This window comes from Sander lucioperca, chromosome 5 (genome assembly GCF_008315115.2).
Source record: "Sander lucioperca isolate FBNREF2018 chromosome 5, SLUC_FBN_1.2, whole genome shotgun sequence".
In the NCBI taxonomy this organism is placed as follows: domain Eukaryota; kingdom Metazoa; phylum Chordata; class Actinopteri; order Perciformes; family Percidae; genus Sander; species Sander lucioperca.
In genome coordinates, this window is record NC_050177.1 from 10,088,841 (window position 1) to 10,143,551 (window position 54,711).

Genomic DNA, 54,711 nt, shown 5'->3' on the forward strand with positions numbered 1-54,711 from the left:
AACAGCTTGACTAAAATAATCCAACATGTTGATGGCAACAACTAAACTGATGGCTCGGATACACTTTTTGACCCTTTTCTCTTACAATTCTTCACTTTCTACCTCTTTTTTTTCTATGAAGTCTTGCTATTCAAAATCACTTCTTTCCGACTCTTCATCTCTCGGACACGCGCCTTGCACAACATATACACAGCAGGTGGTAGAAATAATGGAAGCATCAACATCCCTATAATGATAGCTTTGGTGTCGTTTCTGGCAGAAGTCTGACGGGAAACTGATAAAGGCAAGGTAATTGCCAATTTCTGCTATCAAAGTGATTCTGAATGTTTTCAAGATTACAATGACAGTGAAAAACCCACCATTTGTCCCAGACATGACCAGAATCATGCCTAGCTTTGTTTAAAATCATTACTTTAAAAGATTTCACTGACATACTCAATACATAATTCATGGTTAAGTTAAGTCATTACCTTAGCCTGCTCAGACAAGACAAGTAGAGAAGTAGAATGGACTTTCACTCAAAAACTCAAACAACTCATTCTTCTCATGCGGCTTTAATCACTAATTTTCGATTGTGCTTATTGGCAGTGGCTGTGTTTAAAACTTTGAATGGGCATTCCTGGAGGAAGCAGAGACATATTAACTGCTCTGAATGGACTACAAATTTGTTGGTTTGACTGTAGGCTAGGAAGCTAAAAATATGATTAGCCTGCCCACAACCACAATGCAATGTCTCTGAGCTTGTAAGGTCTTTCTTAATATGTTTCTTCTCATTGACCAGATATGATCAACAACTGAGAACAAAAGAAATCAGCATTTACCGCAATCACTGCAGGATGAATATGCCATTAGTCATTCAGAGTCATTAGTGATAAATGCCTTTTAGGAATAAAACGCGGGGTATACTCGCCGCAGCCGACCTGTCGAGCGCCAGTGTGACGTCATGGGAGCGCCGTAACTGTTTATACTTGCGCATGGTGGTCGCGACACTAGTTGCAGTCTTCTCCTTAACAGAGGTGGCGCTAATGAGGAAAGGCTACAGACTTTGCTATTTCTACGGACTAGAAGAAGAAGAAAAAGGTAAACAATACCAGAACTGGCAGCAGCATTGATGTCAATGTTTCGATTTGATTCGATGAGCTACTTCGTTGGATCAAGCCTTTCATTCACCATAAAATAACTCCTCTTAACCCAGTAAGTTTACAAGAGAGACTTGCGGTCACTCTGAGAGTCCTGGCATCCGGTTACCCTCGAGCTCATTCATGCTTCCTGTATCCGCTTTGTCGCGCGCTGCTGAAAAAAATAGAGTGGTGCGCGTCCTCTGGTCGCGTCACTCAACGTCGATCTACGTCATTTTGACGTCACAGTGGCGCGCGCCAGCTCGGCTACCGCGACTGTAAAACGGCCTTAACTGCATGACTGAAAACAAAGCAGCCTGCATGTACAAACACTTTTTGGATAGTTTCCATCTTGGTTGGGATCCACTGAGATCAAATGGTCAAGTTCAATGCCATTGAACAATATAACAACACTTTCCAGTATACTAATACATAATCTCTGTACTACATGGTGTATTGCATGCTTTTTTTTCCTAAACTTTTACAGGAAAATTGAAACAGTTCAATTTATAAATACATTTTAAGTTTCAATTTTAGCATGCAATAATTGTTTCTGAAATATTTAAGTTCCAATAAATCGATTAAGTGTAATCATGATTAATTTCTTTTTTTTTTTTTTTTTTTTAAAAAAAGGGGGACTACCAATTTTCCATTTACAAATCTTAGTTTACATAGCGTGGGGAGTACTACACAGCCCGTAAAAACAGTTGCTGCTCTGGTGGAGCTTGAACCCTACTTGGTTGCATTATGGGAAATGTAGGATCCAGTGTTTTAGGAGCTTGACCTAAACTAGAGACAAAACGTCAGTGCCTCTGTTGTAGAAAGCGTAAGCATGGTCTTTTAAAGCCGTCTCTCAAAGTCCCCTACATTTATGGAAATGAATAACCAAATAGTTGGAGTACCCCTTTAATATAATAATGTATAATTTTCTCATTACTTGAGAAGGTAAATTGAACATTTCATTTTTAAAGCTCATATCTACCTGTACAAATAGCAGAATTCAAATGTTAATCCAAATGTAAAGTGGGAAATGCTGCCTGTGGCATTACAGTGGAGATAAGGTCTCTGTGGAAATCTAAGACTGCTTTGACACTGTAACGGATTTAAAGAATTAACATCCAACAAGTCATCTAGAATGGTGCCAATGTTAATGGCTTGCCAATGGTTTGATATTCATGTTTCACCAAAGGCTCACCTCTCTCCATCTCATTTTCTTTCGGGCAGTCACATTGATTTAAAGGAACACGCCGACTTATTGGGAATTTAGCTTATTCACCGTAACCCCCAGAGTTAGATAAGTCCATACATACCCTTCTCATCTCCGTGTGTGCTGTAAGGCTGTCTGACGGCTCCAGGGGCATCAGGCCATCACAGTACATGCAGGTGAATGGTTCCAGCAATCCTACTGCTCCGAATAAGTGACAAAATAACGCCAACATGTTCCTATTTACATGTTGTGATTTGTAGAGTCACAGCATGTACAAAAAACAACGTAACATGAGACACAGCCATCTTCTAACCGTAAACAAACCAGGAACTATATTCTCAGGCGGAAGAATATAGTACTTGGGCGGAATGATTTGCTTTGCAGCAAACCTGTCTGAGAATATAGTTCCTGGTTTGTTTACGGTTAGAAGATGGCTGTGTCTCATGTGACCTTGTTTTTTTGCATAGACTGTATATAAGAATGGACCAACAGATGCCGTTGCTCTGGACGGAGACCAGTGAAGGATATTAGAAGCACTTTCCCGGTGATGGCTGAGCGTTACTGAGCAGCCTCCAACTGAGAGAAACAATGTAAATGTGACGTGAGCAACCTGTCTGAAAGTTGGAAGTCTTCTGGTAGCTGTGCCAAGAGAAATCTCAATCATTCCCAATCTAACAGAGAGGGAGAGCGTAGGTATATGTAAGGAGATAACATAGACACAGGCTAATTATTGCTAACTAAAATGCTAGTTAACATTAGTAATTGCACTTAAACAGCTAATGTGAGACGAAACTGCCTGCGCACTTCTTCTGTACTATACGGTAATTCCTCTACTATGCGACAGTAAGTCGCGTGGTTATGACACAATCGTTAGTCTATTTTTATAAAAACGTCTGCTACGGAGCCATAACGTGAAGCACAAGGTAATGGAGCCTTTTATACATTGTCGTGTTTCTTTAGAAATAAACAATGGACAAATAGAGTCTTTAAACGCTTCAGATGTAAAGTTATTCGCTGTCAAAGTGGCGCCAAAATGAATGGGAGTCAATGGAATGCTAACGGGGGGCGATCGCTTTGTAGCATTAAAATGGCGCCATAGGAGGTTCGCGGTCCGAGGAGAAGCTTACCCCCTTGGTTTTTTGTACACACTGTGACTCTACAAATCACAACATGTAAATAGGAACATGTTGGCGTTATTTTGTCACTTATTGGGAGCAGTAGGATTGCTGGAACCATTCACCTGCATGTACTGTGATGGGCTGCTGCCTCTGGAGCCGTCAGACAGCCTTACAGCACGCACAGAGATGAGAAGGGTATGTATGGACTTGTCTAACTCTTGGGGTTACGGTGAATAAGCTAAATTCCCAATAAGTCGGCGTGTTCCTTTAAGCTACAACAGGCCCAGGTCGTCCGGACCTGACAAACTGCATTCCCAACGACCTTTTCCCTCATAGAGCAAAAAGGTCTGCATTCTCTTCTCTCCGATGACTGTGACTAATACGAGCCGTGGTGTGGTGAGGCTGTCCTCTCCCTGAACAACCCTCAAACCAAAAAAACAACTCCTAGAAATGTTTACATTCTTTTTACCCATGTTTCCCTTGCTTTTATCTTCACAACTTAGGACATACTGTACATGGAAGTCAGCATAGAAACAAAGGAAGAGGCAGGAGTCGTGCAGACTCAGGTTTGTGGGGATTTGCAACCACAGATGATGATATTATTAGAAATAGAAACATCAGCAAAAACTATTGTGCGACTGTCTTCATTCTGAAACATTTAACAGTCTCACCTTTGTGTCTCGTGAACAGTAACTTCAATAGGATACACAATTTCACACTTCTACTATATTAGGCATTGTGTGACCTCGACTGTGCTTACACTTTATTCAGTGTAAATCTGACTGCAACATGATGAGTTTTCTAGTCTTGAGCTGAGATGAGAGTATGAAATACATTTTAAATTTAAAAAAGCCACAATTGTGAGTAATGGGTGGTGAATTGAGACATTTCTCCAGTCCTCATCGGGAATGTTACAAAATGGTGGATCTTCAGGAGCTGCTGGAGCACTGCAACAGGAAATGAACTCTGACATAAGAGCTATGGACCTTAGGGCCCCAACTGCATCCTGGGAAATATGGCACTGAGAAGAAAAATGACCCATGTCACCCCCATGGAAAACCCAACTCAGAGCTAAATCCAGTTACAATCCTCTAAAATGGCACACTGGATATAGATCTTTATAGCATTCAAAGCAGCCTTTATCTTATTGCCTCGAGAGTCAAGCATTTAGGTGATTCATCACTAAGTAGTATTTATTTAGCACAAACACATGTGCTGTTTGGCCAACAACAGTAACAATCAGAGTAACAAGGTCAAAACCAGGCCAACACAGAGACTGGTATGCTGGCGGGAATCGTGGTCTGTCTTTCTTTCATGCAGATGGACCAACCAGCACCACAATAAAGACAGCCAATAACAGAAAGAAAAGGGGTTGGGGTAGATACAGAAAATGACAGAATGACGACCATCGCAAGATAACGTAACACTGTACCATTTGGCTTGGGCTGCTTTGGGTGTGCCTCCTCTACCGGTAAAATCCATCTTTTCCCTTTGCTCTCTGTTTTATGGCCGTTTTTCCCAGCAGTGAGACAATAGTATGGATATGATTAGCTAAGTGGTGGCTGGATGACAAGCGGTGGCGCTGCAATCGATAACGGCAGGCCAAGCCATCCGCAGGCTGAGCAGTGCTTACTCATCAGCCCCGGGCTTGCATGAGCCCTAGCTTGGGCCAGAAACTGGGACTGAACCAGATAAGGGATGCAGAGGTGTCTGGGGCTCGCTGCCTGTGATAACAAATGGCTATGAACAGCCACCTTATCTTCTCACCTTAAAGAGGATATGATGTCCACTGTCACACAGCTGCCTAACGGCCAGAACTACTCTGACAGTTATGTTATGAGGGTGAGGAGGGGTCAGCCACTATTGGTTTACAGTATGTGTGTGTGTGTGTGTGTGTGTGTGTGTGTGTGTGTGTGTGTGTGTGTACACACACACACACACATACGTTTTCATACCGTGGTGTCCTTGAAAGTGAAAACAGTTAGCCATTTCCAATGCCAATTTCCAAACTGTCAAAGTTGAGCTGCATCAACCATGAATACTAAACAATAACATCCACCTAATGATTTGCAAATGTTAAAATGCCTGGGGCAAGCTCCAAGGTAAGAATACCTAATCACAACATTGTAAAAAATGGCCCTTGTCAAAATACAAGGGTTTTGTGCGTCCTTGTATATGTGGGAGAGAGACAGTGTCAGCACATGTTCACTGGGGAGATGCCAAAGGCCACCACAGTGGTGGCCAGATCCCCCTAAAGTGGCATCTGAGACAAACGTCTAGTGACAAGGTGCTGCCCTTCCTGTGTCCCTAACTACAGCTGACAATAACATTGCACTGTGCTCCAAGGACAGAAACTTTGAGGGATGGAGAGAGCCACGGGGACAGAAATGGAAATATTCTGTGACAATGTGAAAAAGAGAAGAAAGAGAAGAAAGAATTGGGACATTGGGGCAACAAGAGCAACCAATAGAGTTGAGGAGAAGTTGGAGAAAAACTTTGGGTCGAGTGAGGTACTTTTCAAAGGCCTCTGGTTGTCTGCGCCTGCAGGCTCCTTTTCCCATTTCTCTCCTCTCTACTTCCGTCACTCTCTTCTCCGATGCTTATCAGTCTGTGATTACACCTGCTAACTTTAATTAGGAAACGTTAGAAGTAGGACACCTCTCTGCCTCCCACTCTCCACCTCTCTCTTCTCTGTGCTGCAGGTGTACGAAGACACTTCCAATAAGGTTGTCAGAACACTGGGCAGAACAGAAGCAGCATGTAAGAGACATCATGATAAATAGACAACACGGCGGGATAACAAACAAACGTTTCAGGTGTCAACATGAATTAACCATGAGCATTATTAACATACACGTACCTAAAGTGGTTTTATTTTGTCAGGGCACAAATGTAAACCCAAAAGACAGTGACAGCGACTTACAGTGGAGGGACTATATTTAAAGTGCTCATATTATACTCATTTTCAGGTTCATAATTGTGTTTTGGGGGTTGTACCAGAATAGTATTACATGGTTTCATTTTCAAAAAGCACCATATTTTTGTTGTACTGCACATTGCTGCAGCTCCTCTTTTCACCCTGTGTGTTGAGCTCTCTGTCTTAGCTACAGAGTGAGACATCTCACTTCTGTACCATCTTTGTTGGGAGTCGCACATGCTCAGTACCTAGGTAAGCACTGCTAGCTAGTCAGTTGCAGAGTATGAGGGCATGCTATGCTAGCAGCTAGGCGAGCATTATAACCAGTGTTGGGAGTAACGCGTTACAAAAGTAACGCAATTACAGTAATGTATTCCTTTTTGCTGTAACGCAGTAATATAACGCATTACTAATTAAATTTAGGTAATATTATACTCGTTACAATCTCAGTAACGTGAGTTACAATGCATTTTAACGCAAAATTTAGTGGTGCATTGGTTTTTTTAAGAATTCACCAACACCGCGACACATTTCTTCACAGGTAAAAAAAAAAGGCGTATTATTTTCCTGTCACTGTATTCGATGGTTGAGATGACTGCAGAGACAAATACATTTGCGAGATGGATATTATTTTCAGGAGTTATTACGCTGCGTTGAAGTGAGCTGTCCTGTTTCTGTTCCCGTGGTCAGAGCCAGAACCAGAGACGGTACGGACAGCATGTATGTCCCAACAGGTGACGGTACGTCAGCGGCTGACAGATATAAACATGTCGGGAATTAATGCTGAGGCTTGCTACACGTAAATATCATTGCATTTTATCAGCCGTGGAGAGTAACTATGCCTGTAGTGGAATGGCTTCGAATGACGACCAAAAGCGCTTGTCTTTTACTGTGACCATTTACTGTTCAATATGTTGCAGTTTTACAAACAAGAAAGTGAACAACTTCAGCCTGACAGACATGTTGCTTCTCAGTAAGCTAGCAAGAGTAGGCTACACAACAAACAACTTCTGTGTAGCTTACTTCAAAATAAAAGCACTTCCTGTGACGGTTCGCAGTAAAACTAAATTACTGTTAAATAAGGTTGTGTAGGCTACCTTTTCACTAATCAGCTGTAAATCAAGTACTGTAAATAATGATAATAGTGAGTTTTAATCACACTATAATTGAACATTTCCTTTAGAGTGTTTTAACCTAAACAACATGAATTTCTTATTCAAGTGCTATAAACAAACATTTTACAACAATGCCATACTTTTGAGTATTTTCATTTTCTCCTACTTGCCTATTATATGTTTTACTTATCTATTTTGTATAGCTTTAGTTACTTTGCATATTTATATTAATTATACAAAATATGAATAATCTATGATGTATTAAAGTGGATAAAGAGGAGACTTTATTGATCCGGTGGTGAAATTCACAAGCTAGCTGCCAAATCAAACATCCCCTGTTATTTTGGTGAAAGTAACTCAAAAGTAATCCAAAAGTAGTGTAACGCATTACAGTTCAGAGACAGTAATATTGTAATATAACTAATTACTCTCAAATGACAGTAACTAGTAATCTATAATGTATTACATTTTGGAAGTAACTTGCCCAACACTGATTATAACGTTCGTCACGGAAGTAAAGGCTGGACTATAATCGAGCTGTTTGGAGCAGTTTGTGAACAGTGTTTTCTGTTGGAGATGGTAAGTCCCTTTGGGGTGGACTTTGGGCTTTTTCACTTGGTAAACCTATAACATGCACAAAAAGATATATAACACAATAAAGGAAAGGGAAAAAGCCAAAAAGCATAATATGAGCACTTTAAGTATCGCCACAAACTCACTTCCTGCACAGTTTGCCATTTGTAAACTGCCAAATACTGAAATCATTCCTGCGTCATGTTTCACTAGACACCTAATCTTTTTATGGCTAACGTGTAAAAAGAAAAAGAAAAAGAAAATAGCTAGTAGTCAGTCACACACACAACCTATTGCTTTCAATTACAATGTTTACAGAACAGTTAGAGGAGAGGTGGTGAGGTAAGAAAGTTGTAATATTACACCTGACAGGAGCAGCCTGTCTTCATAGATAACACCCCAACCTTAGAGTGTCTCAGTCACGCCAAAGTCGCTGTTACAGGAGCATTTTTTTCCCCCTTTCCGGATGAAATTAATTCGACTGATGATACCCAAGGATGTAGAACTCCAGCACTAAATAAAATGCCTGCACAAGGTGTCCTATTGACATGTTCCACAGTAGGTAATCAGAGAGAAATGTTTCTTCATATATTAAATTCAGCACTCCACCTCTCTCTTCATTTAAACAGGATGGGAAAGGAAAGACATGCATTGTGCGCTGAGCACCATTATTGCTGGACTGTTGAGCTTCCTACTGAACCAACAAGTTGTATGAGAATGCACACAACTACTCCTGCAGCTATTGAACAGAAAGAAGGTGTGCCTGCACCTGCAGCACCTGCCATCTTTCAGAATGGCAAACATGTGCAGAGTATAGACATTCTGAAAATAAAAATTGGAGAATTGAACATGGCAAACTATCATCTGCATACAGGAAGTGTTTCCAATGGCAATGGCTAGTTTATTCTCATTAAGGTGGTTGCATTGAGCTTTTTTCTGATTTGATTTGGCTATTATTCTGATTATTAGTAGAATAAAGTAGGCTTGTTGCTCTCCTCTGATTCTTCCCTCACTTGACCCTCTGACCCTCAGCTCTCCTCTCCATGTCCCCACCCCCTAACCACACAACCAGACATCGTAGGTGGACTTCCTACAGGAAACCCAGGGGCGCCACAAGGGAGAATCTCCAGAGAGAAAGTCAAACAATGACACAGGGACTTCTCCTACTGACTCCAGCCCAATTTAGGCAATGAAGCCTGGAGGCTCGAGATTGAGATGAGGGTAGGTCAGCACGACAGGTTAAGACAAAAATGAAAACTAAGTGTTGGGTTAGTGTGGGAAATGTGTGAGTGTGTGTATGTGTCCACAGACTTCAAACATCCTTTAATCGTTGTGTAGGTGGATTTCAGGGCTGTCTCTCTTTGTTCCTGAGGGTGAGAGGTTTCCAGTGTCTACAGCCTTTCAAAATCCAAAGTGCAGTCAGTGTAAACACTGACTCACTCGATAAAACAATCAAAGGCTATTATACCCTTAACATTATAATGTAATGGAACATTATGCATGACAAGCCTCTTTTTTCAGACAAGTCACCTACACAATCTACAAAACTTGGGAGGACTTAAGTTTGAAGACACTGTGTTGCCGGTGGTACAAACTTTTTGCTTGCAATCACAGCGGCAGAAGTCCAACCTATTGAACTCTGGGTAGTGGCCTCATTTCATTGGCAGTGACTCAATCATAACATCTTATCTACAGACGTGCTGAGTCATGGAATTCAGCTGTGGCCAATTGCCAAGCAGCAGTGTTAGTTATGGCTGTCACTGATTGGTCAATCCCTGAGCACAACACTGAAAGGGCACATACCAGGAACACAGCCTGAAGCAGAAACTGGCAGCTTGCGTTTTACTTTACTCTCTCATTCTTGGAGCTTTTTTTTCTCCTCCAACTGACTACCTACTTTGTTGTGTCACTCCCTCACTGTTCCCAGTTTCTCCCCTCATGTTCCCTCTCTGCAGCTCTTCCAAATTACCATAGTCCATTGCCTTGTCCCTCTGTTGTGTAATTGTATCTGAAAGAGCAAAACAGGGCCGCTCACGTCCAGAGGTCACCATTCCTCTGTGGCTTACATCCTGGTCCTTCATCTCCATGGTCACCGTGCTTCCAAACACTGTCTTTTTTTCCCTTTTTCTTTGGGAAGAAATATGAAGGCTAGTTAAAATCTCAACAGAGCCCTATGGCCACCATTCAAACCATTAATCATATCTAAAGCCCTTACTTTCCACTAGGATTACCCATTAATAATGCATTTGTATTGGAAAAGCAATACCATAATAAGGTGGGCTTGGGATAGAGAGCAAATGCAATCTTTATTACTGATTGATTTCAATAAAAAAAAAATACTTTCAAACTTCTTGGGTGAACCATTTGTTATAATAGTGCTTATGCATAGGAATACTAGTAATATTTTCTCATCATGTTGTTCCCTTAAAATAAAAACTATAGGCACAACCACCATTGCTGGTTTGGGGTCAGTTCCCTCATACATAATTTGGCCATTCAGGATATGGCGTTCAACTGGCTCTAAAACAGAATAGGGGCAAACTACAGAGGCCTCTATATCAAACTGCCCCCATCTGCAAATCTGTAATGAGCATGGGAGCTGAAACAGTGGGGAGAGAAGGGAACCTCAGTTCAACTGAGGCAGGCACACTTTCTAATGGAAATTCAGATACAATCATCCCAGAATGCACTTCTCTCTGCCTAATAATCGGCCACTAGAACAAGGCATCCATTGAGAGGAAAGGGACTGTAATCTGGTCCACCAAACTCCAAAGCTGCCCGCTATAATTAGCTCCTTTCTCCATCAAACACAGGCTCACAAGCAAACTTCTCCTGTAATACAAGGGAGGGAAGAGATTTAGCGAGCGGCACATTTTCAGATGAGTGGGTATATTTTCTATCCTTGGCATATGGAGTCACCCTGCGTTGACAGGTATGCTAGCTGTGAAATCGGCAAACGAGTAAGAGGCCACCGTTTCATTTAGCTGCACAGTGGTTTGTGGAAATAAAAGCCTGGGTTGACATGGAAATAATATGGTATGGGTAACGTTTTTAAATTGAGTGATATTAGAAGCCAGAAACACAACATTCCTTATCAAAATAACTCACAGCTGGGCTTACTGATTTAGAACATGATTCACACTAAAGGGCTCAAGTACTTACGATTTTCCCATTTGATTACTGGTTTGGCGTTGAGAAGTCAAGTGAGGACTATTAGAATTAGACTTGATATAAAGAGAGTAGATATCCCTCTAATGTTTCTGTTACAAAGCATGCCAAACCCTGTGTTTATCTGTCCACATAATATGGGACAGAATCTCCCTTCCAGGGCCATCATCAAAGGATGTATCCGCATCTCTGGCCTACATCCTGACGAACAAAGCCTGCCCTCCTCTAATCCCAGGAACATGTTCTAGTCCAGGACTCACGACACGATCCGCAGCCCTGAGGCAGACAGACTGACAGACAGGGGTGAGCGGGTATGGTGGTAGCTAGCCTGCTGCCTGGGCAAATGGCACGGCTATTAGGGGAAGAAGAGGCTTCCTGAAGAGGTGTGACTGCACTGCAAAGGGCCCAATCAAGCAGAGAACAGAAGTGCTGACAGCTGCTAATGTATTTACCTGAGAGCAAAGAGACTGTCTTGCCGAGGAAAGCATGTGTATGCGCGTTTACTCCCTCCATGGTCATCCCAATAAGGCTGATTAAGATCAAAAGAGAGAGAAACTCAATAGCACAGCCAGCAAATGCTGGGTTATGAGTCAACTTATTTGCTTGGAAAGGACCATAAATCTACAACAGAACACCATATATCCAGTATCAAATGACAAAGTTCCTGTTTTGAAAATGTCCCCTCTATGTGGCAGTGACACAGCAGTGCAGGCCACAGCCCTACTGTGCATCTCCATGTTCAGGCCATATCACAAACCTACACAGACATTCCCCCACTTATGTTACTCTCTGAAGTCTTTCACAGTCGATCTTAAATCATTATTCCAGAGGCAGGTAGAAAGATCACTTTGGAAATGAAAATACTGACGTCCAGTTGAAGGACTCTGACAAAAAGGGAGTGGCTATAGCGGGGCAATGACCACTTTGCAGTGGCAGGGAGATTAAGCCGTGACACACTGATGACAAGTTCTGGCACAAAAAAATAGACGTATTGTAGTGTTAAGTGCTATCATTCGGGCACCTTAATCAGTCTTATCTGTACATCTTAGAAAATGGAGGGGTAGACATGCAGCATCTAGACAGTGAGGGTAAATATCCCCACCTGAGACATTTAGCCTGATTGTTGGAAAAATACACATACACTGTATATCCTGTTTTAGAAGATTTGAGTCATTTGTGTGACAGGTACAGTTAAACTGGAACTGAGCGGTTACATCCCAGCAGGGCGTATGCACATTATCTGACTGTGTCACCAGGAAGCCTTGTACATGTAGCTTTGTTGCAAAGTAAGTGGGATATTTAACAAGAGAGAAAACAATCCCTCATGACAAACATTTCTTATGTTTAAGATCTTATATCATGACCTAAACCTGATGAGGGCCACAGTTTGTGGCTACTTAAATGCTAAACATGCAGGCAGCTGCATTAGGCATTACAACTTCACAAAAGTTAATTTATAATTCACTTAAATGTTAAACCAGGAGATGATCAGAACATGAATAAATACACGAAACATGCAACATCAAACAGTTGCTTGACAGCATAGTCCAACCCAAACATCCTATACCCCCTCTACCAATTGAAAGTCCTTATTGCTCATTATATTCAAGGCATACAGGGGAGTTCCTCCAGGCCTTACAAGATCAATGCATTCCAGGTGTTGTTGTACAAACAATTTCAATGTTTGGACAAGATCCATTTTCATCACCCCTCCTCCTTTCTCCTCTGTGAACTTCCCATTTAAACATGCGCAGGGCAACTGTAACCTACATTAGAACATGTTTATGTTTTTATACACCTATGCATGGTCATTAGAATAATCATTAATATCAAAACGCACCAGCCCTCAGGGGGACTGGGGTTGACTCCCAGTTTCTTGTTATTTGCCGCACTTCAAATTAACCCAAGCTACAATGTAGGGAGGAGGTGAACGCCTTCAAATCTTCTTTTCAACATTGTTTCAAAATGATCTATTCACGTGTACATTTGGTGTAGAGGAAGAGTATCTAGTCTACATACCATAGCATTCCTCCCTCTCTCCAGCTCTCGTCCACTCCTTTCTTTCTCTCTGTGCTCCTCTGCAACTCACAGCCGGTGAAAGACTTAAAAAAAAAACAGACAAAAACACTTCCTACCAGCACTCACATTGATTATTTTCCGCTTATTTTTTGTTGTTGAATAAACGAATATCTGTCCAATGCTTCCCACATCAAGTGCTCGTTTTCATCAGACTGAAGTTTTCAGAAACGAGATGCATGTCTCTCCCTGTCTGTGGAGAGGGGAAAGAAAAAAACCAACTAAATTCTAGTTGAAATGCTGTTCAAACTCCAGTCTTCCCCCCCCCCGGCTGGAAACGAGGAGAAAAGGGGGAGGCGTTGTAAAAGCGCTGTTTCGGTGTGTGTTTTTTCCTTCTTGGTTCAGCCACCACGTTGTTTTGACCAATTATTATTTCCTTTGTTGTGTCAAAAATTTTAAAAAAAAAAGAGTCCGTCTGAAACGCGACCACAAGCTCTGCCTTCACTGACCAAAGCACCGCTTTTGAGTGTACAGCTCGTCCGAAACTGTTGTATTTTCCTTTCTAGCGTTAAGCCCCTTACAGGCTAAATGTGTGACGGTGTGTATAAGTCTATTTTTTTTCAGCTTCCCAATAATGGCGGACCTCCCGAATCCAGCATCTCCCTCCTATTCACTGAAGAGAGAGAGAGAGAGAGAGAGAGAGAGAGAGAGAGAGAGAGAGAGAGAGAGAGAGAGAGAGAGAGAGAGAGAGAGAGAGAGAGAGAGAGAGAGAGACTCGCCCAGCGGTTCATGGACACAATTACAACACATAGACCTACGCACACTGTTTATCGAGATTTTTTTTTTTATTTATTACTTATTACATATATTTGTAAACAACCAGTCATATGCAATACAATATGTTACATTAGCCAAAAATGTGGGAAGAAAACTTCTTTCTGGATCCCATATTCGTTTTTTTTTTCTTCTTTACTTTTTGGTAACATTAGTTTCACGTAAACATTTATTCAACCAAACAGATGTAAAATTATCAGCGGACAAATTGATTAACTTAAAATTAAAGCAATATCTCTAATAATGTCTAAACCATACTATATTCACAAATGTTTTTAAGAATTATCTAAAATGTGAGTAGGCTACTGCATTACTTCTACGTGACTATTTTCATTTTGTCACTTTACATTTATACTTGTACTACATTTCAGAAGAGCCTACTTATTTTTTATTGTTGTCTTCTCTTTGTTTTGTATTGTACCTTTGACAGCTGGAGCTACTCACTTTGATCAACATGTAGGCTACATTCAAAGCACATGTACAACTTACACAATATAATGCATTTGAATTAATTGGTGTATTCTTTTTTAATATGTAGAAAAAAAAACAGCATAAAGTACATTGTTGCCAGCCATCACATCTACATCACAATCTTTTTCCTTCATGTAGAACTGAATCATTTGCTTATTGTAAAGCATACAATAACAAAAAAGGAGGGAGAAGAAGAAAGGAGGAGGTAAAGGTAAAAATGGGGGAGACAAACCAACTGCCATTTTCCACCCACACACACACACACACACACACACACTATATATATATATATATTATCCACTTTGTCCATCTTGTAATAGATAATTTATCAGTCTTAAAGTCAGTCTTTCCATCTCATGGTTCTTAAAATATGCTGAGTATAGGTTAAAGTACCCAAGTGTGTATAACAGCCTAACATATGCCATATTCTGTTGTTTTACTCTTGATACTTTGTATCTCCTTCTTCAGTCAAAGTAACGGATTACTTTTATGTTTAATGTTTGAAGGTTTTATCTTGTGCCTACATCCAGTATGTTCTATTGTGACACTGTTTCCGAGCTACAGAAAAAAAGAATGTCTTCATGTCATCATGGTTGTAATTAATGAACTTAATTTTGGTCCATTTCCCCTCTTGGCCACATCACTTCCTTTCACAACTGATCTCCGATTCCCTGTACAAACTCCAACATTTCTCATTGTTTAAGAGATTTTAATGTTCCATGGCTACATAACCGGCAATAGATTTGTGGAGCATTCACCTGAGGACTCCTGCCTAAAACCGTATCGAGTAGCACAGAGGTAAAATATGTACTACCTTTCCTGAGAAAATCCATTATCTCAAAGGTTATAGTCCTAATTATATGTGGTGTGTGAAGTGTCCTTTGATGATTTCAGCCACTAAAAGCATTTAAGTTCCTAAGGTAGATTTTTTTCCCTCAGGTAGTCAAAGCATCTACTTCCACATACTTGGAGAAATATCTGCGATGTTGTACAAGTAGTGACAGCTCAAACAGATGTTTAGTGTCTTGCATTTGGAATTCTCCTCATCTCTGATAGCCCTTTCTTGAACATGCAAGTCCAATCTGTAATCTAAACTATGTCTGATATGTAACAAACAAATACGTAGGGCTGTAAAACCCAATGTATTGATTTTGAAATGTAATTTGACACTTTAGAGGATATTTAAGCCTGAGACACTACATACTGGAAACAATACGGACATACAGTGGGGAGAACAAGTATTTGATACACTGCCGATTTTGCAGGTTTTCCTACTTACAAAGCATGTAGAGGTCTGTAATTTTTATCATAGGTACACTTCAACTGTGAGAGACGGAATCTAAAACAAAAATCCAGAAAATCACATTGTATGATTTTTAAATAATTCATTTTCATTTGATTGCATGACATAAGTATTTGATCACCTACCAACCAGTAAGAATTCCGGCTCTCACAGACCTGTTAGTTTTTCTTTAAGAAGCCCTCCTGTTCTCCACTCATTACCTGTATTAACTGCACCTGTTTGAACCCGTTACCTGTATAAAAGACACATGTCCACACACTCAATCAAACAGACTCCAACCTCTCCACAATGGCCAAGACCAGCTGTGTAAGGACATCAGGGATAAAATTGTAGACCTGCACAAGGCTGGGATGGGCTACAGGACAATAGGCAAGCAGCTCGGTGAGAAGGCAACAACTGTTGGCGCAATTATTAGAAAATGGAAGAAGTTCAAGATGACTGTCAATCTCCCTCGGTCTGGGGATCCATGCAAGATCTCACCTCGTGGGGCATCAATGATCATGAGGAAGGTGAAGGATCAGCCCAGAACTTCACGGCAGGACTTGCTCAATGACCTGAAGAGAGCTGGGACCACAGTCTCAAAGAAAACCATTAGTAACGCACTACGCCGTCATGGATTAAAATCCTGCAGCGCACGCAAGGTCCCCCTGCTCAAGCAAGCACATGTTCAGGCCTGTCTGAAGTTTACCAATGACTATCTGGATGATCATGAGGAGGAATGGGAGAAGGTCATGTGGTCTGATGAGACAAAAATAGAGCTTTTTGGTCTAAACTCCACTCGCCGTGTTTGGTGGAAGAAGAAGGATGAGTACAACCCCAAGAACATCATCCCAACCGTGAAGCACGGAGGTGGAAACATTCTTTGGGGATGCTTTTCTGCAAAGGGGACAGGACGACTGCACCGTATTAAGGGAAGGATGGATGGGGCCATGTATTGTGAGATCTTGGCCAACAACCTCCTTCCCTCAGTAAGATCATTGAAGATGGGTCGTGGCTGGGTCTTCCAGCATGACAATGACCCGAAACACACAGCCAGGGCAACTAAGGAGTGGCTCCGTAAGAAGCATCTCAAGGTCCTGGAGTGGCCTAACCAGTCTCCAGACCTGAACCCAATAGAAAATCATTGGAGGGAGCTGAAAGTCCGTATTGCCCAGTGACAGCCCCGAAACCTGAAGGATCTGGAGAAGGTCTGTATGGAGGAGTGGGCCAAAATCCCTGCTGCAGTGTGTGCAAACCTGGTCAAGAACTACAGGAAACGTATGATCTCTGTAATTGCAAACAAAGGTTTCTGTACCAAATATTAAGTTCTGCTTTTCTAATGTATCAAATACTTATGTAATGCAATAAAATGCAAATTAATTACTTAAAAATCATACAATGTGATTTTCTGGATTTTTGTTGTAGATTCCGTCACTTACAGTTGAAGAGTACCTATGATAAAAATTACAGACTTCTACATGCAAGTGGGAAAACCTTCAAAATCAGCAGTGTATCAAATACTTGTTCTCCCCACTGTAGGTCAGTCAAGATAAAAGCTGTTACAATATTCAACCTCCTGGGCTGTTGAATAGCAGAACATAAGAAATAGTTATTTGTATAGAATTTCTATTATTCCTACGTGAGTTGTAAAATTATAATTTATAAACTTAAGTGCACTATGTTTGCCATGACAGTTTGAAATGTGACCCACCATTGAATACACAGCCAGGCAGGGTTCAAGGCCTACTGCCCTCCGTTTGAATAAGTCCACAAGCTTCTGACCAATCACATTAGTCACTGTGGTCTCAGCAATATTTGCATGACCCCAATCACACAGAGCAAGATTAGCAGGGGTCAAAGTTTCTGTTGAATAATCTGCCGATGTTTTACATCCCTCTCTCCTACCACTGTTTTTTCAACATGGGCCGGACCTAAAACTTTTGCTCATTTTAGCTATTAAATTATGACACATACAAGGTTATTTGTGTTATTTCATTCTTATATAAAGATTACCACGTGTTGTGCTTTTATTACCCTGGACACCTCAGAATCAAAACACAGCTGCAAACATTAACGACGAAAAAAACTCTACATTTATCGTTTACTCAGTGGTTGGTTTTCCCTTTCATTTTATCCGTTTATACATTTTCTTATCAACCTTCTCTGTATTTGCAGATGAAATATTCCTGGGTCCCAAGGGCAAGCACATTCCTTCACTCACAGTTGTGCAATCCCTGACAATCACAGTTCCCCCATCCCCCTCTGACTCCCTAAACGCCCAGAACGCGAGAGAGGCAAGCTGTCCAAGCTGTCTGGGCAATGTTCTGCAGTGAATGGCTGCCCAAACAGACTAGTAGCTAAACAAACTGTGAGTGTGTGACTCGGAGTCCTGACTCTGCAGAAAACAACCACAAATGGTTTAACCTCAAGAGGGTGGAAATATACACCGGGATTTCAACTTTTTTATTCTGTATTGTGTATGTAATATGGAGCTGTCACAAATGTTGTACACACACACACACACACACACACACGCACACACACGAAAAATTGCTAAAATACAATTTTTAAAAAGACGAAAACATTTGGTATAGTAAAAATACTCTCATTTGTTGATTGATGATACTGGACACTCTTGTAGTAGGCTATATTAAATGCAATGTAAATAAAATGTTTCATTGAAAACGTACGTGATAAGTCTGAGTGATGTTACGTGTCACATTACAATGTTTAAAATGTTTGTCATCGTTATCATTACTTAAAATCATAGTTTGTTTAAATTCGACTCATCCTACACATCAATCTGCTACAGAAAATCAGTAACGGCCCTTTTGCTTCTCATGTGATGCAAAGTATGACACAACAAGCGGCACCGCGGAAGGAGGCTGGTTGTTGTAGTGCCATAGGCTTCCATTGGCTCTAAATATGGCGACAAAAACTACATTCCCCTCCATGCAACGCAACTTGGCGTAGATTTGCACTTCCTGTTAGCTCGGGGAAGATAGCGGAGAAGCGGTCGAAGAAATTACTGATGTATTTATGTAAAATCGTAGCATAATTGTTCAGGAACGTGCTATTCTGGATCCTTTCAGGTCCATCTTTGGGAGACGACAATGGTAAATATCTCACAGTTGAACACTGTTCTATTTTTTTCTCATTATAGTAGCGTGTTACCGCTAGCCTGCTAGCATTTGATAGTTCGCTTGATAAGCCCTTCAATCATTCAAGAGAAAACGTTAGCTATCTAGCTAGTTCGTTAGCTAACTTACCATAGCAGGCTAAAGCCACAGATCTGAAGTCACCATGTTTTATCACAGAGACCGGCTACCACTTAGCTAACTCAAATAGATCGCCTGGCAATCATTTTGACTTTGTCTAAGGTCTTGCACAATCATGTTGTCAAAATGAATGGGTGTGGTTTGAGTTAGCTACTGCTAACTTACACGTTAGCTCAAGCTAAACCTTCCAGTATTTTTCAAGGTACAGTTAAATAATTGTAGAGAAATACTGCTAGGCATTCAGATATAGCTACAACTAGATATTAATAACAACGTAGGGATTTAAGGGAGGGGGTGGTAGCTAAGCCATGTCGGGTTTATTTTTCATTTATTTATATATATATAATTTGTATAACGTCTGTCACTGTTTCTATTTGTATGATGTCTGTCGCTGTTTTTGTTATGATCATTCTTAAAGGAACATGTAAATGCCATGCAAACTTCATTGTTGAATAAAAATGTTTTAACAATAAACATATTTGAAACGGTATTAATAACTAACGTTCAATTGTAAACGAGTGACAGTCGTGTCTGATCTATGAATTATCTGTTTCAAGTCAAGTGACGTATTCAGTACAGTATTTCTGCTGTAATCCCATTTCTCTCTCTCTTTTTTTTTAATAATTTTATCACATAGATCCGCTTCATCCTCATCCAAAACCGAGCAGGGAAGACACGACTGGCCAAGTGGTACATGCAGTTTGATGATGATGAGAAACAGAAGTTGATTGAGGAAGTGCATGCTGTGGTAACTGTAAGGGATGCCAAGCACACCAATTTTGTGGAGGTATGGGATTAGTCAGTATCATATGTATGCATGCATGGATCTTTTTTTCTGGGTGGTTCTGTGACAGGCCCCAATATGTTTCTTTGTTCAGTTGAACCAGAACTTTCTTTTCTCAATCCTATTAAGCACCGCATTATAATGACTGAAACCACACTGTCTCTAAAAGGAAAAATAACTGGGTGACTCAAGTGCCCCACATTATAAGCATTTTCTACTAGCTACCTTAACAAGTCCATTTTCAGAATTTCTGAGGCAATTTGAAAAAAAAAATCCTTTTAACCAATGGGTGGGATTCTAGAGAAATACCCTACCAAAAGAAAACAAATCCTGTTCTGCTGATCAGTTTAATTATAGCTTTTGTTCCAAAGTTATTAGAAATACACTGGGTGTGTTTTACCTTAAAGCCTGGAAGCTTAAATCCAAGCAAAGCTGCTGCTGTTGTCATAATATGAGAGACACAATTGTTAAGAGGCTCTATCTGTGTTGTTCTCACAGTTCAGGAACTTCAAGATCATTTACCGACGTTATGCTGGTCTGTACTTCTGTATTTGTGTGGACGTGACTGATAACAACTTGGCATACCTCGAGGGAATCCATAACTTTGTAGAGGTAACTGACACACACAACACATGATATATGGAATTAGTAAGTGAACTATGATGATTTACTTCTCATGGTCTGATTGGTTTCAGGAATGTCTGTTAATGATTTCCTTAAAAGATTTCCCCCTCCTCTACTGTCTTGCAGCTCCTTAATATCAAACCTGCATTCTTGTGGGTAGTATGGACTGCAGTGTATTATCTAAATGGCTGTGATAAATAGCACATACAGTTTCATCTTCAACAGAATATGGATTATCAGATAGTTGCAAAGACAACACATGAGTCACAGTTTAGCGTTCAGTACAAATTCATAGAATCAAATTAATTTTATATTATGCCCAGGGTGTGTCATTATTGACTTTGAGCAGTGTTAGATAATGCTAGGTCAAGTGATGCTGGAAATAAGCCTTCAGCAATAAAATAACAAATTGATCACTAATTACAAACCGAGTCTGATAGCAGATGACTGCACAGGCATTGCACAAACACTGAAATGGCTATGGCAATGATTTAGGAGCTAATACTTTTATAATGTGCAAGCATTTTGGTCTGATAAAAACTTTGCAGTTTCTTAATGTCTGTGCCAGCTACTGTATGACCTCCTTTGGCACAGTGGCCCCCGACAGTGCTCAAGTTGGCCCATAAAGTGCTACTGCAGCAAAAACCGCAAACTAAATGCATTTCAGTATTTTGTGCTACTCATTATTACAAATTTTGCTGGACAGCAGATCGACCAATCATTAAATCTGCTTCTGGGTGTTTTTCTAAGTACTTGATTTTGCTTAATTAAAACTGGTTTTCAAAAGTCTGTTCATCAGTGTATGGCAATAAACCAAGATTAGTCATAGTATATTTAATTGTGAAAGTATTTCATTTAATTGTGTATTTCAGTTCATAAATTAAACTTTTTCTTCAAACGGTAACCTACTTAAAGTGTAAATGGAGATTAATCAGAGAGTTAACCAGTCAAGCTACTTTCACAAGTATATTCAGGGAGAAAACTTTTTCATAATGTATTATCTTGTATTAAACATTTACAACAAACAAACAAATTAAAGTTGGATGGCATGTAACAAAGGTCCTGGCCCATATTCTTACACAGGGCATTTGATTTGTTTCCGTATTGAACTCAGTCACAAGGCTATATATGTTGAGTCGTAGGAACATTGGTGCCATGACCTATGACAATGTGGTTTTGATGAAAAATGAGAATTCCAGTGCTCCATTTTAAGAGCTGTGACCTGGAACGCGGGACACATCAATTTAATTAGGCATACTTTAGATGAAAACCGGCTTCTTACCATAAAGTGGATGCTGCTGCTACTACAGTGTCACTTATTTCTGCACTAATGCATCACATTAAGACTATTAACCATCCATCTTTGTGTCTTCTCACAGTCGACTATTTGGTTATCTCCTGGCTGCCATTTGATAGAATTTAAAGGTTTGAATTTTTTACTCTAAGGTGCTGAATGAGTATTTCCACAACGTGTGTGAATTGGACCTTGTGTTCAACTTCTACAAGGTAAGGACATTGCAAGGCTATTCTTGCTTTTGATATTTTTGTGTGTGTGAGAGAGAGAGAGAGAGAGAGAGAGAGAGAGAGAGAGAGAGAGAGAGAGAGAGAGAGAGAGAGAGAGAGAGAGAGATGGAGAGAGAGAGAGAGAGAGAGAGAGAGAGAGAGAGAGAGAGAGAGAGAGAGAGAGAGAGAGAGAGAGAGAGAGAGAGAGAGAGAGAGAGAGAGAGAGAGAGAGAGAGAGAGAGAGAGAGAGAGAGAGAGACTCATAAGTATGCATACCCATGGTCAAGTTGACTAAAAAGAGGAATAAAAAAAAAAATCTTTTGGAAATTGATCTTAATGCTTTATTTAAAAAAAGAGGAAAAATCCAACCTTTTAAGGACACCAATTTTCTTTGTGAATTAATAATGTATTGTAAATAAATAAATGTTCTTCCTTAAAATACAGGGGCCATAATTATACATACCCCTATGTTAAATTCCCATAGAGGAAGGCAGATTTTTATTTTTAAAGGCCAGTTATTTCATGGATCCAGGATACTATGCATCCTGATAAAGTTCCCTTGGCCTTTGGAATTAAAATAGCTCCACATCATCACATACCCTTCACCATACCTAGAGATTGGCATGGTTTTATTTCAGTTAGCCTAATAGCTGGTTTGATTTGCATTGATATGGATCTTATCTCAGTTAGCTATTAGGCTAACTGAAATAAAACCATGCCAATGGTGCTTACGAGCAGCACTGTATATAATATTCACACCCTTAGCAGTTATTCAGTAAGATTCTTTTAAATCATTTTAATGAGGGATGGATACTTTTGATAGACGGAAATGAATCCCAACAAGCACCTCTGAACTCCACAACTGCTGCTAGTGTTCTTACTAATTACTTTGTGTCTTAACATCCTCCCACATGCTTAACGTGTTACACTCAGAAAACGACAAATAAGACCGTGTAAGGGACTTCCAATTTCATCCACTATGTACTGCTAGCCTGGTCCTACCAGAAAGAAAGATTTCAACGGAGAAAACCCGCGAATATACCGCAAACCCAGACGATGTACTGAAGGAGAATGAGGCCCCGTTTACACAAAGGGAAGACGCAGATATTTTCCTGTGGTTTGGCCTCTCATTTACACGAAAACCCCGTTTTTAATCACAGAAAATGATTATTTCTAAAAACTCCGGCCAAAGTGGAGATTTTGGAAAACTTTGTTTTCACGTTTGCATGTAATCTGAGACAAACGGAGGTTTAGGCAGCCGAGAGAGAGAAAGAGGAAGTGATTCGTTGCTGTTGTTGCTATTTTCAGGATTGTGATTGGCTAACATGGGCTTGAGCTTCTTGTTACAGTGCCACCTACAGGTGTGGCGTGCTCTTAACGACATTGACAGCATATATACACGGGTACATGTAAACGAACACTTTTCTGAAAATGTAGAGGTTCTAAATGTCCGTTTATGAAAATAGCCGGCCACATGTAGTTGAAAATTGAGCGGAAGTACGTAGGAGGGCGGAGCCAGACTAATGTACTGCTTGCTGCTCCTAGGACAAAATGATCTCACAAGGTCAGCCACTCACTTCTCTCAGGTGTGTGGCATTTAGGCATTCAGCAGTTATTTTAACATGTTGATGGTACGGATGTGGAGTTGAGTAATGACCAGGGCTTAGATGATGACTTGTCAGTGTATAGAACCATTTTCCAGGAAACCCAAACCTTTCGTGTGTAAGGAAGAAGCTAATGTCTCTTTGGTTTCCAGTCCAACAACTACTACACGTGGTTTGTGGAATTTGTAGTCCTATTTTAATCCGGAATCCTTTCCGCCCTCTAATGCACTTTGTCTCCCCTTACAAGGTGTACACGGTGGTGGACGAGATGTTCCTGGCGGGAGAGATCAGGGAGACCAGTCAGACCAAGGTCCTTAAGCAGCTGCTCATGCTCCAGTCGCTCGAGTAGAATGCAGACGACCATCCTTCCTACCGGCCCACTAATCTGCTGCCCTGCCCCTGGTACCTACACCGACCTACTCCCTGTTCCCGTCACTTCTGGAATTAATTTTCCTGCCTCTACGAAGCAGACTTCACTTCTTACAGAACTTCAGGCGGGGGTGTTTTTAGAAATAAAAATAAAAAATACACAATATTGTTTACATATGGATATATAATATGGACGTTCAGTTAACCTGTTTGTCACAGCAGTCTATATGTTGCAATATTCTGTTTGTTGTACTTCTAATGAAGTCTCCTAGTATAAAAAGGCTGTACATTTCAACATGTTAACATTTCATCGTGTTAACATTACATATACCGCCTAAGTTACAATCAACTTCATATTCTGTTCACTTTTTCCCAAAGCCAGAGGCTGCAGAAATGAGTTATTTCATGAAGTACCCAGTTAGTCTTGGCATTTCTCTCTGTGAGGTGTGGAAACACTGATGCAGATCCACCAGTGTGACACTGCTCTCTCCTGCCGCCCTCCTCCTATCCTCCCTTCATTAACCTCAACTTTCATTTAATGGCACTACTGTAACTAACAAGCACCATGTATGAAGAGTGACTGCCTTCAACAGCTTTGCAGCCATTTCTACAAATCCTTGTAAAGAAAGACCTTGCTAGTGATGGCTGTATTGTCACACCCTCTGCTCATTTTGTATCTGGATCACAGTACAAGCAAACTACAACTAGAAAGCCCTTTAGAGCAATTGACCCACCACGGAAAGTTCATAATTGAATGGAGTGTACTTAGGATGAGTGCCATTTTGACAGTGTGTTATGGCAACCTGTGCCGTGTCAGACATCCTCATGGCTGATGATGGTAAACAAGTGTCGGGTTATGTTAGCTCAGATAGCTGCACTCCGGATAATAATTTCTATTGCATTTCACGATCTAGATGACTTAATGAAATCATTTACATTAAATGGTGCTTGTTGGTCACACTTAAAACACTTAAAACACAAATGCACTCAGACGGAAAAAAAAATACCTGGACGTAGATAGTATATTTGACATAAAGCAGTACTGTGAAGTTTGCTTCGTATGGCGTGTACATACAGTATCTTGGAGTATGTTGAATATTGTGAAATTAACACATGCATTCCAGAAAGAGTGGTTCTCGGTCTGAGGAGTATTTACTTGTGTAAGATCCATAAATTCCTTTGCCATTGCGTAAAATATATTGGCTTTTAAATTCCTCCTTCAAGCCTTATGAACTTTGACAAAAAAAAAATCCACTTTTATTAATTTCCATTTGCTGGACTTTAATGTTTATGAAATTACTTGTCATACTCTAATTTTAACCATATCTAGTCACAAAGGTGGTTTCAAATGTTACTGTTGAACTTTTTTGTTTTTTAAATGATTGGCAATTGTGAAATATGTACTGCTTCCGTTCTTGTCCACGTGTATTTGTTGATGGAAGATGTGTTTGTATGTATTACTGTCTCCCAGTTCAACAACCCACATTAACACATCCCATTATATGTAAATAATAAAATAACGTGATACATGAATATCAACCGTTTCTGCTTCTAATGGATTAATCTCTATGGAAAAGGCAAATTTATTGAAATTAGATTGATATTCTCCCATCAAGACTTAAGGCTAATTTATACTTCTGCGTAAAATCTATGCTGTTGCTACGCACATAGGTACGTGAAGACACAAACCTACGCCATAGCCTGACGTGCACCTCTCGAAAAATTTAACTACACGTCGCTCGGCCGTGGCTTTGTAGCGTTGCATTTCCCCCGACTCATTTCCTCGGTCTCCTTCTCCATAAACAACATGAACTCAAGGAGAGGGTTAACTTCTCCTGCTCCAGATTTCCCACCGTGGTCAGAAAGAACAGGGGAGACACTTTGTTTCTCTCACTATGACTCTAGAGTTGCTACTCGCTCCGAAGCTAATTGCAGTCAATCTCTCAGTGATCCCTCGCTCGACGCACACACCTGCACACAAGTATAAACATCAGGCCACTTACGTGAGCTACGGTGGTAGCTCTGTGTAGAGCCTCCGCAGAACCATATAACAGCCTTTGTCTTAAAATACGTAGTTAATTTCCCAAAAAATCCTGGTAATACATATTCTCCCTTAATATATTTGTTGGCTCAAGACTAAAAGAAAACCCATGAGATGACCTGTAGGTGCCAATAGTCTTAAATACAGGAAATTGAGATTTTTCTATCCAATATTTTAGCACCATCTAGTGGTAAAACATCAGTAAACCACAGTAAATGATGCAATTTGATTTTGAGGTCATCCTGACAGCCTATCTAGAATCAATAACTCAGTCAATATATCCACTCCAGCTACATTAAACCACTCTAGCCGTTACTCCATCGACCCAAGAACATAAATCCAGACAATTGGACACAGACGGCATTTACTCTTCATCTTATGGGTCCTTTGATATCCTAACCTCACTCTGACTGCCTATGAAAGAAATGACTCCACTGAAGAATGAAATATGAGGAAAATGAATCATGTACTTGGACTCTATTGTTAAATTTCACGCTCTGTTAAGTCAGCTGCCTATACACCTGATGTGTAATAAGTTATTGCTCACAGGAGAGTTAAAAAAAAGTAGTAAGATTTACCTATATTCAGGATCGGATGTACTTTCACTCCCTTGGGCAACAAACTAAGCTCTTTAACAGGAACCTATAGTCACTTCGAGACAACACACAGATATCAACATTACCATCCAGGAGACGGGAGGATTAACTGAAAAAACAAGCAGTTTACTGGGAATTGCATATTCATTACAATCAATGAGCAACACTCACCCTAAATAGACAATCTTATTTACAGTATAGGTTACTTGAGATGTACAGTAGTATTTTGGGTTGATTATATGACAGTTACTAAGCAACAACTGAGTTGGATTGCGTTCACCACATGATTGAATCTAGACAGGAAGTGAAAAAATGATGCTCTTATGGCTCTCTCTATTTTGATGACTGCTTATTATGAACTGTACAATACAGATGAATGCAAGCTGACTGGTTCAACAGCATTCAACCATTTAAAAAGGACTTGATAACTGAATATAAATGACAACTTGTGAATATGAGTGATCAGAGCTGCTGCTGACGGACTCCTACAGCTCAGGAAGTGAACATATTTCATCACTACCTCCACGTCAGCAGCGGGCAATAAACAAACAGAAGCTCAGACAGCAGCAGTTCTCACTGCTACAGCAGCCTTGTCTCACGTCAGCATAAACAAGGAAATCAAATGAAGAATCTCAGTTGTTATTTAGTAAGAAATGATAACATCTACAATTGAAATCTTTATTACAGTATACCGTTCAAGTAAAATAAAATGTACAATTCTATAGTTGCAGCATATATAAACATAACAAAACATCAAAATTCAAACGTAAAAGTGCACTTGCAGAAGTAGACAAACTATCACACAATGCCAATATTTTATGAAAACTAATAAAAACCTTTGACCATCAATCTCTTGATATTCTTTACTATCTCATGTCTGCACACCATCTTTTTCCATTCAGTGTGCTGGCTCACCTAAAACGCATATGGTTTGTATGGGATATGCTAACACTGGAGGATAAGTTTGTTTTGATCTCCTCTTGGCTGGGTCAGTATGATCTGCTCTCAGTGGTTCAGACAGAAGCAGTGCCTTTGACTCAACAGTGGGGCGGGATGTTTTTAACTTATTAACTCGCAACTTCATTCTCCTGCCGCAGCACCACAAGAGGAAACCATGTTTTAGTGGAAATTCCCTGATTCTCTCACAGGGTCTGTTGTAAGGAGAAAACATCTGGGTCGGCTCGGCTAACTCAAAGACATTTTGTAGCAGAGTAGAGCTGCTTGATAAGGAGACGTGAAAACTACCTCAAAAAAAGTTTAAAAACAGCATCCTGACTTTTATCAAGGCGCACTTACAACCATTGCTTGATTAAACAGTGTCAAGCCTCTATGAGATAACCGAGTGGGCAGCATGAAAGTTTCCCCAAACATGGCACTGAGGCAAACCAACTGTGGCTTCCTGTGACGTCCCTTACACAGAATGTGCAATTTGAATTAAAAGGAGGTCAAAAACAAATGGAGAAAAAAGCCCAGCAGGAGGAGTCAAAAGGCAGTGTTAGTGTTGCAAAGATTGATGACCCTTTCTTAACTTTCCACTGCGATAGGACCAGAGACACTGGGACTTTACCATAGGCTAAAGTCTGATGATGCAGACTTTGGGAACTTTGGAGTAAAATTAAGAGCTAAATCTCTTTTTGTGTGTGCTTTAAACCTGACCCACAGGCTCATCTATGTGGAGTGATGGGACCGTTCCCTTTGACTGTTTAGAGACATGGTGACGAGGAATAATATACTGTAGCTCCACAATATCAAGTACTGTATATTACTAAGGCCAACACTCTATGTCATAATAGTGCATTTGAATGCGAACCAAAAATTTTAATTACTCAACGTAACACACACCTCAGAGTGGGTAAAACAACTAGGCTCTACATTTGGGCCTGTATGACTTTAAAAAATCTTAACAAATAATGGATAATAAAAAGCTTGCCTTTATGAATATGAAAACTTAAAAGCGCTGACCAAACTAATCATGAAATTCCTTTCCTGATAGGTTGAACAATCATTATGCACAAAATAGTTTAGCAATAATAATAACTTACAAACAATGATGTGCAAACATAGAAAGCATATAGGTGTTATTCAAATCAAAATGAAAAGCTCAGAGATAAAAACAACAATAGGGCAGCCCATACACACAACCCTTGACTCGTCCCTGTCTGGTAAGTCACTGAGAAACCATTTTTTAAAGGTGAAGATTCCTCTTCTTTATGATCCCAGCGTGTTAACTCTGAGGGGTGTCCCTGCCCAGACACAGGGGCAAAGCTGACCCCCCTCAGGTTAGAAGTACAGAGTCTTACCAGAGGTCAGGGGTCAGGGGTTGCAGTGATCTCCATGACCACTCATCCTGGTGATCCAAGGTGTGTGAGACTGCAGAGAGAAGGGTCCCACACACCAAAAAACACCTGGAGCCGGAGGAGAGAAAGGAGACGGGAAGGTGATCACTGACATGCTCTTATCTTTACTGATTTTTTTTTTTTTTAAAGAGAGAGGAGGTAAAGTTTCTTATTTAAAAAGGAGAATTCCGGTCGATTTCAACACGTAGCTCTGTTGTTTGTAAATTTGGAGTGCTGTCAGTAGCGAGAAAAAAGAAAAAAATCGGTGCTGCCTACACCATGTTATCCTCCTGCTACAGTTTGCACCCAGGAGGCTGAAACAGGGCAAGTTTTAAACGTGCTTTTAGCCTCTTAACATGTTCGAAATGTCATTACAAGTGCCTACCCATGTGCAGTGATTCCTTCCGAGTGAACACAGTGAATCTGACTGCAGTAGATGGGAACGAAATGCATAAAAGTTGTGCTAATTCAGCTCTGTTTAGTTCCGGTGTTGAGACAGCAAGCCGAGTGCTTAGGGACCGTCTACAAACTACAACACTGTGAAAAGAGATAAAAAAATATTTTCAAAAATAGGCATTTGCTTATTTTTTAAAGGTAAGTGCTGTAGTACAACTAGCAGGAGACAAGTTATAATTGAGGTAAGTTTGGAGACACTACCTTATTTAATCATTAAATTAATAAATATTTTTGTTGTATCTCTTTTCAGTGTTGTAGTTTGTGTCCCTATGCACTCGTCAGGCCGTCTCAACACCGGAACTAAACAGAGCTGAATTAGCAGAACTTTCATGCATTTTTTTCACATCTACTGCAGTCAGATTCAGATTCTGTGCTCACGCAGAAGGAATTTCGAACATGTTAAGATTCTAAAAGCACGTTTAAAATTTGCCGTGTTATCCTCCTGCAAACTGTAGCAGGAGGATAACACGGTGTAGGCAGCACCGATTGTTTTCGTTTTTCTCACTACTGACAGCACTCCAAATTTACAAACAACAGAGCTGCGTGTTGAAATCGACCGAAATTCTAGCCTGGCTCTGCCCTCCTACTTACTTCCGCTCAATTTTCATTTCCCTTCAGTACTCCGTCTGGGTTTGCGGGGTTTTCTTAGGTTTTCTCCGGTCAAATATTTGTAAGTCCAATCAGCGAACAGAGGGAGTGGCATGGAACGATGACGTTGAGGATGCGCCCTAGAAAGATGCGAGCGAAGCCATTCCGGTCCGTTGTGGCAACGCTGCCGAATATCCAGAAGTTTAAGCCCGAGCAAGAACAATCTTTGCTGAGTTGTGTTTGTGGCCATGATGTTGTGACCCTCCTCCCCACGGGGTTCGGGAAAAGTTTGATTTTCCAGCTCGCTCCGTTAGTGGTGAAGGAGTTGGCTAAGGCTAACGCTAGCGATGCTAATGCTAAATATAAACCGATAGTTGGTGTCGGTCTCCCCTCTTGTTGCACATGCGCATGACATACGTCATGACCAAATGTTAGTGATTGGTTATGGCAGAACCAGAGTGGCTCTGGGCAGATCCAATAGTTTTAAACTTCAACAGAGTACCCGCCTTCAAGGAAGTTAACACTTGTCAATGGAGAGAGGCCAGACTCTCTGTACAAATGAAATGTACAAGAGTCTGGTAGGACCAGGCTACCGAAATTCTCCTTTAAAAGTACCACCAGTCTGGCGGCCTCTAGCTCACCCAGTAAGAGCGTGCGTCCTGCAGCGGCGTTGGTTCGAATCCGACCTACTGCCCTTTGCTGTGTGTCATCCCCCATCTCTCTCCCCCTTTCATGTCTATCCACTTTCACTCTATAATAAAGGGCAAAAGCCCCCAAAAAATAATCTAAAAAAAAAAAAAAAAAAAAAAAGTACCACCAGTCTGAGTTGATGACATGCCACTGACCTGTAGAGGGCGTCCTGTCTGTGTGGGCCTGTGGGCTGAGGCGAGGATGGAGCCCCGATCCCTAGCAATTACACTGCTGCTTATTCTGTGTGGTGGTGGTGCCTCTCGGCTGCCGCAGCTGCCTCAACGAAGCATCTCCATACTGGATACCTGAACCCATCCTCTCCGGGTCCAACTCACCTTTGAAATGAACCGTGATGAGAAATGTCAGCGATGCAGACATACCGGTATGTATAGCAGTCCTTCCAGAAAAATGCTGAGTTTTTTTGTGATTGTCGCGGGCAAAAATCCTTGATTATGCGGCACGTTTTCTTAAAAGAATGCAATGGAATATGCGGGATATTTATGCAATGAAATTGCGGGAACTTACATCATGGCTTCATTGCGGGGTTTGCAGCTTTTCGATGATGTTCACGTCACGTAATTACGTCACTTCCTAATGTTCCCATGGCAACAGGGGAAAATGGCTGCTCTTGTGTGAAGTAAATGCAACATTTTTCAACTTTCTACTAAGAAATATGTGACTTTTTTTGCAATGAAAATGCGGGGATTATGAAATCTTGCAAGCCCTGCATATTTTGCGCGGAAATCGGCAATTTATGCGGCGAAAGTGCGGCGTATTTGAAAAAAATGAGGCCCCCGCATAAATATGCAGACTTTGGCTGATTATGCATTGAATTATGCGATCGCATAATCACGTTTTTCTGGAGGGACTGGTATAGTAAGACTAAAGGCAGATCCACGGGCTTCATGGACTCTAGCAGATCTACAAGTGATCACGTGATAAATGAGCAGTGTACCTGAATCTATCTTGTTGAGGATGATGCGAGCGCACTTCAGGAAACCCTCCTCGACATTCTCCCCTGTCAGAGCACTGGTCTCCAGGAAAATCAGCTCTACATAGGTAAAACAAACCAAAAAAAGAAGCACACATTCAAGGTGGAGGAAAAAAGGAAAGTTTGAAAAAGACAGAGAGGGAAACAGAAGACAGGATGGGGTGGCACAAATTATGGAAAGGAAGCGTACAGATGAATACAGACAAAAAGGATAATAAAAGGAGATAGAGACTTGAAAAGTGAGATCATCAGTTACCATTCTCCTGAGCAAAGCGTGACGCTTCCAGGAAGGTCACCTCTCTGTCTGCTTCAAGGTCTTTCTTGTTGCCACACAGGATAATAACAATGTTGGGGCTCGCCAGAGTCCGTGCATCTGTCAGCCAGTTGGTTAGGGCGTTGTATGTCTCCCGACTGTAAGACAGGACAGGACAGATGGACACATAGTGTGGCACAATGGTTTATTGTTAGGTGTAAAAGATTGCGCTGTAACATGTTAAGCTCAAATGATTTTCAGTGTCTGCATCACCTCAAGGGTCCAAGAAACATACACATTTTGTATATGTGGTACTTTAAAGCACTCTTAACTTTGTGTTGCAAGTAATGCATTCCCAATTTCATTTCAATTTTGAATTTACTTCTGTTCTCAAATATGCATGTATAACTTTCCTTGCTCAAACAGTAGCCTCTTCCTTTATAGAAACGGCTTTATATATGAAAACTTACTAGCTGCAGGTTATTTCCATTCAAGGACAAAATACTTTGTACCAGCTGCCCAGATCATAAGTAGCAGTATCTCAGATATATCACAAGGACCATGTCCTCAAAGGGTTACTGTGTGCAAAATATAAAGTGAAGAATTGTTCAGTGTTATAGGACACCACCATCTTTTTATCAAATAGAATGTGTCTAACTTGCCAAACCAATCAAAATGTTAAATGTCTGGGTGGATTTTATTCTGTCTTTGTGCTTCCCCCTCCCCTCGTACTATTCAGGGCAAGTTACCAAGTAACTAGTAAGTCAAAAAAGTATCAAACGTATGGCGTCTGAAACTAGTCTGTTTCCCTGCTCAGCTCACTAGATTAATGATTACGTAGAGCGGTCTGTTGGGCAGCGAAGATAGTCACAGGACTTTCATGGAAACTTCTGTGGGTTGATGCCACTGCTCACCATGGAGACAGGCCCCTGGTGTTCATGGTAACATTAGGCCAGTGAGGTGAGCAGAAGGGTGTGGGTCAGCGGAATGATGTTTAACAGCTGCTTTCACAAACAGCCAAAGACTGACGTCACTCCTCATCCACATGCTGCTGCAATTGGATTCACATGCTCTCTCTTTTTGTGTCCATCTTCCTGCTAACCTTTTCACCTGTGAGAAGTGATAAATGTCTCCATCGCCCACTCACTCCCTTGTTTTTCATCTCCTCGTCCTCCTCCTCATGCAACCCCCACCCCCCCTGCAGTTTTCTCCCTCCACTTTCCCTGTTTTTTTTCCCCTCAGGTGACACTTTCTGTGACGGACTTCTGCTTCCCCGACTGATGCTGCCTGCCAGAGTGCATGCCTGTATGTTACAGCTCCTGCCACTCTGCGCTCCATCTCTCCCTCCACAAAAGCACATCCATTCTTACTAAAACAAACTGTATTACATTCCGGTCTCTCTGCATTACTGTCCTCACTCCATCTTGATTTCACAACCCCTCTATCGCTACACAAAGCTTATGAAATCCAAGCCTGTGAGTGGGTTCTGGTATTCATATTTCACTGTGTGGGTCCCAGTACATAGTCATCTAATTGTCTAATTGCACAATTTCTGGAGGTGGTATAAACACGCTATAGTGTTTTTTGTTTTGTTTTTGTTTTTACACCTCACAGACTGAAAACAACAATAAAAGGTGGTCATACAAATAAAGTGAGTAAAATGAAGTACTAGTTTCATGGGTCAGTTCATTTAAATTTCAAGTCCAGCCAGATCCAATTTCAACGGATCAAAATGACATTGCTGTGCTATGTCTAACCATGATGTTGTGTTTTCGGGGTAGTTTTTATTGATTATTTTGGGAGACATTTGGGCGACAGGCAGGTAAATGGAAGTAATGTGCTTGTGTCTATATCCCAAAATATGGAGAACATTATTTGTAAATGTTCATTCTGTTAGACAAGTTTGCAGCAGAATTAATTTGTGGAAAGGTAGAAGGACAGTAAGTGCAGGGATTGTTTTACCTGGTAATATCATAGACGAGAAGCGCGCCAGCTGCTCCTCTGTAGTAGCTGCGTGTAACAGAACTGTGGAGAGAACGCAGGGGGAAAAAAAAAAAATGTATTCACAGTATCAATCAGCTGGTGAAAGTTGGCTGGGGAAGGTTAATAAGAAACTGCCTCTGGCTTTTAACTATTATTTTTAGTCAAACACTTAGTTTTTAGTCCAGTGGAGCCGCTCAGAGACTGCGACATCTCCACATGCGACTGTGGGTAACCGTTTGAAACTGGATGTTGCCCAAAGACAGCATGCCTGCTCAGTAATTCATGTTAACCTTGTATTTCTAAAAATGTTTGCCAAACCCGGAGCAGGAAATATTGTAGACCGTTACCGGAATCGCTCCTGCCCAGCAGTGTCCCAGATCTGCAGTTTGACTGTCTTTCCACCAACATTGACCACTCTGGAACCAAACTCCACGCCGATGGTGTGGTTGGAGTCCTGTTTAACTGCAACAGGAAGGCAAAGAGAAGAGGTAGAGTGAAAAGGGGCGAGAACATGAGGTAATAGCACAGCAGAACAACTAACTTCAGCACGGTTCTGCCATTATGTTTTTTTGTTTTTCCTGGCAAAATGATATGTGCTGCTTAAAGAGACACTTTCAACTCCACTCCCAAAATCTTTCCTCTAATCTATAATATGCTGGTGTGTTGAAAAGACCTTAATCTGTTATCTTCCAACGCCTCACATCCACATTAGAGACAGCGGGAATCTAGATGAGATTAACACGGTCAACCTGCCCTCCCTTTCTCTCTCCAGTGACAGCACAGGGACTTAACAGGGTTTAATCAAATGAATACAAGCACGTGTGTGAGTATAACTAGCTTTAATAATTATGAGACATGCTTAGCACGTACTGCCTTGGTTACCTACTTACTAGCTTACTTATCAACATCTTCAGTTCTAAAGTTCAATGGATAGTTAAAATGTTTTGATATAACGGATACACTGAATTACAGGTTTGTTATGGACACAATTTAATGCAATCCAACAGCCCTGCAATAAACCCTGACTTTGTGAAGCTTATTATGTTCAGTTTTATCGACACTGTCAGAGAACTGTAGATTGAACTCAATTTTTGAAGCCATTGTTAATTAGGGTCTTTTACTGGATTGCAGTATACAGTAAGTGTTACTTTAATGTAATTTAAACATAAAATACTACAGCCGAGAAGAAATGTAATTTTTTTTCAGGGTACAAAGCCTCTTCAAAACAACAAAACAGACATAAATAATAGTAAAAAAAATAACCCTTCTTTATAGATTCCCACCTTCACATCCGAAAATTCTAACTAACTTCAAACTAATTTGATTTGTTTATTGAAAAATGTACTTTCTTTGTAGGTCCCTTAGCCAGAGAACGGTGGTTATGTCATGTTACGTGTTATATTTGGCTGGCTCAATAATGACATACTGTGAATGTTTCAAATGTGGACAGACACACAATTAAAAAATATTTAGCAGTGTACCGCACAACAGAGGGAGAGGGTTTATTTGGTGTGTGTGTGTGTGTGTGTGTGTGTGTGATGAAACTACTCTATAAATCAACAACACTTATCGTGACCATGTCAATTTCTGTGTGTCTGTGTAATAGCACAATTATGTTTTCACGCTAATGCAAACCTGATGTGACTGATAAGATTTAATCAGGGAACACTTACACTTGTTCTCAATGAATTGGTGAAGGAGGCAGGATTTCCCTGTCCCAGCACTGCCAATCACCAGGAACTTAAACAGGAAGTCTGCAAGCAGAGGAGAGGAGGCAGAGATCAATGCAACACCGACGTCGTGGGAGACTCTGAACCGGCTGCTCTTTGCGCTTCGATCCTCAGAGACAATCCTTAGATTTCCTCTTAATCCCATTGAGCTTCTACTTGGACAGCATCCAACAACCTCAAATTAGCCTACTAATCACAAAGCCTTGCATGTAATCAGTATAACCTGCTACTTATGATTCTGATTGAATATGCTTGTTTGTCTGAGGTGAAAAATGACTGTGTTTGAAGACGTCATTAGAGCAAATCCAAAGCGTTAGAGTTATTGAACATGGCTTAGGTTAACCGACTTGCGCAGGGATTGAATGACCACAGCCAGCTGGCTGTACAGATGTTGTTGTGGAGAGTGGGCGCTTACTCCGGAGAGTACAACCCAACCCACGCATATGATTCAAAGCCCAAATGACTCGGGCCCCTGACGTGCAAGGCCATTCACAATACAGACGGCCTTTGTGGGCTATGACCAAAGATAGTGCAGGGGGCATTTACATACGTAGGCTGGGCTTCAGTTCCAACTAGATATGAAACAATGTGGTGATTGAAGAAAATAAACGTGTGTATATGTGTGAGAATCATAACTGAGTTTGTGTTTGTGAGTAATGCAGAGAAAGAAAGTAAAAGTATGACAGGAAATCCGAGACTGTAAGTGCAAATAATGATTGCAAACTACACCTTTCCTCCCGAGAGCCTGCGTCAGTTGGAATTTAAAGACAGTGTGCAATTGTGCTGGCCTGCAAATGATTAGGGACTACTGTTGAGATTACCAGCAAGGTGGACATCCTGTGAGTATTCACCCAAGGTCAACAGAAACAGTAGTTTAGTAAAAACAGAGGAGCAGATGAGATTGATCTTTAGTTCCTGTGTGGCATTTAAACGTTTAATGCTAGTGCTCTTAGAGCCACCCTCATCGGCGAACACACACCACCACTAGCTCAGTTTATGGTGCACCTTTGTTTGTTGAAGCGGGTGTTTTCTCAACACAACACAAGCTGGAGGTCAAATTCACGGTAACAGAACTGCTATATAAAAGCAAAGGAGCCTACATGCACTTACAGTTTTCCTCTGCAACAGCAGTCAGTGTTACAACCACACATTGTCAACGGTCATGACAGCACAACTGACAGAATCAAAAGCTAACAGCTCTGTTTTAAAAGCTTGCCTCAGCTTTTCAGCATCTTCCCAGACATCACATAATTCCCATGCGAGATCTGCATACAACAATCAAGCTGTCAATACGTCAAAGCAATGGGGAGGAATGCAGCACTGCCCTCTCAACAGCAGCCTTTTAGGCTATTGTATTCTTTACACATCAATATTAAATAACCCCTGAGGGAACAGACTAACACTTATCTCTATTCACTTACACTGTGATAACACTTAAAACACTCAGGCCCAGATCTACCTAGGTTTATGTCTGATGTGTCCTCTGATCGAATGACAAAGTGCACAGGTAATTTGCACTTGAAGTTACATGAGAGGTTTGCCTTATTGCACAAGACAGAAGGAAAATATGGAGAGATAAACTGGAGAGATCAGATTTAATTCCACAAGTAATAAAATATGATACAAAAAGTAATATGTAACAAAGGCCAACATCAAATACAAAATGGACATTATTCACTATTTTCTGAAATTTTATAGACTAAGCCATTAATTAAAAAGAATACTGATATATTAATCAATAATGAAAATGATCATTTGTTGCAGCTCCAGTATCTACTCACATATTGCCTACATAAAGCAATATGGATTATAAAAAATAGGTTAGCTCAGTTGTCCATAAACGATTAACAAATTGTCCAATATTTGCTTTTTAAAATTAGTGTCCGTCGGACTCAAAATTGCTCTGAAAAAATTGCATTGATATTTAAAAAAAACTGCCAGATCATATTTTTTATATTTCTATATTCTTATATAAACCACATTCTGTTATACAAGATAAACTACTGAAAGAGTGCCATACGGACCAAATACCAAATTAATTCAAAACTAATGAATTCACTGTGGGCCTATTAAACCTGGCTATGTACTTGTGTACTGTGTATTCACATTGCTTTTTGCCAGTTCCACTACTGGCCCTCCACGAGAGGAGACAGCACAGGAGACTGAGACAGAAATCAATAAAAGGCTATTACAGCTACCATTAGCGCTGGCACTTTTACCTGAATACGACCCAATGGGATAAAGTTTTATACAAGGAATGAAGGAGACAGGGTACCAGTAGAAATAGATGGAGAGAGTGTGTGTGAGAGAGGAGAGGATGATGGTGTGCCATTTCAAAATAACTGGGTCTACAGTGTCAGGCCTATTGTGCCACTGATAGTATCAGGCAGTCATGTTGAATTAATAGTAATAACTTTCTGTCAGTAGTAACGTTACTGGTCGTGTGTCATAATGTCAGTTGATCACAGACAGGTGCAACCATTTCTTCTGTCAGCATGAACTTGTAATGTAGATTGGCTGAAGTGCAGACAGAAGTGAAGTTACATGGATTCAGGATGTGAAAAGATGTGGTATTAAAACTACTGAGACATGTAACAGCTGCTGCTCTAGCCTACAGGTAACCGAGGTATGTTTAGCCACAGCTATCTAACTTCCTCATACAGGCCTTGTAGCTAAGAGCTACCTCTTACAAAATACACAGCATTTAAGACTGAATGCAACATTCTTGCAGCTTGTAAGGTCACCTAATCTGCTTCAATTTCAATATGCACAGGTTACCACAGCGTCTGCAAACACATACTTCATGTATCGACATGACTGAAGCTTTGTGCCAAAGTTTGCCCAACTTTTACCTAGAAATGTATCACCATCTCTTTGCTCGTGGCCGTTTAAGGAAGCAATGCACTCCGCCATCGTAGGACAGAGGTGTCAGGTAATACACACGTAACGTTAGCACTTACAATACACCGGTTTCTTTGAATGAAATGTCAGCAGCATCAAATGTTGGTTATCACTATCAAAACAACCAGACATGGTGAGGTGGCAGCCTGCAGCTAACCATGTAGCTAGCTAACTAGCAACGAGCCAGTCAGTCTCATCACACCACAGAGCAGTGTGTATGTAACGTTAACAGCTAGCAAGCATGAAACTACAGCCTATCCGCCCGCATAAACATACCGTATGTCTCAGACATGTTGACCCTCGCTGTATGAAGGACTCAATCGGGTCTTTTTACTGTTCTCTTGGTATTGTGACAGCTGTGTGCTCGCTGGGTTCACACCTCTTCAGGGTGTTTATCTACGATGCCAGAGATTTCCTGATTCCTTCCTTTCTAGCTACTAACTAGCTCGGCTCCGACCACAACCAACACGGCAGCTGCGTCCTACGTCATTCGTCGCATTCGTGTGTTCCTGGCCGTGTAGGAATTTTGAGCAGCACGAATACGACCAACCCGACAAAGTGGAGTAGAAAATCAATAGGGGCTTCTTTGGAATAGAAATGAGTTGTGGTTTGTACATGCCCCACATTTTAAATATTTGTCAAAAATCCCGTAAATGCCCCTGTAGTTTAAATAGAAAGTTAGTCAAATTGGCTAATGTATCAATACATTCGCACTTGTTTCCTTCAGTTTGTCAAAAGTGTGTTCCCGTTAATTTAAAAAAAAGTGAAAGATACCAAAAGGCTATTGCATTAGGCTTCAGTTAGAATTTGGTTTTGTCGCTAATTAATTTAAATTTGCGAGTATTATTCAGTACAGATAAAGTGCTCACTTCGAGAACTGGAAGGCAGCATTAGTTGGTTAAGGCAGTATTTGCCCAATTAGCGGTATTTCTCAATGTCAATCAAAGCAGCTTAGTCTTTATTCAGAATGATTTGATTCGGTTATTTCCATTAAGGCCTATAGTCTAAAAGTCAAGCATTGTTAATAGGCTACTGTATTTCTGTTCTATAGGCCTATGTCTGTATACAGTCTAGCCACAAGGTGGCAGGCTAAGATAAGGGACTTGAGACCTGAATTTTCTAGACACAGCAAAGTGTAGTCTAACCTGGTTAGATAGGCTACTGAAGCCTTATTCTGCAGCCTTACCTCTCTCAGGTCCTCTTATATGTAACTGCCATGGAAACTGATACATGTTACCCATTCTGATTGTACTACCCCCCCCCCCCTCCCACACACACACACACACACACACACACACACACACACACACACACAAACATGTAGTGTCAAAATCTGTGGTAAAGGGAGTTATGCATACAGTAAATGTGGTGTCTTTGGCAAGCAGATGACTACTTTTACCCTGAAAATAACTGCTCAAAGCAATGTCGTTTGAGGTTTTAGAGGACTGAGGAATGTCTGTTTTCTTGTTCTTTGCTTTATCATTCATCACCTTTCTGCGCACACGCACACGCACAGCCCAGGGCGTGGAGTGCAGGGCTGCCCAAGGGCAACAGGTGATAAATTACAGAGCCTTCCACTCTGCTACAATCTCTCCCAGTTCCTCCCTGCCTTTGTTCTGCTTTGGTACATCCCCTCATCCTCCCTATCCTTGTTAAAAGCTCTTTTCACTAAGATTAAAGACAGAAGGAAACACAAGGCTCAGCATCGTGTGGGGGCACGGATGTTTTCCTAAGGTGGGCTACAAGAAAGGCTGGCCTCAAAGGTGTGCAGCAGGCAGAAAGAAAAGAGGGAGGTTTTTGCTTCCGTTAGGTGCTCTGCTTACCTTTGTGGCTGTCTGTGTTCATTGTGTCTCTCTTGTCATCTTTCTTGTCCTCTTGTCCATTGCAGGTGTCATCATCAGAGCAGATATTTGTTTGGACTGCAGGGCAAACAAGGTGTGTGTGTGTGTGTGTGTGTGTGTGTGTGTGTGTGTGTCTGTGAGGGGTTGTTTGGGGATTTTGACCTTGGACTATCCTGTCACTAACAGTTCAGACTAAAAGCAGAGACGCCTTCTGGATTCACAGGCTTTTAGAAAGACATGTAAAGAAGAAAATAGCTATGAAGGGAGGGGGGGGGCGTAGAAATAGAAAATAAGACCCTTTCATGTTGAGTCCAGACAGCTTCAATCCCAGATCAAAACAAATGTGTTCATGATGAGCGCATCGGGGAAGCCCCACATAAACCCAACAACATTCACAATGTTTACAACTAGCAATGAGTCATTTTCCAGAGGAAAATTTGAGTCAATCACTTCTTGAGACAGGTGGGCTCTGCGGTTGGCTGGCATCACTGTAAATATAAAGGTGTTTGAGTCACAGGCCATACAGTAAACCAGAGGGATGCCTGACGCCATGCGGTTTAATATACAGACACAAAGGCATTCTATGAAGTAAGAGCTATTAAGACACACTGTGGTGTAAACATAGCCAAAAGGTGTGAATGCATTGAGTTGAAACAAGTACAAGAATTTTGTATTTACTCGAGCTGGCAGACTTCACATGTAGAGGCGCTGTGACTGCAGCAACTGAAGTTTGAAAAATCACAGATCTAAAACCCAACTGTCAAAAACTGAATGAGGCTCTCAGACAGACTGTTATGTGTGTGAGAGTGAACAGTACAGCTCTGATTCAGACTGAGGGGGTGTATTTATGTGCATACCTACTCTGTACAGTAGCACTTGTGCAAATGTTTGTTTGCACGCCAGAGCATCCGCGTCAGTTTCTATCCAACCTCACTGGACTTGACTCTGCACTGCCTAAGTAAGTAAAACCCCTGTAGGCCGCCACACATTTAGAGCAGATACCCCGGCCTATTTGACTATTTGACTTTCCTACTGTACTGCATTTTTATCTATGAAAATAATAAATAATAAAGTAAACCAAATAAATAATAAATAAACCATAATGGGTTGGCTACTTCTCTATATTTTTCTTCACAGATTAAACATATCTGTGTTCTGACACTTGTTATAAAAAGGGTCAAGATTTGGAAAGAAAAGGAAAAAAAAGACTGTATTTTGTTGAGGAGTTCAGCCTTGGTTTAGTGCGGAGGTCCATAGTTCACAGAAGTCGACCAGTTCCCCCATAATAAGTCATTTTGACGTGAAGGTTACATGCTAAAAGGTGACTTACTTTAAAGCCACAGCAGACAGGGTGAGCTAAAATAGAACGAAGGCATCACAAGCTACCCAGAGGCCCACAGACCTATTGGTTTTCACTTGGCAGACAAGGACATTCACAACTACAAGGGTATTTTTGCTGTGTGATTAATGTAACTCAGTATTTGTCAGTTTCACACCATGAAAAATAAATTTATATCTTTCAGATTTAGTAGTGAACACATCTACAGACTCAACTGATCGACGCATTGTTGATTCACTCTGTAGGTGGCCATGGAGAGTCCGGTCACGGTCTCTGCTTAAGCAAAAAGGTGACAGAGCCTTTTCTGTTGCTGGCCCTCAGCTGTGGAACCGACTGCCACCTGACATCAGAAGTGCCCCTTCAATTGTAATATTCAGCCAGGCTCAACACACACAATTTTACATTGGCCTTCCCGGCATCTCAATTGTCTTATCCTGCTATGTCTGTAATTAAGTGTTTGTCTTTTGATGTTGTTTTAGCCTAAATCACTGATTTGTAAGTGTATTTTATTTTATTTTATTACCCTGTGGCTAATGCGCTATGTACAGCACTTTGGTCAGCGCGAGCTGTTTTTAAACGTGCCATAGAAATAAACTTTACTTACTTACTTACTTACTGAAGTGAGACCAAGTTCCTAGAAAACAGAAGAATGTCAATGAGTTCAAGGGCCCAAGCAAACCCAAAACAGCAACAACCCAGGCATCTCATAACATACACAGCTCCGGAAGCCAAGGTGATGCTGAAGGGTTAACATTTAATGGAGCAAAGCCTGCAAGCTAGATCAGACAGACCAGTTGTACTGCTACATTCACACATGGCATATACTTTGCTTGCTGCAACAAATATTCAACACACTCTTTGCAATAGGGTGGCCATTTTCAGTTGTCAAAGCTTTGCCCACAGAGGCGTCGGACCAGGGGAAAAAAGGGGACTGAGTAGCCAGGGCCCTCATGTGAGGAGGGCCCAAAAAGATGCTGGAATGAATAGCTGTAGATGCGAGGAGGGGCCCATAGAAAATGCCTTTCTACAGGGCCCAGAATTTTGTGCAACGCCCCTGTTTGCCCACTCTATTGATCACCAATGAATAGTAGCCGAAAGCAGAGTTTTTCTGTCTGTGTTGTTGGCAGCTTGTGTCTGTGGTGACTACTTGGACAAATCATGAATATCATGACTAGAGCTCTTGGCTCTGTTCAGTTGGTTTGTGTGCTTGGCAATATCACTAATTACCGTCACTCCAAATCTTCTCTGAGCTTGTTGTATTCTTCAGGGAAGTGACGCGGGTGGAGCCCAGATGCCAAATAAATATATCAACTCTGTGCATATTCAATATTCACATAGTAAATCCATTCCACATGACTGAACTAAGGATTTACGAACCTTTTTAGTCAGAGTCACATAGTTTGTCCATATTTACTTTGCTTTACTGGCAAAATGACAGTAAAGAAATGTGAGCACAATTGCATTTCTGAAATACACACTATACTGCCAGTTTATTAGGTTCACCTAACTAAAGCTAACACGGTCTAATACATCAACCCTGTAACAAATCCTACATTCATGAAGGTTATAATGTTGTATAATGTTTTAAATAGGTGTCGATTTAACTTTATAGTCATTTTTGAGACTATAGTTTCAGCTGCTGTTCACCTGTATGTTAACTGTGTTGACAGAAATAATCCTGCTGACCTCTCTAGTGGCAGATCGCTATCTAAACCCCAGCAGCCTCCTCCATACATCCTCTGCTGTCAGTGCTCAAACTCACCTCTCTTCACCTCCAAGCCCCCAATTTTGTTCTCCTTCCACTTTTCACACAGCCACACAGCCTGGAGGAAAAAAAGGATGGCAGCCAAATGTTGTTTGTTGTCAGCTGTTTGGAGGCGGAAAGAAGGCTTCAAGGCTTGTTTTCACTTGGAGTAAAATGTGTAAAAGAAACATTAAAACTAGACTTGACTAAAATAAATACACGTCACTTTTGTACATGTCATAGTAGAAAAAGGTATAAATAATAAAATGAATGATGGCTAAAATCCATTTAGTTTCTGTAGTAATATATCTGCCATCTTTTTTTATTTGTTCCTTAACCTTTCATTGATAAATTTCACAATCACTCGTGCTAAAATTCACAAAGTTTTCATTCTATATCTGGAGAAAGCTCATTTTTTTAATGTCAAAATGAGACATGAAAGTTCAAAAGAGCAATGTAGAAGACTTTAGTTGGGCTGAGAGAATTATTTGCTGGTGGAGGGAAAGGGAACAATGAAGAAAAGTAAATGCAACCTGAGAGAAGACAATGCAACAATGTCTTATTCAGGATGTTACTGCCATAGGTTCCTGTTGTTCAAGTCATGCATTCTCTTTAAAAGTTCACATCAAATTGTTATTTTCACACGTTGCATCAGTCACATCAGTCAGTTGCGTAAAAGCTTGGAATCATCAACCAAAGGTTATTGCTGAAATAAAAAAAAAACATTACCAAAAAAAGCAACATGCCCTGATGTGTTTCTGTCTTCTTCGTGGCCCCATTAAAATAATCAATCACTGTCTTTTGCCTCATGTTATGACACATATTGACATATGGAAGGTCTTATCATCTGCTATCACTGCTGGATGTGACTTGTTAAGGAATCCTTGCATGATGTAATTCGCACTGTGTGGAATTCAAGATCATCCCCGGGGGTAAAAAGTGAAAGAGTAGCCAGAGGCGCCACATCTTCTGTAGGTGACTGTCAGTGCTTGTTCTCTTTTCAGCTCCAGCACTGCAAATAAGAAGAACTCATATTTCTTCATTTAGGGGTATTCTGCTAATGTGATTGTCAGTTCATCTTTCGACACATGCTTAAGTGAAAAGACCCCTCCAGAAAACATCAAGGGACATGCCAGACTGCACGTACACAAAGGCTGCTGGTGCTGGGAAGAAAAGGCTCTTTCCTTTACATTGTATCTCTGTGTGTGTGTAAGGAGGAGGGAGGAAATCCCTGCTGCCCACAAAGCCTCATTACCGACTATCTCTCACTCCTGAATACATATATAGTATCTATGTAGAAGAAAAACAAACAGCCTAATTATTAGGTACTCAATTTGTGACTTTGATGTTATCTTTTCCTTCCCTGAATTGCTTTTCTTACCACTAATTCTACTATCTCAGAGGTTATCTCTCACATTCTCATATACCTCCCTCAGGCACAAACATATGCTAAACTCTTCGCTATCCTTTTCCCTTCCTCTGACACCTGTCAGAAAGCCTGATAATTTATCCTCTTCATATAATCACACAATTATTTAATTATTTAAAGTTGTATGTAAAGACAACTTGAATTGCATATTTTAGTCTATGGTTAGCTACTATTTGTATGAAAGAAATACAAATGATGCACAAATAGTAGTAAATTTCTAAACGGTTATACATCTGAATGAGCGTGTGTTGCTAAAACAGAAACTGAAGCGGATACAAAGCCCAGGACAACGAGCACAATCTAGATCACTGAAACGTGTCTGTCCAAAAATCCAAAAGTGTGTATGCGAACAGGAGCCCTTCTCCAAGTTGTGGCGTTCACTTATGTGCTCTTGCAAGTTCACGCATGCCCTTGGCCTGCAGCAAAGTGTCAGAGAGCAAAAACACAATGATGTCAGATGCCATAATGGATGACATCACTGACCACAACACCCATATATCCACAAATCAAAGAGATACAGTAATAAAATCAAACAGACAACTAAACTTTATAATAGATGAGTAGATTAGCGAGCAAGAATGCCGGATTTGCTGCTTTCAAGTGTATTACAGACTGATCTCATGTGTATTATATCATTGTAAATTTCTTCTGGGCCTTTTAAATGACTTTTTTTTAAACTATTTTTTATACATTTTAGAGACTAAATGTAATACATGTATCTGTGAACTTAAAAGAGATGCTATTAATTGCCTGAACCTGCTAATGTGTCCTAATTCCACGTCACAAAACCCCCTCTCTATTTGTAACAGGAGAGAGGGTCATTGACCTCAGTTAGGCAGGTTAATCTATAGACACCCAAAGGGCCAGGTGTACAACACCTGTGCTTTGGTCGGACTGCTCGTGCAGGTGGGTGTGGCTCACCCTCATTCCCTCTCCGCTGCTCTGCTTCCTCTGCTGCCCTCCCTTAAGCTCTTCTAATTGTGTTCTCATCCCACATCCCCTCGAAAAGCTCCAAACACAAACTCAGCCCCGCCTCATGCTGCCGTTCTCTTTATTCTACTCTTTTCCTTTCTTCTCACGCAGAGGAATGTACACTGTGTCACTGTGTAGCTGGTATATGACAAACTGTATGCTATTCTTGCAAGTACACCTGTCAAGATGAATAATTGTCAAAGTACAATAACGTATAAGTCTATACTGTACAAGTCCTATTTTCAATGACGTGCTTCACTCATATATACACACATCTGTCTCCCCACATACAAACTCACAGATGACAGAACTTGCAAAGAAATAAACTAATTTCACCAAAATATATTATTATAAAGACATTAATATGTGGATTGTTTTCAAATTAATAAAAGTAAATTAGCGGCAAATGGCTCCACTATTTTCACCAGGTAGTTGCTAACTTCTGTCTGAAAGGGTCTGTCTGCTGTTTTTTGCAGAGCAGGTAGAGTAAGTGGGTTTTGGATATATTTTGTCAAAAAATGAGCAAAGTGTACCAAAGCAATAAAGTTATGGTCCGGAAAACCAAAACAATGAGCACAAAGTCACAATAAAGCTCTGTAAGTAAACAAAATTGCAGAGTTGGCCGATAACTCTTTGTGTGTTCATCAGTTCAAGCGACCCGCCTACATTAGCTCTATCATGCTAGACAAAACTCGTGCTTGAGAGTCAATTTGGTCAACAAAAGACTTGAAAAGTATTATTTATGTATACAGTATGTTGATACAGAATTTTTAGCTTAGGTTTGATGTCTTTTTTTTATAGAAAATAAGACTTCAGACTGGGACAGAAGTAGGACTATAGAATTAAAACAGTCTAAACAACATGATTTAACAGCATGGATCACTTCTCTAAGGTCAGCCGAGGATAAAAAATAAAAACACCATATTGTGGGTGTGGATGATAGGTTTGTCCTCTGTGTTTGAAGGAGTCCAGCTGGAGCTCTGTCCTTATGTCCTCTCACTTCCAATTGCTCTTCACCTCAAATGATGGGGTCTGTGCAAACAAAACTGTCTCTCATTTCCAACAGGAGTGTGCTTCTGTGTGTTTGCTGAACCTCCTCTCTTTAACCACCTTTTCATTGTCTCTCTCTCTCTCTCTCTCTCCGCCTCACGTCCCTACTGCAAACATTAGCAACACACTTGTCATCTTGCCTTAATTAAAAGGTTAAACTTGTCCAAACTTGTCCACCCCCGCTTAACCCCTCAGTCTTCAGCCTCTCTGACACAATTTTCCACAATAATTTTATAAAGACCCATTTTCTTGAGGGGTCAGGGCTGGCTTGACTGCCTCAAAGGACTCTCAGTTAATAGAGTTAAAGCCTGGTCCAACAGTAGGCCCTTAGAAGCCGGGGGTTAAATTAGCTGGCCACACTGCTCTGAGTGGCTCACCTCCAGGGGCCTGAATAGTGGCTGAATAGGACACAATGGAGCACAGGGATTATCTTTTGTGGAAGTGACAAAGTTTTGAGGCTGAGTTGGGGGGTCAGGAGTCCTTTTGAGCTTGCTTCGGAAAGTGGCAATTTAGCCGATCCCTTCTTTAGTTACTATGACAACAATGTCTCAGTCTCTTGCACACAAGAGTGTAAACATGGATCTTGTTATAATCCATTCATCCCGCTACAATTTTACCAATCTCTGCATTACTTTTATCCACTTTCCTCACAAAGTTTCACATATTCACATTTAATTTCTGATTAACCCGCTCATGAGACAAAAGCAGACCTTTAGGCAAAGGTCACCCACCAGAACACCCCCTCCCTGTTCCCCACCCTCCACCTCAAGGCATAAACAAATAACCTCAGCTGGGATTTCTCAGCGGGAGTCTTCAGCAGTGCAGAGCTGCTGATCGCGTTCCCACGTCAAGCAGCTGAAGAGATTAGAACCTTTTGGTGTTTCTCTGCCTAAAGTGTGACTTTACCTTACAGTACACAATATGAGAACATATGGAGAACATGTGGAGTGAACCTCACAAGATGCCCACTTCTTTGCTTGTAAAAGCGAAAAAGCGAAAACGAAAGCACAATTACTTTCCCGTGTAAATGTGGTATTGATTAGATGTCAAGCCAAATATCGCTCTGATGTTGTGATTGCAGTGGAAACTGTGTAAGCTCTTCTCTTTGATCACTGCACACATGTAACTAATAGCAACAGAGCCCACAGCATACTGTATGATTCATCTTCATACAATGGAACAAAGTCATTCAGGTAGAAAAGGTCAGATCTGGGTGGGTCCCTTAATTTTTCATCCTGTCAAGGAGGAAAAAATCTTAGGAAAGTCAGGTGGAGACAGCATCTTTCTTGTGAAAGGTGTTTTGATGAATGGAGGTAGGAGGAGGCTTATTTACTGTAGGATTTGTTTGCCTGTAGCCATGCTGAATCAGCTCTCTCCATTCTTGACTCAGAGCTGTGAGTGTCTGCCGGCCAGGACAGGCAACCCTTGTGACCTAACTTCCTCTACCTTCTAGACTCACACACACACACACACACACACACACACACACACACACACACACACACACACACACACACACACACCTTCCACTACTTTTCTAGACATCCATACACATTAAAAGCTTGGTTAGTTATTGCATCTTCACATGGGTATGCATGTGTGTGTAGCTCTTTCATTTCCTCTGTAATCTCTTAATCATAGAGCCCACCTGGGGGCTGCAGCCTGTTTGCGCAGCACTCACTTTCCATGATGTCACCACACACACACACACACACACACACACACACACACACACACACACACACACACACACACACACACACACACACACCTTCAGCTCAAATTTTCTGTATTGTGATCATAGGCGTATTTACAGGGGGGATGTGTGGGGGGAGGTTACAACCTTCCCAATAATTTAAACTGGCCAGTGCAACCCACCCCCAAAAACCTATTATGATTTTGAATCCACTTCATTGTCTACAATTTCATAGTGAGCATGCTGTTATCAGATGCATTATAGCATTTCAGTGTGAAAGTGAGTAAGTTTGGAATTAAAATACACATTTTGTTGAAATTACTAGTTCAAGCCCACAAAACAACAACGCACACGTGACTGGGGAGAGCTGCCAAGAGTCACAAATAGCATGCCGCTATTTTTAAGTGTTTGTTGTTGTGGGTTTCAACAGAGAAAAGAATGTTAAGAGTACCTCAGGAAGTTTACTCTGGGCTTCCTCACATTGTGTTTTTGCCTCCAAGGTATTTACTTGATTTAACTCCACTAGACAATTGGTTGTCGCCTTAAGAGACTGCAAACCAGTTTATTAATTGATATTTAATGAGACAGAAAGGTTACAGAAATTGTAATTGGTTGTCACCCCAAATTTGATGGCACTATCGTTGCATACTGAATAAATTGCAGTTCACATTGATCACATAAATTTAGCACAAAAAGTAAGTTGTGTTGTTGCGTTTGTGTCCAACTTTTGTCGCAAGTCAGCCAACGTGGTTGTGTTGGTCACTCTGGCACGAACAGCATGCCCAAGCTGATCCCACAAGTGTTCAATGGTGTTGAGGTCAGGACTGCTGGTTGAAGAATGGGATGCCATCCCACAGCAGTGTGTGACCAGGCTGGTGACCAGCATGAGGAGGAAGACAAAAGAAAAAGTAAAACATCTAAATGAAAATTGAGGAATCGCCCATGTAATTGTCATGTAACTGTTTTAACTTACTAATCCTACCATTTATTCTGGCATTTATTTATTTATTCATTTATTATTATTATTTTTTCACTTTCTAACATCTCAATCAAAATGAGTCATACCTATATTGACATAATACTGTTCAATATGAAACCATACGGGTGTGTGGTTATACAGATTTTCAGAAACTATACTGCTGAACAGAATCATTCCATCCTCCCGTTATAGTTCATAGGTCAAATTAGTGAACCTCTCTCACTCTGGGACACCTGTTTTGCATTATTAGTTCACTACAACCTTTTTTTGTATCACCAACTTGGATAATTTTATGGAAACATCACATCATCCACAAACCATAGCAAAAAATAGAACTATATATTTTTCTGATCCATCGACACATTACACGGCGCTCTTCTCAAGACAATGTTAGGAAGAAGTGATGAAATACTACAAATGAAAGGTTTCAATGGAGGGCTGTTCTCCCGTAGAGCTGAAGGAGTGGAGCTTCACTGCCATAAATGCTCCTTTTGTATCTGTGTGTGTGTGAAACAAAACACAAATCTATCAGCACATATGGATTTTGAATGATGCCGTGTGTTCCACAATACAGTAACAAGTATGTTAATAGGTATACTTGTATGTGTGTGTGGTTGAGGGAGTGTGAGAGAGAGAGAGAGAGAGAGAGAGAGAGAGACAGTATTCTGAAGTTTCATTAACTGCTGGAGGGCAGAAAGTAGACTCCCATACTAATACAATAATGCGCCTAGATATACAATAACAATTTATAAAGTTCTTATAGGCAATATGTTGCTGCCCAATGCTGTTTGTTCGTCAGCGTAACATCAGTATGTCGTTGATGGTGATGATGAAGTCTGATACTCACTCTGGTCAGTCTTGTATAAAGTACTTGAAAGCAATACTTGAGTAAAAGTTAAAGTATCTTACCAGATAATGACGGCTAAAGTCTCCTTTTAGAATATTACTTGAGTAAAAGTCTTAAAGTATCTGATATTTACTGTACTTAAGTATTAAAAGTAGCCTGACAAGCCAGACCCACATCAAGATGTTGGGTCTGGGAACTCCCCATTGACGGAGCTCAATCCGAGGGGTGGGATAAACGGTTGTCTTTCAAATTCCCTCTGCATCATCATCATCATCATCATAGCTTTATTTGTATAGCGCCTTTCATACACAGAGTGCAGCTCAAAGCGCTTTACATCCAAAACATTCAACACAACTCTCGCAGGAGCACATTTAAAGCACGCAAACAGTATATTTGCACTGTTGCACTGGTATTTTGCTTATTAGTTGACTGAATAATAATAATAATCACATACATAACATAACATAGCAGGGACAGATACAGCATGACATGAAGGAGAGGAGAGGGAAAAAAAAGCAACTCTCAGACTATCCTCATAAAGATAAGAACAGTGTGGGAACAGGAAAAAACACCTCAGCACATAGCACACAAGCAGTACATTTGCACTGCTGAACATAACATAACATAACATAAATGTACAGTTGCACATTTAGCGGCGAAGCGTGGGACTGGGGAGGGGGTAGGTTGGGGGAGTTTGGCCTGCTGAGAAACGCACAGCCCGGCAGTCCCACTAGTGTCCCAGTCCGCAGAATGCATGCAATAGGATAGCTCTACAACCAGGCAGAGCAACGAAGAAGGTAGCGGAGCTAGTTGATAGATTAAACTTTTGCCGTATCTGGTCGGCAAAACTCCGAACACATCTTCCTTTTTTAAGAATGATTTCAGTGCCGTTCTTTGTTCTTTTCTCAAAGAAAAGCTTAATTCCAAGTCTTCCAGAAGACCGCTATTCCCAGCAGCAGCAGCAGCAGCCATAAGCCCGCCTACTGACTCTATTCACGATGTAATTGTTCTGACCAGAATTTGGTTTTTCCAGCTCGCAAGCCAACGGAGAGTGCCTAGACCCCCTGGCTGCAAATTACATTTGCTGCCGCAAGGGTGCGTCTAGATTTCTAGGCTATATCAAAAGTAATTTTCTGATGTTAAATGTACTTAAGTATTAGAAGTAAAAGTAAAAAAAAAACTTGATTATGAACTTTATGGCCAAAGGTGTGTAACGTTATCTTCGTCACCACTGTCGTCGGGTGGTCATCGTCTGTTACCATGGTGGCAGAGCGTGCAGCAGGTGCTCCATGACACTATCAGTTACTATGCTTTTTCCTCCTGTTCTTTAGTTTTGGCCTATGTTTTTTTTTTTTTTTTGCTGCTTGGCAACAAACAGGCATTAGATCACCAACTGGAATGGAACGTGCATTATCTTGGCAATTTAGGAGAATGATTCGCCAAACCTGCTTTTTTCCAGTGAAAACAAATTTCTTCTGATTTTATTTTGTAGTAATGAGTAACTAAGATGCCTAAAGTGCTCATATTATGCCCATTTTCAGGTTCATAATTGTATCAGAATAGGTTTATGTGGTTTAATTTTCAGAAAACATCATCTTTTTGTTATACTGCACATTGCTGCAGCTCCTCTTTTCACCCTGTGTGTTGAGCTCTCTGTTTTAGCTACAGAATGAGACATCTCACTTCTGTTCCATCTTTGTTGGGAGTCGCACATGCACAGTAAGTACTACTAGCTTGTCAGTTGCAGAGCATGAGGGTGTGCCATGCTAGCAGCTGGGTGAGCATTATAACGTGTGTTACAAAGTGACGCACATTCGTCACGGAAGTAAAGGCTGGACTACAATAGAGCTGTTTGGAGCAGTTTGTGAACAGTGTTTTCTGTTGGAGATGGTAAGTCCCTTTGGGGTGGACTTTGGGCTTTTTCACTTTGTAAACCTATAATGTGCACAAAAAGATATATAACACAATAAAGTCAGGCAGTTACCTGGGATGGAAGAAAAAAGCCTGGAGTAGTGAGCTGTTGTGCTCAGAGCAGCTGCTTATAGTTTTAAATGTTTTAAATTAATGTGCAAGAACTGAAATGACTCAACCCTATGAAAACCTACCAGAAAACCTAAGCAATGATCTAAAAAGGGCTGAAAGCAACACAGAGCTGAATAGGTTTTAGTTTTCACTGGGATCTGCGGTACAATAAACTCTTTACCATTACAGGTAGTTATGTATTTCATTTATTTTTAATAGAACTTTAAATACACGTATTACACTTCTTTTTTTTTTAATCATTATGTCTTTGTTCATATGCATATATGTTGCGATTTAATACAATGGGCCTCTTTTTGGATTAGCACTGGAATGCAGACAGACACAAGTCACAGCATAAATATACACCAGGTAAAACACCACCTGTATACTCCCAATCTCAGTCACAACTATCTCATAGTATTACTTGATTAAGGGTTACAAATCTCCCGCACACTGTCTGGTTTACTGCTAATGTATTTATTAACTTTTTTTCAGCTGTGAATATATGCAACACAATATTCAAAGTGCCTAATAAGACATTTTATGTTTTTAATAACTTTTAAAGTTTATCCATAATTGTTTTCCTACTTTTTATTACTACGGCGAGCAAACATTATTGTACAACCCCCCCATCCCCACATATTTCATACTCACATGCATGGATTTGAGTGTTGTGTCAGTGAGTTTCGGGGTGGGGTATTTAAACCTTAGACCCAGCTGGACTCCGTCTATTTGTGTTTTTTAGAAATATTTTAATGTTGGGATCATATCACCTTAGTTAGCTATCCGAAGCGGTTATTATGACAGATGCAGTTCCAGTGCAGCCCAGGTATTGCCTGCCAGGCTTGCTATCCTCTACTGGACAGAATCAAGGCCATCATTTCTAAAATACACAGCAATTTGCCAGTAAAATAACCAGCTTCTACTATTCAAATAAATCACATTAAGCTCTTTTGACATGGCACTGGCTAGACAGTCCCTAATAAATGCTTCGAGTTAACGCACACTCAGCAAGGGATCTAGGTTGCCACACACATATACAGACATCAGACACATTTTTACACATAAGCATGTGAACAGAGACAAGTACACACACAATCGTCCCACATCATCCTGTACGGCGTCTCTCTTGATCCCCTTAGCCTAAGCCAGTCTGCTCTGCCTCCTTCTCAACCTAAACAAGCTCACGTTTGGAGAAGAAATTGGTCCAATAAATCAAAACTGTAACCAACACCAGCACCACGCCTGTGTTTTTCTGTCCCACTGACCCCAGGAGCCCCATTAAAGAGCTCTAGTGAGGTCCAGGGAGGAAACGGGGCAGCCTGAACGCCTTCCTCTCTTCCCCGCCTGGCCCAGCACAGCACACGGCACAGCACGTTTCCCACACACTGTCGGGGTTCACCTCTGACTTCTGACCCTACAGAGGTTGTGGGATGGGCGGGGGGGGACCACCCGGTCAGGCTTTAAGGGGGCCCCCTGGGGATGGGTGAGGGGTGTGGATCTAAGACTTCAGGAGACAGCATTATAGGGGGTTAGGGAAGGGGAAGAAGATCAGAGACATGTATTTGGTGATGGTGGAAGGGTTGGAGTTCAGCAGAGGATAGGAAAACAGTGAAGGAGGGGTGAAAGGGGCTTTAAACGTTGTGAATGTGTGTCGGGGGTCACTAAGTGCTTTACTAAATGACCAGAAAACAGACGCGGAAACAGTAAACACTCGCATCTGTGAATATGTTCGTCCTGAAGCTTGTATCTCTCTTACCACGCATGAGGGTGGGGTCTTAGTTGATTTTGCCACTATGTATCTGAGAGATGAAGAACCTCACCGATTGAAGTCAATTACATTTGGTGCTAGAGGGTTAAGTGATAACATTGGTCCAGGAGTGAGTGAAGATAGACTGAATCTGTCCCTGGGTTGTAAATCTCTCCTTTATCACCAGCCAAATCACTTGGGAAGGAGGGCGCCTCAATAAAGCAGCCAGATTGTGCTGACACATCATTACTGTAGTCACAGTCATTCACATCATTCATGTGTTTTTTTGGTATCTAAGATCTGAGAGACATTTTATGCAAGAAATCTCAAATGTCACCATACCTTTTTCTTGACATCAGTGTTTTTTCACTTTATCATCTGGAAAACATTCCTTAGCACATTTTTAAGGCTGGCGCTATTCTACATTTCAATATTGTAAACAAATCTCATGAAAAGCCCAATTTATGGTTTATGCGTTGAATCTACGGCGTAGGTA

At 40.9% G+C, this 54,711-nt stretch overlaps 2 protein-coding genes across 2 annotated transcripts; one reads left to right on the forward strand and one right to left on the reverse strand.

Annotated features, from left to right (window-relative positions):
* Positions 1-18,708: 18,708 nt before the first annotated feature.
* ap2s1 (adaptor related protein complex 2 subunit sigma 1) lies at positions 18,709-25,516 on the forward strand. Its single transcript, XM_031296712.2, has 5 exons — positions 18,709-18,935; positions 19,735-19,884; positions 20,380-20,493; positions 21,952-22,011; positions 23,860-25,516. The coding sequence occupies exons 1-5, from the start codon at positions 18,933-18,935 to the stop codon at positions 23,959-23,961; spliced, it is 429 nt and encodes a 142-aa protein (XP_031152572.1). The 5' UTR covers positions 18,709-18,932; the 3' UTR covers positions 23,962-25,516.
* Positions 25,517-26,723: 1,207 nt separating this feature from the next.
* On the reverse strand, positions 26,724-39,042 carry rab4b (RAB4B, member RAS oncogene family). Its single transcript, XM_031296711.2, has 8 exons — positions 38,823-39,042; positions 35,589-35,669; positions 34,263-34,377; positions 33,895-33,957; positions 31,936-32,090; positions 31,644-31,739; positions 30,844-31,023; positions 26,724-29,023 (listed from the first exon to the last, which is right to left on the reverse strand). Exons 1-7 carry the CDS (start codon positions 38,836-38,838, stop codon positions 30,905-30,907), a joined length of 645 nt encoding a protein of 214 aa, XP_031152571.1. The 5' UTR covers positions 38,839-39,042; the 3' UTR covers positions 26,724-29,023; positions 30,844-30,904.
* Positions 39,043-54,711: the final 15,669 nt, after the last annotated feature.

What these genes read in the sequence shown, in the direction of transcription:
- rab4b (XM_031296711.2), bottom strand. An exon ending in CCAATTCATTGAGAACAAGT is followed by an intron (nt 34,378 to 35,588) that starts GTAAGTGTTCCC and finishes TTCCTGTTGCAG; the next exon opens with TTAAACAGGACTCCAACCAC. An exon ending in GCTGGGCAGGAGCGATTCCG is followed by an intron (nt 33,958 to 34,262) that starts GTAACGGTCTAC and finishes TTCTCTCCACAG; the next exon opens with TTCTGTTACACGCAGCTACT.
- ap2s1 (XM_031296712.2), top strand. An exon ending in AGCACACCAATTTTGTGGAG is followed by an intron (nt 19,885 to 20,379) that starts GTATGGGATTAG and finishes TTGTTCTCACAG; the next exon opens with TTCAGGAACTTCAAGATCAT. An exon ending in TTGTGTTCAACTTCTACAAG is followed by an intron (nt 22,012 to 23,859) that starts GTAAGGACATTG and finishes TCCCCTTACAAG; the next exon opens with GTGTACACGGTGGTGGACGA.